This window comes from Balaenoptera ricei, chromosome 21 (assembly GCF_028023285.1).
Source record: "Balaenoptera ricei isolate mBalRic1 chromosome 21, mBalRic1.hap2, whole genome shotgun sequence".
Classification (NCBI taxonomy): Eukaryota; Metazoa; Chordata; class Mammalia; order Artiodactyla; family Balaenopteridae; genus Balaenoptera; species Balaenoptera ricei.
The window spans coordinates 37122488-37194369 of NC_082659.1; positions in this window are offsets into that span (position 1 = coordinate 37122488).

Genomic DNA, 71882 nt, shown 5'->3' on the forward strand with positions numbered 1-71882 from the left:
ACCTAAATAACACTGTTTTTGACTGGCCTCTAGTCACTGTGGGCAGCCCTCTGGAGAGAAATGGAGTTTTCTCTAAGGAAACACGGTGCTTCCATAGCATGTGTGGGAGCTCCTCCATTCATGCTCTAGAGCTACAGGGAAATTTGACCAGAGTCCTTGCCTCAAGCTAAAGCCTGAAAAGCCCTGCTGAAGCGAAAGCATGTAGCAGTTTCCATTAGGTCGTATTCGCAGTTCTGCTTTACTTTAAGGTTTTTCACTTTTCCAGACACTAGGCAGCCTCGTGTAGGCACTCTTTTTCCTACAAATACAGTGAGTACCAGCAGTCTCCTTTGCCCTTCTAAGAAACATCCAGACCTAGAAGCCTTTCCCAGTCACTCTATGTGTTCAGAGTGTAGGGCAACTCGCTGTCCCCTTCCTTAGGAAGTTAGATGGACTCAGCTCTTCAACAGTTCCAGGGATTCTGTTCTCTCACGTCCTACAACCCATGGAAGTCTGCCTCATTGCCCTCATTGGAGCTACACTAAGAAACACAATCTGCTTCGCCTTCCTTCTAGGAACTCTTACCCAAGGATCCCATACCTACAGGAGAAAGGAGGCTTGCATTCCTACAGGAACCAATGCAAAGTTTTTCCTGTTACCCTGCAGGACTTTAGAATAGGCTTAGGCCCGAAGGGTTACATAGAGCGTTCCAAGGATGAGAGAGTTCGCTACATGCAGAACACCCTGTGAAGAAAAGTTGATTCCGCAAGGGACCATGGTGTAGCGAGAGTCTCTTTTGACTTGTTAGAAATCAGAAGGGTTTCGATAGCATGGTCACCGGAAAGGAAGACCTGATTGCACAAACCTTACTTTCCCATTTTAAAAGCTTTATCCATGCTGCACTGAAGATACCTAAATAACACTGATTTTGACTGGCCTCTAGTTACTGTAGGCAGCCCTCTGGAAAGAAAAGCAGTTTTCTCTAAGGAAACACGGTGCTTCGATAGCCTGGGTGGGAGCTCCTCCTGTCTCGCTCTAGAGCTACAGGGAAACTTGACGTGAGTCCTTGCCTCAAGCTAAGGCCTGACAAGCCCTGGTGAAGGGAAAGCGCTTAGCAGTTTCCATTAGGTCGTACTCGCAGTTCTGCTTTTCTTTAACGTTTCTTCACTTTTCTAGACACGTATCAGCCTCCTGTAGGCACACTTTTGCCTACAGATACAGTGAGTACCAGCAGGCTCCTCTGCCTTTCTAAGAAACATCCAGGCTCAGTAGTCTTTCCCAATCAGTCTATGTATTCAGAGGGTAGGGCAACACACTGCACCCTTCCTTGGGAAAGCTAGATGTCCTCAGCGCTCCAACAGCTCCACGGATTCTGTTCTCTCACGTCCTACATGCCATGGACGTCTGCCTCATTGCCCTCATTGGAGCTACACTAAGAAACACAATCTGCTTCGCCTTCCTCTAGGAACTCTTACCCTAGGACCCCATACCTACCGGAGAAAGGAGACTTGCATTCCTAGTGGAACCAAAGCACAGTTTTTCCTGTTACACTGCAGGACTTTAGAATAGGCATAGGGTCGATAGCATACATAGAACGTTCCAAGGACGAGGGAGTTCGATACATGCAGAACACCCTGTGAAGAAAACTTGTTTCAGACGGGACCAGGGTGTAGCTAGAGTCCTTTTGACTTGTGAGAAATCAGAACGTGTTCGGCTGCATGTTCACCATAAAAGAACACCTGATGGCACAAACCTTGCTTTCCCATTTTAAAAGCTCTATCCATGCTGCACTGAAGATACCTACATAACACTGTTTTTGACTGGCCTCTAGTCACTGTGGGCAGCCCTCTGGAAAGAAAAGGAGTTTTCTCTAAGGAAACACGGTGCTTCCATAGCATGGGTGGGAGCTCCTCCTGTCATGCTCTAGAGCTACAGGGAAACTTGACGTGAGTCCTTGCCTCAAGCTAAAGCCTGAAAAGCCCTGCTGAAGCGAAAGCGCTTATCAGTTTCCATTATGTCGTATTCGCCGTTCTGCTTTACTTTAACGATTCTTCACTTTTCCAGACACTAGGCACCCTCGTGTAGGCATCCTTTTTCCTACAAATACAGTGAGTACCAGCAGTCTCCTTTTCCCTTCCAAGAAACATCCAGGCCTAGAAGTCTTTATCAGTCACTCTATGTATTCAGAGGGTAGGGCAACTCGCTGCACCCTTCCTTAGGAAGCTAGACGGACTCAGCTCTTCCACAGCTCCAGGGATTCTGTTCTCTCACATTCTACATGCCATGGAAGTCTGCCTCATTGCCCTCTTTGGAGCTACACTAAGAAACACAATCTGCTTCGCCTTCCTTCTAGGGACTCTTACCCAAGGACCCCATACCTACAGGAGAAAGGAGGCTTGCATTCCTACTGGAACAAAATCACAGATTTTCCTGTTACACTGCAGGACTTTAGAATAGGCTTAGGCCTGATGGCAAACATAGAACGTTCCCAGGATGAGGGAGTTCGATACATGCAGAACACCCCGCGAAGAAAAGTTGATTCAGCAAGGGGCCAGGGTGTAGCTAAAGTCCCTTTTGACTTGTTAGAAATCAGAAGGTGTTCGGCTGCATGTTCACCGGAAAAGAACACCTGATGCCACAAACCTTGCTCTCCCATTTTAAAAGCTGTATGCGTGCTGCACTGAAGATACCTAAATAACACTGTTTTTGACTGGCCTCTAGTCACTGTGGGCAGCCCTCTGGAGAGAAATGGAGTTTTCTCTAAGGAAACACGGTGCTTCCATAGCATGTGTGGGAGCTCCTCCATTCATGCTCTAGAGCTACAGGGAAATTTGACCAGAGTCCTTGCCTCAAGCTAAAGCCTGAAAAGCCCTGCTGAAGCGAAAGCATGTAGCAGTTTCCATTAGGTCGTATTCGCAGTTCTGCTTTACTTTAAGGTTTTTCACTTTTCCAGACACTAGGCAGCCTCGTGTAGGCACTCTTTTTCCTACAAATACAGTGAGTACCAGCAGTCTCCTTTGCCCTTCTAAGAAACATCCAGACCTAGAAGCCTTTCCCAGTCACTCTATGTGTTCAGAGTGTAGGGCAACTCGCTGTCCCCTTCCTTAGGAAGTTAGATGGACTCAGCTCTTCAACAGTTCCAGGGATTCTGTTCTCTCACGTCCTACAACCCATGGAAGTCTGCCTCATTGCCCTCATTGGAGCTACACTAAGAAACACAATCTGCTTCGCCTTCCTTCTAGGAACTCTTACCCAAGGATCCCATACCTACAGGAGAAAGGAGGCTTGCATTCCTACAGGAACCAATGCAAAGTTTTTCCTGTTACCCTGCAGGACTTTAGAATAGGCTTAGGCCCGAAGGGTTACATAGAGCGTTCCAAGGATGAGAGAGTTCGCTACATGCAGAACACCCTGTGAAGAAAAGTTGATTCCGCAAGGGACCATGGTGTAGCGAGAGTCTCTTTTGACTTGTTAGAAATCAGAAGGGTTTCGATAGCATGGTCACCGGAAAGGAAGACCTGATTGCACAAACCTTACTTTCCCATTTTAAAAGCTTTATCCATGCTGCACTGAAGATACCTAAATAACACTGATTTTGACTGGCCTCTAGTTACTGTAGGCAGCCCTCTGGAAAGAAAAGCAGTTTTCTCTAAGGAAACACGGTGCTTCGATAGCCTGGGTGGGAGCTCCTCCTGTCTCGCTCTAGAGCTACAGGGAAACTTGACGTGAGTCCTTGCCTCAAGCTAAGGCCTGACAAGCCCTGGTGAAGCGAAAGCGTGTAGCAGTTTCCATTAGGTCGTATTCGCAGTTCTGCTTTTCTTTAACGTTTCTTCACTTTTCCAGACACTAGGCACCCTCGTGTAGGCACTCTTTTCCCTACAAATACAGTGAGTACCAGCAGGCTCCTCTGCCTTTCTAAGAAACATCCAGGCTCAGTAGTCTTTCCCAGTCAGTCTATGTATTCAGAGGGTAGGGCAACACACTGCACCCTTCCTTTGAAAAGCTAGATGTCCTCAGTGCTCCAACAGCTCCACGAATTCTGTTCTCTCACGTCCTACATGCCATGGAAGTCTGCCTCATTGCCCTCATTGGAGCTACACTAAGAAACACAATCTGCTTCGCCTTCCTCTAGGAACTCTTACCCTAGGACCCCATACCTACCGGAGAAAGGAGACTTGCATTCCTAGTGGAACCAAAGCACAGTTTTTCCTGTTACACTGCAGGACTTTAGAATAGGCATAGGCTCGATAGCATACATAGAACGTTCCAAGGACGAGGGAGTTCGATACATGCAGAACACCCTGTGAAGAAAACTTGTTTCAGACGGGACCAGGGTGTAGCTAGAGTCCTTTTGACTTGTGAGAAATCAGAACGTGTTCGGCTGCATGTTCACCATAAAAGAACACCTGATGGCACAAACCTTGCTTTCCCATTTTAAAAGCTCTATCCATGCTGCACTGAAGATACCTACATAACACTGTTTTTGACTGGCCTCTAGTCACTGTGGGCAGCCCTCTGGAAAGAAAAGGAGTTTTCTCTAAGGAAACACGGTGCTTCCATAGCATGGGTGGGAGCTCCTCCTGTCATGCTCTAGAGCTACAGGGAAACTTGACGTGAGTCCTTGCCTCAAGCTAAAGCCTGAAAAGCCCTGCTGAAGCGAAAGCGCTTATCAGTTTCCATTATGTCGTATTCGCCGTTCTGCTTTACTTTAACGATTCTTCACTTTTCCAGACACTAGGCACCCTCGTGTAGGCATCCTTTTTCCTACAAATACAGTGAGTACCAGCAGTCTCCTTTTCCCTTCCAAGAAACATCCAGGCCTAGAAGTCTTTATCAGTCACTCTATGTATTCAGAGGGTAGGGCAACTCGCTGCACCCTTCCTTAGGAAGCTAGACGGACTCAGCTCTTCCACAGCTCCAGGGATTCTGTTCTCTCACATTCTACATGCCATGGAAGTCTGCCTCATTGCCCTCTTTGGAGCTACACTAAGAAACACAATCTGCTTCGCCTTCCTTCTAGGGACTCTTACCCAAGGACCCCATACCTACAGGAGAAAGGAGGCTTGCATTCCTACTGGAACAAAATCACAGATTTTCCTGTTACACTGCAGGACTTTAGAATAGGCTTAGGCCTGATGGCAAACATAGAACGTTCCCAGGATGAGGGAGTTCGATACATGCAGAACACCCCGCGAAGAAAAGTTGATTCAGCAAGGGGCCAGGGTGTAGCTAAAGTCCCTTTTGACTTGTTAGAAATCAGAAGGTGTTCGGCTGCATGTTCACCGGAAAAGAACACCTGATGCCACAAACCTTGCTCTCCCATTTTAAAAGCTGTATGCGTGCTGCACTGAAGATACCTAAATAACACTGTTTTTGACTGGCCTCTAGTCACTGTGGGCAGCCCTCTGGAGAGAAATAGAGTTTTCTCTAAGGAAACACGGTGCTTCCATAGCATGTGTGGGAGCTCCTCCATTCATGCTCTAGAGCTACAGGGAAATTTGACCAGAGTCCTTGCCTCAAGCTAAAGCCTGAAAAGCCCTGCTGAAGCGAAAGCATGTAGCAGTTTCCATTAGGTCGTATTCGCAGTTCTGCTTTACTTTAAGGTTTTTCACTTTTCCAGACACTAGGCAGCCTCGTGTAGGCACTCTTTTTCCTACAAATACAGTGAGTACCAGCAGTCTCCTTTGCCCTTCTAAGAAACATCCAGACCTAGAAGCCTTTCCCAGTCACTCTATGTGTTCAGAGTGTAGGGCAACTCGCTGTCCCCTTCCTTAGGAAGTTAGATGGACTCAGCTCTTCAACAGTTCCAGGGATTCTGTTCTCTCACGTCCTACAACCCATGGAAGTCTGCCTCATTGCCCTCATTGGAGCTACACTAAGAAACACAATCTGCTTCGCCTTCCTTCTAGGAACTCTTACCCAAGGATCCCATACCTACAGGAGAAAGGAGGCTTGCATTCCTACAGGAACCAATGCAAAGTTTTTCCTGTTACCCTGCAGGACTTTAGAATAGGCTTAGGCCCGAAGGGTTACATAGAGCGTTCCAAGGATGAGAGAGTTCGCTACATGCAGAACACCCTGTGAAGAAAAGTTGATTCCGCAAGGGACCATGGTGTAGCGAGAGTCTCTTTTGACTTGTTAGAAATCAGAAGGGTTTCGATAGCATGGTCACCGGAAAGGAAGACCTGATTGCACAAACCTTACTTTCCCATTTTAAAAGCTTTATCCATGCTGCACTGAAGATACCTAAATAACACTGATTTTGACTGGCCTCTAGTTACTGTAGGCAGCCCTCTGGAAAGAAAAGCAGTTTTCTCTAAGGAAACACGGTGCTTCGATAGCCTGGGTGGGAGCTCCTCCTGTCTCGCTCTAGAGCTACAGGGAAACTTGACGTGAGTCCTTGCCTCAAGCTAAGGCCTGACAAGCCCTGGTGAAGCGAAAGCGTGTAGCAGTTTCCATTAGGTCGTATTCGCAGTTCTGCTTTTCTTTAACGTTTCTTCACTTTTCCAGACACTAGGCACCCTCGTGTAGGCACTCTTTTCCCTACAAATACAGTGAGTACCAGCAGGCTCCTCTGCCTTTCTAAGAAACATCCAGGCTCAGTAGTCTTTCCCAGTCAGTCTATGTATTCAGAGGGTAGGGCAACACACTGCACCCTTCCTTTGAAAAGCTAGATGTCCTCAGTGCTCCAACAGCTCCACGAATTCTGTTCTCTCACGTCCTACATGCCATGGAAGTCTGCCTCATTGCCCTCATTGGAGCTACACTAAGAAACACAATCTGCTTCGCCTTCCTCTAGGAACTCTTACCCTAGGACCCCATACCTACCGGAGAAAGGAGACTTGCATTCCTAGTGGAACCAAAGCACAGTTTTTCCTGTTACACTGCAGGACTTTAGAATAGGCATAGGCTCGATAGCATACATAGAACGTTCCAAGGACGAGGGAGTTCGATACATGCAGAACACCCTGTGAAGAAAACTTGTTTCAGACGGGACCAGGGTGTAGCTAGAGTCCTTTTGACTTGTGAGAAATCAGAACGTGTTCGGCTGCATGTTCACCATAAAAGAACACCTGATGGCACAAACCTTGCTTTCCCATTTTAAAAGCTCTATCCATGCTGCACTGAAGATACCTACATAACACTGTTTTTGACTGGCCTCTAGTCACTGTGGGCAGCCCTCTGGAAAGAAAAGGAGTTTTCTCTAAGGAAACACGGTGCTTCCATAGCATGGGTGGGAGCTCCTCCTGTCATGCTCTAGAGCTACAGGGAAACTTGACGTGAGTCCTTGCCTCAAGCTAAAGCCTGAAAAGCCCTGCTGAAGCGAAAGCGCTTATCAGTTTCCATTATGTCGTATTCGCCGTTCTGCTTTACTTTAACGATTCTTCACTTTTCCAGACACTAGGCACCCTCGTGTAGGCATCCTTTTTCCTACAAATACAGTGAGTACCAGCAGTCTCCTTTTCCCTTCCAAGAAACATCCAGGCCTAGAAGTCTTTATCAGTCACTCTATGTATTCAGAGGGTAGGGCAACTCGCTGCACCCTTCCTTAGGAAGCTAGACGGACTCAGCTCTTCCACAGCTCCAGGGATTCTGTTCTCTCACATTCTACATGCCATGGAAGTCTGCCTCATTGCCCTCTTTGGAGCTACACTAAGAAACACAATCTGCTTCGCCTTCCTTCTAGGGACTCTTACCCAAGGACCCCATACCTACAGGAGAAAGGAGGCTTGCATTCCTACTGGAACAAAATCACAGATTTTCCTGTTACACTGCAGGACTTTAGAATAGGCTTAGGCCTGATGGCAAACATAGAACGTTCCCAGGATGAGGGAGTTCGATACATGCAGAACACCCCGCGAAGAAAAGTTGATTCAGCAAGGGGCCAGGGTGTAGCTAAAGTCCCTTTTGACTTGTTAGAAATCAGAAGGTGTTCGGCTGCATGTTCACCGGAAAAGAACACCTGATGCCACAAACCTTGCTCTCCCATTTTAAAAGCTGTATGCGTGCTGCACTGAAGATACCTAAATAACACTGTTTTTGACTGGCCTCTAGTCACTGTGGGCAGCCCTCTGGAGAGAAATGGAGTTTTCTCTAAGGAAACACGGTGCTTCCATAGCATGTGTGGGAGCTCCTCCATTCATGCTCTAGAGCTACAGGGAAATTTGACCAGAGTCCTTGCCTCAAGCTAAAGCCTGAAAAGCCCTGCTGAAGCGAAAGCATGTAGCAGTTTCCATTAGGTCGTATTCGCAGTTCTGCTTTACTTTAAGGTTTTTCACTTTTCCAGACACTAGGCAGCCTCGTGTAGGCACTCTTTTTCCTACAAATACAGTGAGTACCAGCAGTCTCCTTTGCCCTTCTAAGAAACATCCAGACCTAGAAGCCTTTCCCAGTCACTCTATGTGTTCAGAGTGTAGGGCAACTCGCTGTCCCCTTCCTTAGGAAGTTAGATGGACTCAGCTCTTCAACAGTTCCAGGGATTCTGTTCTCTCACGTCCTACAACCCATGGAAGTCTGCCTCATTGCCCTCATTGGAGCTACACTAAGAAACACAATCTGCTTCGCCTTCCTTCTAGGAACTCTTACCCAAGGATCCCATACCTACAGGAGAAAGGAGGCTTGCATTCCTACAGGAACCAATGCAAAGTTTTTCCTGTTACCCTGCAGGACTTTAGAATAGGCTTAGGCCCGAAGGGTTACATAGAGCGTTCCAAGGATGAGAGAGTTCGCTACATGCAGAACACCCTGTGAAGAAAAGTTGATTCCGCAAGGGACCATGGTGTAGCGAGAGTCTCTTTTGACTTGTTAGAAATCAGAAGGGTTTCGATAGCATGGTCACCGGAAAGGAAGACCTGATTGCACAAACCTTACTTTCCCATTTTAAAAGCTTTATCCATGCTGCACTGAAGATACCTAAATAACACTGATTTTGACTGGCCTCTAGTTACTGTAGGCAGCCCTCTGGAAAGAAAAGCAGTTTTCTCTAAGGAAACACGGTGCTTCGATAGCCTGGGTGGGAGCTCCTCCTGTCTCGCTCTAGAGCTACAGGGAAACTTGACGTGAGTCCTTGCCTCAAGCTAAGGCCTGACAAGCCCTGGTGAAGGGAAAGCGCTTAGCAGTTTCCATTAGGTCGTACTCGCAGTTCTGCTTTTCTTTAACGTTTCTTCACTTTTCTAGACACGTATCAGCCTCCTGTAGGCACACTTTTGCCTACAGATACAGTGAGTACCAGCAGGCTCCTCTGCCTTTCTAAGAAACATCCAGGCTCAGTAGTCTTTCCCAGTCAGTCTATGTATTCAGAGGGTAGGGCAACACACTGCACCCTTCCTTTGAAAAGCTAGATGTCCTCAGTGCTCCAACAGCTCCACGAATTCTGTTCTCTCACGTCCTACATGCCATGGACGTCTGCCTCATTGCCCTCATTGGAGCTACACTAAGAAACACAATCTGCTTCGCCTTCCTCTAGGAACTCTTACCCTAGGACCCCATACCTACCGGAGAAAGGAGACTTGCATTCCTAGTGGAACCAAAGCACAGTTTTTCCTGTTACACTGCAGGACTTTAGAATAGGCATAGGCTCGATAGCATACATAGAACGTTCCAAGGACGAGGGAGTTCGATACATGCAGAACACCCTGTGAAGAAAACTTGTTTCAGACGGGACCAGGGTGTAGCTAGAGTCCTTTTGACTTGTGAGAAATCAGAACGTGTTCGGCTGCATGTTCACCATAAAAGAACACCTGATGGCACAAACCTTGCTTTCCCATTTTAAAAGCTCTATCCATGCTGCACTGAAGATACCTACATAACACTGTTTTTGACTGGCCTCTAGTCACTGTGGGCAGCCCTCTGGAAAGAAAAGGAGTTTTCTCTAAGGAAACACGGTGCTTCCATAGCATGGGTGGGAGCTCCTCCTGTCATGCTCTAGAGCTACAGGGAAACTTGACGTGAGTCCTTGCCTCAAGCTAAAGCCTGAAAAGCCCTGCTGAAGCGAAAGCGCTTATCAGTTTCCATTATGTCGTATTCGCCATTCTGCTTTACTTTAACGATTCTTCACTTTTCCAGACACTAGGCACCCTCGTGTAGGCATCCTTTTTCCTACAAATACAGTGAGTACCAGCAGTCTCCTTTTCCCTTCCAAGAAACATCCAGGCCTAGAAGTCTTTATCAGTCACTCTATGTATTCAGAGGGTAGGGCAACTCGCTGCACCCTTCCTTAGGAAGCTAGACGGACTCAGCTCTTCCACAGCTCCAGGGATTCTGTTCTCTCACATTCTACATGCCATGGAAGTCTGCCTCATTGCCCTCTTTGGAGCTACACTAAGAAACACAATCTGCTTCGCCTTCCTTCTAGGGACTCTTACCCAAGGACCCCATACCTACAGGAGAAAGGAGGCTTGCATTCCTACTGGAACAAAATCACAGATTTTCCTGTTACACTGCAGGACTTTAGAATAGGCTTAGGCCTGATGGCAAACATAGAACGTTCCCAGGATGAGGGAGTTCGATACATGCAGAACACCCCACGAAGAAAAGTTGATTCAGCAAGGGGCCAGGGTGTAGCTAAAGTCCCTTTTGACTTGTTAGAAATCAGAAGGTGTTCGGCTGCATGTTCACCGGAAAAGAACACCTGATGCCACAAACCTTGCTCTCCCATTTTAAAAGCTGTATGCGTGCTGCACTGAAGATACCTAAATAACACTGTTTTTGACTGGCCTCTAGTCACTGTGGGCAGCCCTCTGGAGAGAAATGGAGTTTTCTCTAAGGAAACACGGTGCTTCCATAGCATGTGTGGGAGCTCCTCCATTCATGCTCTAGAGCTACAGGGAAATTTGACCAGAGTCCTTGCCTCAAGCTAAAGCCTGAAAAGCCCTGCTGAAGCGAAAGCATGTAGCAGTTTCCATTAGGTCGTATTCGCAGTTCTGCTTTACTTTAAGGTTTTTCACTTTTCCAGACACTAGGCAGCCTCGTGTAGGCACTCTTTTTCCTACAAATACAGTGAGTACCAGCAGTCTCCTTTGCCCTTCTAAGAAACATCCAGACCTAGAAGCCTTTCCCAGTCACTCTATGTGTTCAGAGTGTAGGGCAACTCGCTGTCCCCTTCCTTAGGAAGTTAGATGGACTCAGCTCTTCAACAGTTCCAGGGATTCTGTTCTCTCACGTCCTACAACCCATGGAAGTCTGCCTCATTGCCCTCATTGGAGCTACACTAAGAAACACAATCTGCTTCGCCTTCCTTCTAGGAACTCTTACCCAAGGATCCCATACCTACAGGAGAAAGGAGGCTTGCATTCCTACAGGAACCAATGCAAAGTTTTTCCTGTTACCCTGCAGGACTTTAGAATAGGCTTAGGCCCGAAGGGTTACATAGAGCGTTCCAAGGATGAGAGAGTTCGCTACATGCAGAACACCCTGTGAAGAAAAGTTGATTCCGCAAGGGACCATGGTGTAGCGAGAGTCTCTTTTGACTTGTTAGAAATCAGAAGGGTTTCGATAGCATGGTCACCGGAAAGGAAGACCTGATTGCACAAACCTTACTTTCCCATTTTAAAAGCTTTATCCATGCTGCACTGAAGATACCTAAATAACACTGATTTTGACTGGCCTCTAGTTACTGTAGGCAGCCCTCTGGAAAGAAAAGCAGTTTTCTCTAAGGAAACACGGTGCTTCGATAGCCTGGGTGGGAGCTCCTCCTGTCTCGCTCTAGAGCTACAGGGAAACTTGACGTGAGTCCTTGCCTCAAGCTAAGGCCTGACAAGCCCTGGTGAAGGGAAAGCGCTTAGCAGTTTCCATTAGGTCGTACTCGCAGTTCTGCTTTTCTTTAACGTTTCTTCACTTTTCTAGACACGTATCAGCCTCCTGTAGGCACACTTTTGCCTACAGATACAGTGAGTACCAGCAGGCTCCTCTGCCTTTCTAAGAAACATCCAGGCTCAGTAGTCTTTCCCAATCAGTCTATGTATTCAGAGGGTAGGGCAACACACTGCACCCTTCCTTGGGAAAGCTAGATGTCCTCAGCGCTCCAACAGCTCCACGGATTCTGTTCTCTCACGTCCTACATGCCATGGACGTCTGCCTCATTGCCCTCATTGGAGCTACACTAAGAAACACAATCTGCTTCGCCTTCCTCTAGGAACTCTTACCCTAGGACCCCATACCTACCGGAGAAAGGAGACTTGCATTCCTAGTGGAACCAAAGCACAGTTTTTCCTGTTACACTGCAGGACTTTAGAATAGGCATAGGCTCGATAGCATACATAGAACGTTCCAAGGACGAGGGAGTTCGATACATGCAGAACACCCTGTGAAGAAAACTTGTTTCAGACGGGACCAGGGTGTAGCTAGAGTCCTTTTGACTTGTGAGAAATCAGAACGTGTTCGGCTGCATGTTCACCATAAAAGAACACCTGATGGCACAAACCTTGCTTTCCCATTTTAAAAGCTCTATCCATGCTGCACTGAAGATACCTACATAACACTGTTTTTGACTGGCCTCTAGTCACTGTGGGCAGCCCTCTGGAAAGAAAAGGAGTTTTCTCTAAGGAAACACGGTGCTTCCATAGCATGGGTGGGAGCTCCTCCTGTCATGCTCTAGAGCTACAGGGAAACTTGACGTGAGTCCTTGCCTCAAGCTAAAGCCTGAAAAGCCCTGCTGAAGCGAAAGCGCTTATCAGTTTCCATTATGTCGTATTCGCCGTTCTGCTTTACTTTAACGATTCTTCACTTTTCCAGACACTAGGCACCCTCGTGTAGGCATCCTTTTTCCTACAAATACAGTGAGTACCAGCAGTCTCCTTTTCCCTTCCAAGAAACATCCAGGCCTAGAAGTCTTTATCAGTCACTCTATGTATTCAGAGGGTAGGGCAACTCGCTGCACCCTTCCTTAGGAAGCTAGACGGACTCAGCTCTTCCACAGCTCCAGGGATTCTGTTCTCTCACATTCTACATGCCATGGAAGTCTGCCTCATTGCCCTCTTTGGAGCTACACTAAGAAACACAATCTGCTTCGCCTTCCTTCTAGGGACTCTTACCCAAGGACCCCATACCTACAGGAGAAAGGAGGCTTGCATTCCTACTGGAACAAAATCACAGATTTTCCTGTTACACTGCAGGACTTTAGAATAGGCTTAGGCCTGATGGCAAACATAGAACGTTCCCAGGATGAGGGAGTTCGATACATGCAGAACACCCCGCGAAGAAAAGTTGATTCAGCAAGGGGCCAGGGTGTAGCTAAAGTCCCTTTTGACTTGTTAGAAATCAGAAGGTGTTCGGCTGCATGTTCACCGGAAAAGAACACCTGATGCCACAAACCTTGCTCTCCCATTTTAAAAGCTGTATGCGTGCTGCACTGAAGATACCTAAATAACACTGTTTTTGACTGGCCTCTAGTCACTGTGGGCAGCCCTCTGGAGAGAAATGGAGTTTTCTCTAAGGAAACACGGTGCTTCCATAGCATGTGTGGGAGCTCCTCCATTCATGCTCTAGAGCTACAGGGAAATTTGACCAGAGTCCTTGCCTCAAGCTAAAGCCTGAAAAGCCCTGCTGAAGCGAAAGCATGTAGCAGTTTCCATTAGGTCGTATTCGCAGTTCTGCTTTACTTTAAGGTTTTTCACTTTTCCAGACACTAGGCAGCCTCGTGTAGGCACTCTTTTTCCTACAAATACAGTGAGTACCAGCAGTCTCCTTTGCCCTTCTAAGAAACATCCAGACCTAGAAGCCTTTCCCAGTCACTCTATGTGTTCAGAGTGTAGGGCAACTCGCTGTCCCCTTCCTTAGGAAGTTAGATGGACTCAGCTCTTCAACAGTTCCAGGGATTCTGTTCTCTCACGTCCTACAACCCATGGAAGTCTGCCTCATTGCCCTCATTGGAGCTACACTAAGAAACACAATCTGCTTCGCCTTCCTTCTAGGAACTCTTACCCAAGGATCCCATACCTACAGGAGAAAGGAGGCTTGCATTCCTACAGGAACCAATGCAAAGTTTTTCCTGTTACCCTGCAGGACTTTAGAATAGGCTTAGGCCCGAAGGGTTACATAGAGCGTTCCAAGGATGAGAGAGTTCGCTACATGCAGAACACCCTGTGAAGAAAAGTTGATTCCGCAAGGGACCATGGTGTAGCGAGAGTCTCTTTTGACTTGTTAGAAATCAGAAGGGTTTCGATAGCATGGTCACCGGAAAGGAAGACCTGATTGCACAAACCTTACTTTCCCATTTTAAAAGCTTTATCCATGCTGCACTGAAGATACCTAAATAACACTGATTTTGACTGGCCTCTAGTTACTGTAGGCAGCCCTCTGGAAAGAAAAGCAGTTTTCTCTAAGGAAACACGGTGCTTCGATAGCCTGGGTGGGAGCTCCTCCTGTCTCGCTCTAGAGCTACAGGGAAACTTGACGTGAGTCCTTGCCTCAAGCTAAGGCCTGACAAGCCCTGGTGAAGGGAAAGCGCTTAGCAGTTTCCATTAGGTCGTACTCGCAGTTCTGCTTTTCTTTAACGTTTCTTCACTTTTCTAGACACGTATCAGCCTCCTGTAGGCACACTTTTGCCTACAGATACAGTGAGTACCAGCAGGCTCCTCTGCCTTTCTAAGAAACATCCAGGCTCAGTAGTCTTTCCCAATCAGTCTATGTATTCAGAGGGTAGGGCAACACACTGCACCCTTCCTTGGGAAAGCTAGATGTCCTCAGCGCTCCAACAGCTCCACGGATTCTGTTCTCTCACGTCCTACATGCCATGGACGTCTGCCTCATTGCCCTCATTGGAGCTACACTAAGAAACACAATCTGCTTCGCCTTCCTCTAGGAACTCTTACCCTAGGACCCCATACCTACCGGAGAAAGGAGACTTGCATTCCTAGTGGAACCAAAGCACAGTTTTTCCTGTTACACTGCAGGACTTTAGAATAGGCATAGGCTCGATAGCATACATAGAACGTTCCAAGGACGAGGGAGTTCGATACATGCAGAACACCCTGTGAAGAAAACTTGTTTCAGACGGGACCAGGGTGTAGCTAGAGTCCTTTTGACTTGTGAGAAATCAGAACGTGTTCGGCTGCATGTTCACCATAAAAGAACACCTGATGGCACAAACCTTGCTTTCCCATTTTAAAAGCTCTATCCATGCTGCACTGAAGATACCTACATAACACTGTTTTTGACTGGCCTCTAGTCACTGTGGGCAGCCCTCTGGAAAGAAAAGGAGTTTTCTCTAAGGAAACACGGTGCTTCCATAGCATGGGTGGGAGCTCCTCCTGTCATGCTCTAGAGCTACAGGGAAACTTGACGTGAGTCCTTGCCTCAAGCTAAAGCCTGAAAAGCCCTGCTGAAGCGAAAGCGCTTATCAGTTTCCATTATGTCGTATTCGCCGTTCTGCTTTACTTTAACGATTCTTCACTTTTCCAGACACTAGGCACCCTCGTGTAGGCATCCTTTTTCCTACAAATACAGTGAGTACCAGCAGTCTCCTTTTCCCTTCCAAGAAACATCCAGGCCTAGAAGTCTTTATCAGTCACTCTATGTATTCAGAGGGTAGGGCAACTCGCTGCACCCTTCCTTAGGAAGCTAGACGGACTCAGCTCTTCCACAGCTCCAGGGATTCTGTTCTCTCACATTCTACATGCCATGGAAGTCTGCCTCATTGCCCTCTTTGGAGCTACACTAAGAAACACAATCTGCTTCGCCTTCCTTCTAGGGACTCTTACCCAAGGACCCCATACCTACAGGAGAAAGGAGGCTTGCATTCCTACTGGAACAAAATCACAGATTTTCCTGTTACACTGCAGGACTTTAGAATAGGCTTAGGCCTGATGGCAAACATAGAACGTTCCCAGGATGAGGGAGTTCGATACATGCAGAACACCCCGCGAAGAAAAGTTGATTCAGCAAGGGGCCAGGGTGTAGCTAAAGTCCCTTTTGACTTGTTAGAAATCAGAAGGTGTTCGGCTGCATGTTCACCGGAAAAGAACACCTGATGCCACAAACCTTGCTCTCCCATTTTAAAAGCTGTATGCGTGCTGCACTGAAGATACCTAAATAACACTGTTTTTGACTGGCCTCTAGTCACTGTGGGCAGCCCTCTGGAGAGAAATGGAGTTTTCTCTAAGGAAACACGGTGCTTCCATAGCATGTGTGGGAGCTCCTCCATTCATGCTCTAGAGCTACAGGGAAATTTGACCAGAGTCCTTGCCTCAAGCTAAAGCCTGAAAAGCCCTGCTGAAGCGAAAGCATGTAGCAGTTTCCATTAGGTCGTATTCGCAGTTCTGCTTTACTTTAAGGTTTTTCACTTTTCCAGACACTAGGCAGCCTCGTGTAGGCACTCTTTTTCCTACAAATACAGTGAGTACCAGCAGTCTCCTTTGCCCTTCTAAGAAACATCCAGACCTAGAAGCCTTTCCCAGTCACTCTATGTGTTCAGAGTGTAGGGCAACTCGCTGTCCCCTTCCTTAGGAAGTTAGATGGACTCAGCTCTTCAACAGTTCCAGGGATTCTGTTCTCTCACGTCCTACAACCCATGGAAGTCTGCCTCATTGCCCTCATTGGAGCTACACTAAGAAACACAATCTGCTTCGCCTTCCTTCTAGGAACTCTTACCCAAGGATCCCATACCTACAGGAGAAAGGAGGCTTGCATTCCTACAGGAACCAATGCAAAGTTTTTCCTGTTACCCTGCAGGACTTTAGAATAGGCTTAGGCCCGAAGGGTTACATAGAGCGTTCCAAGGATGAGAGAGTTCGCTACATGCAGAACACCCTGTGAAGAAAAGTTGATTCCGCAAGGGACCATGGTGTAGCGAGAGTCTCTTTTGACTTGTTAGAAATCAGAAGGGTTTCGATAGCATGGTCACCGGAAAGGAAGACCTGATTGCACAAACCTTACTTTCCCATTTTAAAAGCTTTATCCATGCTGCACTGAAGATACCTAAATAACACTGATTTTGACTGGCCTCTAGTTACTGTAGGCAGCCCTCTGGAAAGAAAAGCAGTTTTCTCTAAGGAAACACGGTGCTTCGATAGCCTGGGTGGGAGCTCCTCCTGTCTCGCTCTAGAGCTACAGGGAAACTTGACGTGAGTCCTTGCCTCAAGCTAAGGCCTGACAAGCCCTGGTGAAGCGAAAGCGTGTAGCAGTTTCCATTAGGTCGTATTCGCAGTTCTGCTTTTCTTTAACGTTTCTTCACTTTTCCAGACACTAGGCACCCTCGTGTAGGCACTCTTTTCCCTACAAATACAGTGAGTACCAGCAGGCTCCTCTGCCTTTCTAAGAAACATCCAGGCTCAGTAGTCTTTCCCAGTCAGTCTATGTATTCAGAGGGTAGGGCAACACACTGCACCCTTCCTTTGAAAAGCTAGATGTCCTCAGTGCTCCAACAGCTCCACGAATTCTGTTCTCTCACGTCCTACATGCCATGGAAGTCTGCCTCATTGCCCTCATTGGAGCTACACTAAGAAACACAATCTGCTTCGCCTTCCTCTAGGAACTCTTACCCTAGGACCCCATACCTACCGGAGAAAGGAGACTTGCATTCCTAGTGGAACCAAAGCACAGTTTTTCCTGTTACACTGCAGGACTTTAGAATAGGCATAGGCTCGATAGCATACATAGAACGTTCCAAGGACGAGGGAGTTCGATACATGCAGAACACCCTGTGAAGAAAACTTGTTTCAGACGGGACCAGGGTGTAGCTAGAGTCCTTTTGACTTGTGAGAAATCAGAACGTGTTCGGCTGCATGTTCACCATAAAAGAACACCTGATGGCACAAACCTTGCTTTCCCATTTTAAAAGCTCTATCCATGCTGCACTGAAGATACCTACATAACACTGTTTTTGACTGGCCTCTAGTCACTGTGGGCAGCCCTCTGGAAAGAAAAGGAGTTTTCTCTAAGGAAACACGGTGCTTCCATAGCATGGGTGGGAGCTCCTCCTGTCATGCTCTAGAGCTACAGGGAAACTTGACGTGAGTCCTTGCCTCAAGCTAAAGCCTGAAAAGCCCTGCTGAAGCGAAAGCGCTTATCAGTTTCCATTATGTCGTATTCGCCGTTCTGCTTTACTTTAACGATTCTTCACTTTTCCAGACACTAGGCACCCTCGTGTAGGCATCCTTTTTCCTACAAATACAGTGAGTACCAGCAGTCTCCTTTTCCCTTCCAAGAAACATCCAGGCCTAGAAGTCTTTATCAGTCACTCTATGTATTCAGAGGGTAGGGCAACTCGCTGCACCCTTCCTTAGGAAGCTAGACGGACTCAGCTCTTCCACAGCTCCAGGGATTCTGTTCTCTCACATTCTACATGCCATGGAAGTCTGCCTCATTGCCCTCTTTGGAGCTACACTAAGAAACACAATCTGCTTCGCCTTCCTTCTAGGGACTCTTACCCAAGGACCCCATACCTACAGGAGAAAGGAGGCTTGCATTCCTACTGGAACAAAATCACAGATTTTCCTGTTACACTGCAGGACTTTAGAATAGGCTTAGGCCTGATGGCAAACATAGAACGTTCCCAGGATGAGGGAGTTCGATACATGCAGAACACCCCGCGAAGAAAAGTTGATTCAGCAAGGGGCCAGGGTGTAGCTAAAGTCCCTTTTGACTTGTTAGAAATCAGAAGGTGTTCGGCTGCATGTTCACCGGAAAAGAACACCTGATGCCACAAACCTTGCTCTCCCATTTTAAAAGCTGTATGCGTGCTGCACTGAAGATACCTAAATAACACTGTTTTTGACTGGCCTCTAGTCACTGTGGGCAGCCCTCTGGAGAGAAATGGAGTTTTCTCTAAGGAAACACGGTGCTTCCATAGCATGTGTGGGAGCTCCTCCATTCATGCTCTAGAGCTACAGGGAAATTTGACCAGAGTCCTTGCCTCAAGCTAAAGCCTGAAAAGCCCTGCTGAAGCGAAAGCATGTAGCAGTTTCCATTAGGTCGTATTCGCAGTTCTGCTTTACTTTAAGGTTTTTCACTTTTCCAGACACTAGGCAGCCTCGTGTAGGCACTCTTTTTCCTACAAATACAGTGAGTACCAGCAGTCTCCTTTGCCCTTCTAAGAAACATCCAGACCTAGAAGCCTTTCCCAGTCACTCTATGTGTTCAGAGTGTAGGGCAACTCGCTGTCCCCTTCCTTAGGAAGTTAGATGGACTCAGCTCTTCAACAGTTCCAGGGATTCTGTTCTCTCACGTCCTACAACCCATGGAAGTCTGCCTCATTGCCCTCATTGGAGCTACACTAAGAAACACAATCTGCTTCGCCTTCCTTCTAGGAACTCTTACCCAAGGATCCCATACCTACAGGAGAAAGGAGCCTTGCATTCCTACAGGAACCAATGCAAAGTTTTTCCTGTTACCCTGCAGGACTTTAGAATAGGCTTAGGCCCGAAGGGTTACATAGAGCGTTCCAAGGATGAGAGAGTTCGCTACATGCAGAACACCCTGTGAAGAAAAGTTGATTCCGCAAGGGACCATGGTGTAGCGAGAGTCTCTTTTGACTTGTTAGAAATCAGAAGGGTTTCGATAGCATGGTCACCGGAAAGGAAGACCTGATTGCACAAACCTTACTTTCCCATTTTAAAAGCTTTATCCATGCTGCACTGAAGATACCTAAATAACACTGATTTTGACTGGCCTCTAGTTACTGTAGGCAGCCCTCTGGAAAGAAAAGCAGTTTTCTCTAAGGAAACACGGTGCTTCGATAGCCTGGGTGGGAGCTCCTCCTGTCTCGCTCTAGAGCTACAGGGAAACTTGACGTGAGTCCTTGCCTCAAGCTAAGGCCTGACAAGCCCTGGTGAAGCGAAAGCGTGTAGCAGTTTCCATTAGGTCGTATTCGCAGTTCTGCTTTTCTTTAACGTTTCTTCACTTTTCCAGACACTAGGCACCCTCGTGTAGGCACTCTTTTCCCTACAAATACAGTGAGTACCAGCAGGCTCCTCTGCCTTTCTAAGAAACATCCAGGCTCAGTAGTCTTTCCCAGTCAGTCTATGTATTCAGAGGGTAGGGCAACACACTGCACCCTTCCTTTGAAAAGCTAGATGTCCTCAGTGCTCCAACAGCTCCACGAATTCTGTTCTCTCACGTCCTACATGCCATGGAAGTCTGCCTCATTGCCCTCATTGGAGCTACACTAAGAAACACAATCTGCTTCGCCTTCCTCTAGGAACTCTTACCCTAGGACCCCATACCTACCGGAGAAAGGAGACTTGCATTCCTAGTGGAACCAAAGCACAGTTTTTCCTGTTACACTGCAGGACTTTAGAATAGGCATAGGCTCGATAGCATACATAGAACGTTCCAAGGACGAGGGAGTTCGATACATGCAGAACACCCTGTGAAGAAAACTTGTTTCAGACGGGACCAGGGTGTAGCTAGAGTCCTTTTGACTTGTGAGAAATCAGAACGTGTTCGGCTGCATGTTCACCATAAAAGAACACCTGATGGCACAAACCTTGCTTTCCCATTTTAAAAGCTCTATCCATGCTGCACTGAAGATACCTACATAACACTGTTTTTGACTGGCCTCTAGTCACTGTGGGCAGCCCTCTGGAAAGAAAAGGAGTTTTCTCTAAGGAAACACGGTGCTTCCATAGCATGGGTGGGAGCTCCTCCTGTCATGCTCTAGAGCTACAGGGAAACTTGACGTGAGTCCTTGCCTCAAGCTAAAGCCTGAAAAGCCCTGCTGAAGCGAAAGCGCTTATCAGTTTCCATTATGTCGTATTCGCCGTTCTGCTTTACTTTAACGATTCTTCACTTTTCCAGACACTAGGCACCCTCGTGTAGGCATCCTTTTTCCTACAAATACAGTGAGTACCAGCAGTCTCCTTTTCCCTTCCAAGAAACATCCAGGCCTAGAAGTCTTTATCAGTCACTCTATGTATTCAGAGGGTAGGGCAACTCGCTGCACCCTTCCTTAGGAAGCTAGACGGACTCAGCTCTTCCACAGCTCCAGGGATTCTGTTCTCTCACATTCTACATGCCATGGAAGTCTGCCTCATTGCCCTCTTTGGAGCTACACTAAGAAACACAATCTGCTTCGCCTTCCTTCTAGGGACTCTTACCCAAGGACCCCATACCTACAGGAGAAAGGAGGCTTGCATTCCTACTGGAACAAAATCACAGATTTTCCTGTTACACTGCAGGACTTTAGAATAGGCTTAGGCCTGATGGCAAACATAGAACGTTCCCAGGATGAGGGAGTTCGATACATGCAGAACACCCCGCGAAGAAAAGTTGATTCAGCAAGGGGCCAGGGTGTAGCTAAAGTCCCTTTTGACTTGTTAGAAATCAGAAGGTGTTCGGCTGCATGTTGACCGGAAAAGAACACCTGATGCCACAAACCTTGCTCTCCCATTTTAAAAGCTGTATGCGTGCTGCACTGAAGATACCTAAATAACACTGTTTTTGACTGGCCTCTAGTCACTGTGGGCAGCCTTCTGGAGAGAAATGGAGTTTTCTCTAAGGAAACACGGTGCTTCCATAGCATGTGTGGGAGCTCCTCCATTCATGCTCTAGAGCTACAGGGAAATTTGACCAGAGTCCTTGCCTCAAGCTAAAGCCTGAAAAGCCCTGCTGAAGCGAAAGCATGTAGCAGTTTCCATTAGGTCGTATTCGCAGTTCTGCTTTACTTTAAGGTTTTTCACTTTTCCAGACACTAGGCAGCCTCGTGTAGGCACTCTTTTTCCTACAAATACAGTGAGTACCAGCAGTCTCCTTTGCCCTTCTAAGAAACATCCAGACCTAGAAGCCTTTCCCAGTCACTCTATGTGTTCAGAGTGTAGGGCAACTCGCTGTCCCCTTCCTTAGGAAGTTAGATGGACTCAGCTCTTCAACAGTTCCAGGGATTCTGTTCTCTCACGTCCTACAACCCATGGAAGTCTGCCTCATTGCCCTCATTGGAGCTACACTAAGAAACACAATCTGCTTCGCCTTCCTTCTAGGAACTCTTACCCAAGGATCCCATACCTACAGGAGAAAGGAGGCTTGCATTCCTACAGGAACCAATGCAAAGTTTTTCCTGTTACCCTGCAGGACTTTAGAATAGGCTTAGGCCCGAAGGGTTACATAGAGCGTTCCAAGGATGAGAGAGTTCGCTACATGCAGAACACCCTGTGAAGAAAAGTTGATTCCGCAAGGGACCATGGTGTAGCGAGAGTCTCTTTTGACTTGTTAGAAATCAGAAGGGTTTCGATAGCATGGTCACCGGAAAGGAAGACCTGATTGCACAAACCTTACTTTCCCATTTTAAAAGCTTTATCCATGCTGCACTGAAGATACCTAAATAACACTGATTTTGACTGGCCTCTAGTTACTGTAGGCAGCCCTCTGGAAAGAAAAGCAGTTTTCTCTAAGGAAACACGGTGCTTCGATAGCCTGGGTGGGAGCTCCTCCTGTCTCGCTCTAGAGCTACAGGGAAACTTGACGTGAGTCCTTGCCTCAAGCTAAGGCCTGACAAGCCCTGGTGAAGCGAAAGCGTGTAGCAGTTTCCATTAGGTCGTATTCGCAGTTCTGCTTTTCTTTAACGTTTCTTCACTTTTCCAGACACTAGGCACCCTCGTGTAGGCACTCTTTTCCCTACAAATACAGTGAGTACCAGCAGGCTCCTCTGCCTTTCTAAGAAACATCCAGGCTCAGTAGTCTTTCCCAGTCAGTCTATGTATTCAGAGGGTAGGGCAACACACTGCACCCTTCCTTTGAAAAGCTAGATGTCCTCAGTGCTCCAACAGCTCCACGAATTCTGTTCTCTCACGTCCTACATGCCATGGAAGTCTGCCTCATTGCCCTCATTGGAGCTACACTAAGGAACACAATCTGCTTCGCCTTCCTCTAGGAACTCTTACCCTAGGACCCCATACCTACCGGAGAAAGGAGACTTGCATTCCTAGTGGAACCAAAGCACAGTTTTTCCTGTTACACTGCAGGACTTTAGAATAGGCATAGGCTCGATAGCATACATAGAACGTTCCAAGGACGAGGGAGTTCGATACATGCAGAACACCCTGTGAAGAAAACTTGTTTCAGACGGGACCAGGGTGTAGCTAGAGTCCTTTTGACTTGTGAGAAATCAGAACGTGTTCGGCTGCATGTTCACCATAAAAGAACACCTGATGGCACAAACCTTGCTTTCCCATTTTAAAAGCTCTATCCATGCTGCACTGAAGATACCTACATAACACTGTTTTTGACTGGCCTCTAGTCACTGTGGGCAGCCCTCTGGAAAGAAAAGGAGTTTTCTCTAAGGAAACACGGTGCTTCCATAGCATGGGTGGGAGCTCCTCCTGTCATGCTCTAGAGCTACAGGGAAACTTGACGTGAGTCCTTGCCTCAAGCTAAAGCCTGAAAAGCCCTGCTGAAGCGAAAGCGCTTATCAGTTTCCATTATGTCGTATTCGCCGTTCTGCTTTACTTTAACGATTCTTCACTTTTCCAGACACTAGGCACCCTCGTGTAGGCATCCTTTTTCCTACAAATACAGTGAGTACCAGCAGTCTCCTTTTCCCTTCCAAGAAACATCCAGGCCTAGAAGTCTTTATCAGTCACTCTATGTATTCAGAGGGTAGGGCAACTCGCTGCACCCTTCCTTAGGAAGCTAGACGGACTCAGCTCTTCCACAGCTCCAGGGATTCTGTTCTCTCACATTCTACATGCCATGGAAGTCTGCCTCATTGCCCTCTTTGGAGCTACACTAAGAAACACAATCTGCTTCGCCTTCCTTCTAGGGACTCTTACCCAAGGACCCCATACCTACAGGAGAAAGGAGGCTTGCATTCCTACTGGAACAAAATCACAGATTTTCCTGTTACACTGCAGGACTTTAGAATAGGCTTAGGCCTGATGGCAAACATAGAACGTTCCCAGGATGAGGGAGTTCGATACATGCAGAACACCCCGCGAAGAAAAGTTGATTCAGCAAGGGGCCAGGGTGTAGCTAAAGTCCCTTTTGACTTGTTAGAAATCAGAAGGTGTTCGGCTGCATGTTGACCGGAAAAGAACACCTGATGCCACAAACCTTGCTCTCCCATTTTAAAAGCTGTATGCGTGCTGCACTGAAGATACCTAAATAACACTGTTTTTGACTGGCCTCTAGTCACTGTGGGCAGCCCTCTGGAGAGAAATGGAGTTTTCTCTAAGGAAACACGGTGCTTCCATAGCATGTGTGGGAGCTCCTCCATTCATGCTCTAGAGCTACAGGGAAATTTGACCAGAGTCCTTGCCTCAAGCTAAAGCCTGAAAAGCCCTGCTGAAGCGAAAGCATGTAGCAGTTTCCATTAGGTCGTATTCGCAGTTCTGCTTTACTTTAAGGTTTTTCACTTTTCCAGACACTAGGCAGCCTCGTGTAGGCACTCTTTTTCCTACAAATACAGTGAGTACCAGCAGTCTCCTTTGCCCTTCTAAGAAACATCCAGACCTAGAAGCCTTTCCCAGTCACTCTATGTGTTCAGAGTGTAGGGCAACTCGCTGTCCCCTTCCTTAGGAAGTTAGATGGACTCAGCTCTTCAACAGTTCCAGGGATTCTGTTCTCTCACGTCCTACAACCCATGGAAGTCTGCCTCATTGCCCTCATTGGAGCTACACTAAGAAACACAATCTGCTTCGCCTTCCTTCTAGGAACTCTTACCCAAGGATCCCATACCTACAGGAGAAAGGAGGCTTGCATTCCTACAGGAACCAATGCAAAGTTTTTCCTGTTACCCTGCAGGACTTTAGAATAGGCTTAGGCCCGAAGGGTTACATAGAGCGTTCCAAGGATGAGAGAGTTCGCTACATGCAGAACACCCTGTGAAGAAAAGTTGATTCCGCAAGGGACCATGGTGTAGCGAGAGTCTCTTTTGACTTGTTAGAAATCAGAAGGGTTTCGATAGCATGGTCACCGGAAAGGAAGACCTGATTGCACAAACCTTACTTTCCCATTTTAAAAGCTTTATCCATGCTGCACTGAAGATACCTAAATAACACTGATTTTGACTGGCCTCTAGTTACTGTAGGCAGCCCTCTGGAAAGAAAAGCAGTTTTCTCTAAGGAAACACGGTGCTTCGATAGCCTGGGTGGGAGCTCCTCCTGTCTCGCTCTAGAGCTACAGGGAAACTTGACGTGAGTCCTTGCCTCAAGCTAAGGCCTGACAAGCCCTGGTGAAGCGAAAGCGTGTAGCAGTTTCCATTAGGTCGTATTCGCAGTTCTGCTTTTCTTTAACGTTTCTTCACTTTTCCAGACACTAGGCACCCTCGTGTAGGCACTCTTTTCCCTACAAATACAGTGAGTACCAGCAGGCTCCTCTGCCTTTCTAAGAAACATCCAGGCTCAGTAGTCTTTCCCAGTCAGTCTATGTATTCAGAGGGTAGGGCAACACACTGCACCCTTCCTTTGAAAAGCTAGATGTCCTCAGTGCTCCAACAGCTCCACGAATTCTGTTCTCTCACGTCCTACATGCCATGGAAGTCTGCCTCATTGCCCTCATTGGAGCTACACTAAGAAACACAATCTGCTTCGCCTTCCTCTAGGAACTCTTACCCTAGGACCCCATACCTACCGGAGAAAGGAGACTTGCATTCCTAGTGGAACCAAAGCACAGTTTTTCCTGTTACACTGCAGGACTTTAGAATAGGCATAGGCTCGATAGCATACATAGAACGTTCCAAGGACGAGGGAGTTCGATACATGCAGAACACCCTGTGAAGAAAACTTGTTTCAGACGGGACTAGGGTTTAGCTAGAGTCCTTTTGACTTGTGAGAAATCAGAACGTGTTCGGCTGCATGTTCACCATAAAAGAACACCTGATGGCACAAACCTTGCTTTCCCATTTTAAAAGCTCTATCCATGCTGCACTGAAGATACCTACATAACACTGTTTTTGACTGGCCTCTAGTCACTGTGGGCAGCCCTCTGGAAAGAAAAGGAGTTTTCTCTAAGGAAACACGGTGCTTCCATAGCATGGGTGGGAGCTCCTCCTGTCATGCTCTAGAGCTACAGGGAAACTTGACGTGAGTCCTTGCCTCAAGCTAAAGCCTGAAAAGCCCTGCTGAAGCGAAAGCGCTTATCAGTTTCCATTATGTCGTATTCGCCGTTCTGCTTTACTTTAACGATTCTTCACTTTTCCAGACACTAGGCACCCTCGTGTAGGCATCCTTTTTCCTACAAATACAGTGAGTACCAGCAGTCTCCTTTTCCCTTCCAAGAAACATCCAGGCCTAGAAGTCTTTATCAGTCACTCTATGTATTCAGAGGGTAGGGCAACTCGCTGCACCCTTCCTTAGGAAGCTAGACGGACTCAGCTCTTCCACAGCTCCAGGGATTCTGCTCTCTCACATTCTACATGCCATGGAAGTCTGCCTCATTGCCCTCTTTGGAGCTACACTAAGAAACACAATCTGCTTCGCCTTCCTTCTAGGGACTCTTACCCAAGGACCCCATACCTACAGGAGAAAGGAGGCTTGCATTCCTACTGGAACAAAATCACAGATTTTCCTGTTACACTGCAGGACTTTAGAATAGGCTTAGGCCTGATGGCAAACATAGAACGTTCCCAGGATGAGGGAGTTCGATACATGCAGAACACCCCGCGAAGAAAAGTTGATTCAGCAAGGGGCCAGGGTGTAGCTAAAGTCCCTTTTGACTTGTTAGAAATCAGAAGGTGTTCGGCTGCATGTTGACCGGAAAAGAACACCTGATGCCACAAACCTTGCTCTCCCATTTTAAAAGCTGTATGCGTGCTGCACTGAAGATACCTAAATAACACTGTTTTTGACTGGCCTCTAGTCACTGTGGGCAGCCCTCTGGAGAGAAATGGAGTTTTCTCTAAGGAAACACGGTGCTTCCATAGCATGTGTGGGAGCTCCTCCATTCATGCTCTAGAGCTACAGGGAAATTTGACCAGAGTCCTTGCCTCAAGCTAAAGCCTGAAAAGCCCTGCTGAAGCGAAAGCATGTAGCAGTTTCCATTAGGTCGTATTCGCAGTTCTGCTTTACTTTAAGGTTTTTCACTTTTCCAGACACTAGGCAGCCTCGTGTAGGCACTCTTTTTCCTACAAATACAGTGAGTACCAGCAGTCTCCTTTGCCCTTCTAAGAAACATCCAGACCTAGAAGCCTTTCCCAGTCACTCTATGTGTTCAGAGTGTAGGGCAACTCGCTGTCCCCTTCCTTAGGAAGTTAGATGGACTCAGCTCTTCAACAGTTCCAGGGATTCTGTTCTCTCACGTCCTACAACCCATGGAAGTCTGCCTCATTGCCCTCATTGGAGCTACACTAAGAAACACAATCTGCTTCGCCTTCCTTCTAGGAACTCTTACCCAAGGATCCCATACCTACAGGAGAAAGGAGGCTTGCATTCCTACAGGAACCAATGCAAAGTTTTTCCTGTTACCCTGCAGGACTTTAGAATAGGCTTAGGCCCGAAGGGTTACATAGAGCGTTCCAAGGATGAGAGAGTTCGCTACATGCAGAACACCCTGTGAAGAAAAGTTGATTCCGCAAGGGACCATGGTGTAGCGAGAGTCTCTTTTGACTTGTTAGAAATCAGAAGGGTTTCGATAGCATGGTCACCGGAAAGGAAGACCTGATTGCACAAACCTTACTTTCCCATTTTAAAAGCTTTATCCATGCTGCACTGAAGATACCTAAATAACACTGATTTTGACTGGCCTCTAGTTACTGTAGGCAGCCCTCTGGAAAGAAAAGCAGTTTTCTCTAAGGAAACACGGTGCTTCGATAGCCTGGGTGGGAGCTCCTCCTGTCTCGCTCTAGAGCTACAGGGAAACTTGACGTGAGTCCTTGCCTCAAGCTAAGGCCTGACAAGCCCTGGTGAAGGGAAAGCGCTTAGCAGTTTCCATTAGGTCGTACTCGCAGTTCTGCTTTTCTTTAACGTTTCTTCACTTTTCTAGACACGTATCAGCCTCCTGTAGGCACACTTTTGCCTACAGATACAGTGAGTACCAGCAGGCTCCTCTGCCTTTCTAAGAAACATCCAGGCTCAGTAGTCTTTCCCAATCAGTCTATGTATTCAGAGGGTAGGGCAACACACTGCACCCTTCCTTGGGAAAGCTAGATGTCCTCAGCGCTCCAACAGCTCCACGGATTCTGTTCTCTCACGTCCTACATGCCATGGACGTCTGCCTCATTGCCCTCATTGGAGCTACACTAAGAAACACAATCTGCTTCGCCTTCCTCTAGGAACTCTTACCCTAGGACCCCATACCTACCGGAGAAAGGAGACTTGCATTCCTAGTGGAACCAAAGCACAGTTTTTCCTGTTACACTGCAGGACTTTAGAATAGGCATAGGCTCGATAGCATACATAGAACGTTCCAAGGACGAGGGAGTTCGATACATGCAGAACACCCTGTGAAGAAAACTTGTTTCAGACGGGACCAGGGTGTAGCTAGAGTCCTTTTGACTTGTGAGAAATCAGAACGTGTTCGGCTGCATGTTCACCATAAAAGAACACCTGATGGCACAAACCTTGCTTTCCCATTTTAAAAGCTCTATCCATGCTGCACTGAAGATACCTACATAACACTGTTTTTGACTGGCCTCTAGTCACTGTGGGCAGCCCTCTGGAAAGAAAAGGAGTTTTCTCTAAGGAAACACGGTGCTTCCATAGCATGGGTGGGAGCTCCTCCTGTCATGCTCTAGAGCTACAGGGAAACTTGACGTGAGTCCTTGCCTCAAGCTAAAGCCTGAAAAGCCCTGCTGAAGCGAAAGCGCTTATCAGTTTCCATTATGTCGTATTCGCCGTTCTGCTTTACTTTAACGATTCTTCACTTTTCCAGACACTAGGCACCCTCGTGTAGGCATCCTTTTTCCTACAAATACAGTGAGTACCAGCAGTCTCCTTTTCCCTTCCAAGAAACATCCAGGCCTAGAAGTCTTTATCAGTCACTCTATGTATTCAGAGGGTAGGGCAACTCGCTGCACCCTTCCTTAGGAAGCTAGACGGACTCAGCTCTTCCACAGCTCCAGGGATTCTGCTCTCTCACATTCTACATGCCATGGAAGTCTGCCTCATTGCCCTCTTTGGAGCTACACTAAGAAACACAATCTGCTTCGCCTTCCTTCTAGGGACTCTTACCCAAGGACCCCATACCTACAGGAGAAAGGAGGCTTGCATTCCTACTGGAACAAAATCACAGATTTTCCTGTTACACTGCAGGCCTTTAGAATAGGCTTAGGCCTGATGGCAAACATAGAACGTTCCCAGGATGAGGGAGTTCGATACATGCAGAACACCCCGCGAAGAAAAGTTGATTCAGCAAGGGGCCAGGGTGTAGCTAAAGTCCCTTTTGACTTGTTAGAAATCAGAAGGTGTTCGGCTGCATGTTGACCGGAAAAGAACACCTGATGCCACAAACCTTGCTCTCCCATTTTAAAAGCTGTATGCGTGCTGCACTGAAGATACCTAAATAACACTGTTTTTGACTGGCCTCTAGTCACTGTGGGCAGCCCTCTGGAGAGAAATGGAGTTTTCTCTAAGGAAACACGGTGCTTCCATAGCATGTGTGGGAGCTCCTCCATTCATGCTCTAGAGCTACAGGGAAATTTGACCAGAGTCCTTGCCTCAAGCTAAAGCCTGAAAAGCCCTGCTGAAGCGAAAGCATGTAGCAGTTTCCATTAGGTCGTATTCGCAGTTCTGCTTTACTTTAAGGTTTTTCACTTTTCCAGACACTAGGCAGCCTCGTGTAGGCACTCTTTTTCCTACAAATACAGTGAGTACCAGCAGTCTCCTTTGCCCTTCTAAGAAACATCCAGACCTAGAAGCCTTTCCCAGTCACTCTATGTGTTCAGAGTGTAGGGCAACTCGCTGTCCCCTTCCTTAGGAAGTTAGATGGACTCAGCTCTTCAACAGTTCCAGGGATTCTGTTCTCTCACGTCCTACAACCCATGGAAGTCTGCCTCATTGCCCTCATTGGAGCTACACTAAGAAACACAATCTGCTTCGCCTTCCTTCTAGGAACTCTTACCCAAGGATCCCATACCTACAGGAGAAAGGAGGCTTGCATTCCTACAGGAACCAATGCAAAGTTTTTCCTGTTACCCTGCAGGACTTTAGAATAGGCTTAGGCCCGAAGGGTTACATAGAGCGTTCCAAGGATGAGAGAGTTCGCTACATGCAGAACACCCTGTGAAGAAAAGTTGATTCCGCAAGGGACCATGGTGTAGCGAGAGTCTCTTTTGACTTGTTAGAAATCAGAAGGGTTTCGATAGCATGGTCACCGGAAAGGAAGACCTGATTGCACAAACCTTACTTTCCCATTTTAAAAGCTTTATCCATGCTGCACTGAAGATACCTAAATAACACTGATTTTGACTGGCCTCTAGTTACTGTAGGCAGCCCTCTGGAAAGAAAAGCAGTTTTCTCTAAGGAAACACGGTGCTTCGATAGCCTGGGTGGGAGCTCCTCCTGTCTCGCTCTAGAGCTACAGGGAAACTTGACGTGAGTCCTTGCCTCAAGCTAAGGCCTGACAAGCCCTGGTGAAGGGAAAGCGCTTAGCAGTTTCCATTAGGTCGTACTCGCAGTTCTGCTTTTCTTTAACGTTTCTTCACTTTTCTAGACACGTATCAGCCTCCTGTAGGCACACTTTTGCCTACAGATACAGTGAGTACCAGCAGGCTCCTCTGCCTTTCTAAGAAACATCCAGGCTCAGTAGTCTTTCCCAATCAGTCTATGTATTCAGAGGGTAGGGCAACACACTGCACCCTTCCTTGGGAAAGCTAGATGTCCTCAGCGCTCCAACAGCTCCACGGATTCTGTTCTCTCACGTCCTACATGCCATGGACGTCTGCCTCATTGCCCTCATTGGAGCTACACTAAGAAACACAATCTGCTTCGCCTTCCTCTAGGAACTCTTACCCTAGGACCCCATACCTACCGGAGAAAGGAGACTTGCATTCCTAGTGGAACCAAAGCACAGTTTTTCCTGTTACACTGCAGGACTTTAGAATAGGCATAGGCTCGATAGCATACATAGAACGTTCCAAGGACGAGGGAGTTCGATACATGCAGAACACCCTGTGAAGAAAACTTGTTTCAGACGGGACCAGGGTGTAGCTAGAGTCCTTTTGACTTGTGAGAAATCAGAACGTGTTCGGCTGCATGTTCACCATAAAAGAACACCTGATGGCACAAACCTTGCTTTCCCATTTTAAAAGCTCTATCCATGCTGCACTGAAGATACCTACATAACACTGTTTTTGACTGGCCTCTAGTCACTGTGGGCAGCCCTCTGGAAAGAAAAGGAGTTTTCTCTAAGGAAACACGGTGCTTCCATAGCATGGGTGGGAGCTCCTCCTGTCATGCTCTAGAGCTACAGGGAAACTTGACGTGAGTCCTTGCCTCAAGCTAAAGCCTGAAAAGCCCTGCTGAAGCGAAAGCGCTTATCAGTTTCCATTATGTCGTATTCGCCGTTCTGCTTTACTTTAACGATTCTTCACTTTTCCAGACACTAGGCACCCTCGTGTAGGCATCCTTTTTCCTACAAATACAGTGAGTACCAGCAGTCTCCTTTTCCCTTCCAAGAAACATCCAGGCCTAGAAGTCTTTATCAGTCACTCTATGTATTCAGAGGGTAGGGCAACTCGCTGCACCCTTCCTTAGGAAGCTAGACGGACTCAGCTCTTCCACAGCTCCAGGGATTCTGCTCTCTCACATTCTACATGCCATGGAAGTCTGCCTCATTGCCCTCTTTGGAGCTACACTAAGAAACACAATCTGCTTCGCCTTCCTTCTAGGGACTCTTACCCAAGGACCCCATACCTACAGGAGAAAGGAGGCTTGCATTCCTACTGGAACAAAATCACAGATTTTCCTGTTACACTGCAGGCCTTTAGAATAGGCTTAGGCCTGATGGCAAACATAGAACGTTCCCAGGATGAGGGAGTTCGATACATGCAGAACACCCCGCGAAGAAAAGTTGATTCAGCAAGGGGCCAGGGTGTAGCTAAAGTCCCTTTTGACTTGTTAGAAATCAGAAGGTGTTCGGCTGCATGTTGACCGGAAAAGAACACCTGATGCCACAAACCTTGCTCTCCCATTTTAAAAGCTGTATGCGTGCTGCACTGAAGATACCTAAATAACACTGTTTTTGACTGGCCTCTAGTCACTGTGGGCAGCCCTCTGGAGAGAAATGGAGTTTTCTCTAAGGAAACACGGTGCTTCCATAGCATGTGTGGGAGCTCCTCCATTCATGCTCTAGAGCTACAGGGAAATTTGACCAGAGTCCTTGCCTCAAGCTAAAGCCTGAAAAGCCCTGCTGAAGCGAAAGCATGTAGCAGTTTCCATTAGGTCGTATTCGCAGTTCTGCTTTACTTTAAGGTTTTTCACTTTTCCAGACACTAGGCAGCCTCGTGTAGGCACTCTTTTTCCTACAAATACAGTGAGTACCAGCAGTCTCCTTTGCCCTTCTAAGAAACATCCAGACCTAGAAGCCTTTCCCAGTCACTCTATGTGTTCAGAGTGTAGGGCAACTCGCTGTCCCCTTCCTTAGGAAGTTAGATGGACTCAGCTCTTCAACAGTTCCAGGGATTCTGTTCTCTCACGTCCTACAACCCATGGAAGTCTGCCTCATTGCCCTCATTGGAGCTACACTAAGAAACACAATCTGCTTCGCCTTCCTTCTAGGAACTCTTACCCAAGGATCCCATACCTACAGGAGAAAGGAGGCTTGCATTCCTACAGGAACCAATGCAAAGTTTTTCCTGTTACCCTGCAGGACTTTAGAATAGGCTTAGGCCCGAAGGGTTACATAGAGCGTTCCAAGGATGAGAGAGTTCGCTACATGCAGAACACCCTGTGAAGAAAAGTTGATTCCGCAAGGGACCATGGTGTAGCGAGAGTCTCTTTTGACTTGTTAGAAATCAGAAGGGTTTCGATAGCATGGTCACCGGAAAGGAAGACCTGATTGCACAAACCTTACTTTCCCATTTTAAAAGCTTTATCCATGCTGCACTGAAGATACCTAAATAACACTGATTTTGACTGGCCTCTAGTTACTGTAGGCAGCCCTCTGGAAAGAAAAGCAGTTTTCTCTAAGGAAACACGGTGCTTCGATAGCCTGGGTGGGAGCTCCTCCTGTCTCGCTCTAGAGCTACAGGGAAACTTGACGTGAGTCCTTGCCTCAAGCTAAGGCCTGACAAGCCCTGGTGAAGGGAAAGCGCTTAGCAGTTTCCATTAGGTCGTACTCGCAGTTCTGCTTTTCTTTAACGTTTCTTCACTTTTCTAGACACGTATCAGCCTCCTGTAGGCACACTTTTGCCTACAGATACAGTGAGTACCAGCAGGCTCCTCTGCCTTTCTAAGAAACATCCAGGCTCAGTAGTCTTTCCCAATCAGTCTATGTATTCAGAGGGTAGGGCAACACACTGCACCCTTCCTTGGGAAAGCTAGATGTCCTCAGCGCTCCAACAGCTCCACGGATTCTGTTCTCTCACGTCCTACATGCCATGGAAGTCTGCCTCATTGCCCTCATTGGAGCTACACTAAGAAACACAATCTGCTTCGCCTTCCTCTAGGAACTCTTACCCTAGGACCCCATACCTACCGGAGAAAGGAGACTTGCATTCCTAGTGGAACCAAAGCACAGTTTTTCCTGTTACACTGCAGGACTTTAGAATAGGCATAGGCTCGATAGCATACATAGAACGTTCCAAGGACGAGGGAGTTCGATACATGCAGAACACCCTGTGAAGAAAACTTGTTTCAGACGGGACCAGGGTGTAGCTAGAGTCCTTTTGACTTGTGAGAAATCAGAACGTGTTCGGCTGCATGTTCACCATAAAAGAACACCTGATGGCACAAACCTTGCTTTCCCATTTTAAAAGCTCTATCCATGCTGCACTGAAGATACCTACATAACACTGTTTTTGACTGGCCTCTAGTCACTGTGGGCAGCCCTCTGGAAAGAAAAGGAGTTTTCTCTAAGGAAACACGGTGCTTCCATAGCATGGGTGGGAGCTCCTCCTGTCATGCTCTAGAGCTACAGGGAAACTTGACGTGAGTCCTTGCCTCAAGCTAAAGCCTGAAAAGCCCTGCTGAAGCGAAAGCGCTTATCAGTTTCCATTATGTCGTATTCGCCGTTCTGCTTTACTTTAACGATTCTTCACTTTTCCAGACACTAGGCACCCTCGTGTAGGCATCCTTTTTCCTACAAATACAGTGAGTACCAGCAGTCTCCTTTTCCCTTCCAAGAAACATCCAGGCCTAGAAGTCTTTATCAGTCACTCTATGTATTCAGAGGGTAGGGCAACTCGCTGCACCCTTCCTTAGGAAGCTAGACGGACTCAGCTCTTCCACAGCTCCAGGGATTCTGTTCTCTCACATTCTACATGCCATGGAAGTCTGCCTCATTGCCCTCTTTGGAGCTACACTAAGAAACACAATCTGCTTCGCCTTCCTTCTAGGGACTCTTACCCAAGGACCCCATACCTACAGGAGAAAGGAGGCTTGCATTCCTACTGGAACAAAATCACAGATTTTCCTGTTACACTGCAGGCCTTTAGAATAGGCTTAGGCCTGATGGCAAACATAGAACGTTCCCAGGATGAGGGAGTTCGATACATGCAGAACACCCCGCGAAGAAAAGTTGATTCAGCAAGGGGCCAGGGTGTAGCTAAAGTCCCTTTTGACTTGTTAGAAATCAGAAGGTGTTCGGCTGCATGTTCACCGGAAAAGAACACCTGATGCCACAAACCTTGCTCTCCCATTTTAAAAGCTGTATGCGTGCTGCACTGAAGATACCTAAATAACACTGTTTTTGACTGGCCTCTAGTCACTGTGGGCAGCCCTCTGGAGAGAAATGGAGTTTTCTCTAAGGAAACACGGTGCTTCCATAGCATGTGTGGGAGCTCCTCCATTCATGCTCTAGAGCTACAGGGAAATTTGACCAGAGTCCTTGCCTCAAGCTAAAGCCTGAAAAGCCCTGCTGAAGCGAAAGCATGTAGCAGTTTCCATTAGGTCGTATTCGCAGTTCTGCTTTACTTTAAGGTTTTTCACTTTTCCAGACACTAGGCAGCCTCGTGTAGGCACTCTTTTTCCTACAAATACAGTGAGTACCAGCAGTCTCCTTTGCCCTTCTAAGAAACATCCAGACCTAGAAGCCTTTCCCAGTCACTCTATGTGTTCAGAGTGTAGGGCAACTCGCTGTCCCCTTCCTTAGGAAGTTAGATGGACTCAGCTCTTCAACAGTTCCAGGGATTCTGTTCTCTCACGTCCTACAACCCATGGAAGTCTGCCTCATTGCCCTCATTGGAGCTACACTAAGAAACACAATCTGCTTCGCCTTCCTTCTAGGAACTCTTACCCAAGGATCCCATACCTACAGGAGAAAGGAGGCTTGCATTCCTACAGGAACCAATGCAAAGTTTTTCCTGTTACCCTGCAGGACTTTAGAATAGGCTTAGGCCCGAAGGGTTACATAGAGCGTTCCAAGGATGAGAGAGTTCGCTACATGCAGAACACCCTGTGAAGAAAAGTTGATTCCGCAAGGGACCATGGTGTAGCGAGAGTCTCTTTTGACTTGTTAGAAATCAGAAGGGTTTCGATAGCATGGTCACTGGAAAGGAAGACCTGATTGCACAAACCTTACTTTCCCATTTTAAAAGCTTTATCCATGCTGCACTGAAGATACCTAAATAACACTGATTTTGACTGGCCTCTAGTTACTGTAGGCAGCCCTCTGGAAAGAAAAGCAGTTTTCTCTAAGGAAACACGGTGCTTCGATAGCCTGGGTGGGAGCTCCTCCTGTCTCGCTCTAGAGCTACAGGGAAACTTGACGTGAGTCCTTGCCTCAAGCTAAGGCCTGACAAGCCCTGGTGAAGCGAAAGCGTGTAGCAGTTTCCATTAGGTCGTATTCGCAGTTCTGCTTTTCTTTAACGTTTCTTCACTTTTCCAGACACTAGGCACCCTCGTGTAGGCACTCTTTTCCCTACAAATACAGTGAGTACCAGCAGGCTCCTCTGCCTTTCTAAGAAACATCCAGGCTCAGTAGTCTTTCCCAGTCAGTCTATGTATTCAGAGGGTAGGGCAACACACTGCACCCTTCCTTTGAAAAGCTAGATGTCCTCAGTGCTCCAACAGCTCCACGAATTCTGTTCTCTCACGTCCTACATGCCATGGAAGTCTGCCTCATTGCCCTCATTGGAGCTACACTAAGAAACACAATCTGCTTCGCCTTCCTCTAGGAACTCTTACCCTAGGACCCCATACCTACCGGAGAAAGGAGACTTGCATTCCTAGTGGAACCAAAGCACAGTTTTTCCTGTTACACTGCAGGACTTTAGAATAGGCATAGGCTCGATAGCATACATAGAACGTTCCAAGGACGAGGGAGTTCGATACATGCAGAACACCCTGTGAAGAAAACTTGTTTCAGACGGGACCAGGGTGTAGCTAGAGTCCTTTTGACTTGTGAGAAATCAGAACGTGTTCGGCTGCATGTTCACCATAAAAGAACACCTGATGGCACAAACCTTGCTTTCCCATTTTAAAAGCTCTATCCATGCTGCACTGAAGATACCTACATAACACTGTTTTTGACTGGCCTCTAGTCACTGTGGGCAGCCCTCTGGAAAGAAAAGGAGTTTTCTCTAAGGAAACACGGTGCTTCCATAGCATGGGTGGGAGCTCCTCCTGTCATGCTCTAGAGCTACAGGGAAACTTGACGTGAGTCCTTGCCTCAAGCTAAAGCCTGAAAAGCCCTGCTGAAGCGAAAGCGCTTATCAGTTTCCATTATGTCGTATTCGCCGTTCTGCTTTACTTTAACGATTCTTCACTTTTCCAGACACTAGGCACCCTCGTGTAGGCATCCTTTTTCCTACAAATACAGTGAGTACCAGCAGTCTCCTTTTCCCTTCCAAGAAACATCCAGGCCTAGAAGTCTTTATCAGTCACTCTATGTATTCAGAGGGTAGGGCAACTCGCTGCACCCTTCCTTAGGAAGCTAGACGGACTCAGCTCTTCCACAGCTCCAGGGATTCTGTTCTCTCACATTCTACATGCCATGGAAGTCTGCCTCATTGCCCTCTTTGGAGCTACACTAAGAAACACAATCTGCTTCGCCTTCCTTCTAGGGACTCTTACCCAAGGACCCCATACCTACAGGAGAAAGGAGGCTTGCATTCCTACTGGAACAAAATCACAGATTTTCCTGTTACACTGCAGGACTTTAGAATAGGCTTAGGCCTGATGGCAAACATAGAACGTTCCCAGGATGAGGGAGTTCGATACATGCAGAACACCCCGCGAAGAAAAGTTGATTCAGCAAGGGGCCAGGGTGTAGCTAAAGTCCCTTTTGACTTGTTAGAAATCAGAAGGTGTTCGGCTGCATGTTCACCGGAAAAGAACACCTGATGCCACAAACCTTGCTCTCCCATTTTAAAAGCTGTATGCGTGCTGCACTGAAGATACCTAAATAACACTGTTTTTGACTGGCCTCTAGTCACTGTGGGCAGCCCTCTGGAGAGAAATGGAGTTTTCTCTAAGGAAACACGGTGCTTCCATAGCATGTGTGGGAGCTCCTCCATTCATGCTCTAGAGCTACAGGGAAATTTGACCAGAGTCCTTGCCTCAAGCTAAAGCCTGAAAAGCCCTGCTGAAGCGAAAGCATGTAGCAGTTTCCATTAGGTCGTATTCGCAGTTCTGCTTTACTTTAAGGTTTTTCACTTTTCCAGACACTAGGCAGCCTCGTGTAGGCACTCTTTTTCCTACAAATACAGTGAGTACCAGCAGTCTCCTTTGCCCTTCTAAGAAACATCCAGACCTAGAAGCCTTTCCCAGTCACTCTATGTGTTCAGAGTGTAGGGCAACTCGCTGTCCCCTTCCTTAGGAAGTTAGATGGACTCAGCTCTTCAACAGTTCCAGGGATTCTGTTCTCTCACGTCCTACAACCCATGGAAGTCTGCCTCATTGCCCTCATTGGAGCTACACTAAGAAACACAATCTGCTTCGCCTTCCTTCTAGGAACTCTTACCCAAGGATCCCATACCTACAGGAGAAAGGAGGCTTGCATTCCTACAGGAACCAATGCAAAGTTTTTCCTGTTACCCTGCAGGACTTTAGAATAGGCTTAGGCCCGAAGGGTTACATAGAGCGTTCCAAGGATGAGAGAGTTCGCTACATGCAGAACACCCTGTGAAGAAAAGTTGATTCCGCAAGGGACCATGGTGTAGCGAGAGTCTCTTTTGACTTGTTAGAAATCAGAAGGGTTTCGATAGCATGGTCACCGGAAAGGAAGACCTGATTGCACAAACCTTACTTTCCCATTTTAAAAGCTTTATCCATGCTGCACTGAAGATACCTAAATAACACTGATTTTGACTGGCCTCTAGTTACTGTAGGCAGCCCTCTGGAAAGAAAAGCAGTTTTCTCTAAGGAAACACGGTGCTTCGATAGCCTGGGTGGGAGCTCCTCCTGTCTCGCTCTAGAGCTACAGGGAAACTTGACGTGAGTCCTTGCCTCAAGCTAAGGCCTGACAAGCCCTGGTGAAGCGAAAGCGTGTAGCAGTTTCCATTAGGTCGTATTCGCAGTTCTGCTTTTCTTTAACGTTTCTTCACTTTTCCAGACACTAGGCACCCTCGTGTAGGCACTCTTTTCCCTACAAATACAGTGAGTACCAGCAGGCTCCTCTGCCTTTCTAAGAAACATCCAGGCTCAGTAGTCTTTCCCAGTCAGTCTATGTATTCAGAGGGTAGGGCAACACACTGCACCCTTCCTTTGAAAAGCTAGATGTCCTCAGTGCTCCAACAGCTCCACGAATTCTGTTCTCTCACGTCCTACATGCCATGGAAGTCTGCCTCATTGCCCTCATTGGAGCTACACTAAGAAACACAATCTGCTTCGCCTTCCTCTAGGAACTCTTACCCTAGGACCCCATACCTACCGGAGAAAGGAGACTTGCATTCCTAGTGGAACCAAAGCACAGTTTTTCCTGTTACACTGCAGGACTTTAGAATAGGCATAGGCTCGATAGCATACATAGAACGTTCCAAGGACGAGGGAGTTCGATACATGCAGAACACCCTGTGAAGAAAACTTGTTTCAGACGGGACCAGGGTGTAGCTAGAGTCCTTTTGACTTGTGAGAAATCAGAACGTGTTCGGCTGCATGTTCACCATAAAAGAACACCTGATGGCACAAACCTTGCTTTCCCATTTTAAAAGCTCTATCCATGCTGCACTGAAGATACCTACATAACACTGTTTTTGACTGGCCTCTAGTCACTGTGGGCAGCCCTCTGGAAAGAAAAGGAGTTTTCTCTAAGGAAACACGGTGCTTCCATAGCATGGGTGGGAGCTCCTCCTGTCATGCTCTAGAGCTACAGGGAAACTTGACGTGAGTCCTTGCCTCAAGCTAAAGCCTGAAAAGCCCTGCTGAAGCGAAAGCGCTTATCAGTTTCCATTATGTCGTATTCGCCGTTCTGCTTTACTTTAACGATTCTTCACTTTTCCAGACACTAGGCACCCTCGTGTAGGCATCCTTTTTCCTACAAATACAGTGAGTACCAGCAGTCTCCTTTTCCCTTCCAAGAAACATCCAGGCCTAGAAGTCTTTATCAGTCACTCTATGTATTCAGAGGGTAGGGCAACTCGCTGCACCCTTCCTTAGGAAGCTAGACGGACTCAGCTCTTCCACAGCTCCAGGGATTCTGTTCTCTCACATTCTACATGCCATGGAAGTCTGCCTCATTGCCCTCTTTGGAGCTACACTAAGAAACACAATCTGCTTCGCCTTCCTTCTAGGGACTCTTACCCAAGGACCCCATACCTACAGGAGAAAGGAGGCTTGCATTCCTACTGGAACAAAATCACAGATTTTCCTGTTACACTGCAGGACTTTAGAATAGGCTTAGGCCTGATGGCAAACATAGAACGTTCCCAGGATGAGGGAGTTCGATACATGCAGAACACCCCGCGAAGAAAAGTTGATTCAGCAAGGGGCCAGGGTGTAGCTAAAGTCCCTTTTGACTTGTTAGAAATCAGAAGGTGTTCGGCTGCATGTTCACCGGAAAAGAACACCTGATGCCACAAACCTTGCTCTCCCATTTTAAAAGCTGTATGCGTGCTGCACTGAAGATACCTAAATAACACTGTTTTTGACTGGCCTCTAGTCACTGTGGGCAGCCCTCTGGAGAGAAATGGAGTTTTCTCTAAGGAAACACGGTGCTTCCATAGCATGTGTGGGAGCTCCTCCATTCATGCTCTAGAGCTACAGGGAAATTTGACCAGAGTCCTTGCCTCAAGCTAAAGCCTGAAAAGCCCTGCTGAAGCGAAAGCATGTAGCAGTTTCCATTAGGTCGTATTCGCAGTTCTGCTTTACTTTAAGGTTTTTCACTTTTCCAGACACTAGGCAGCCTCGTGTAGGCACTCTTTTTCCTACAAATACAGTGAGTACCAGCAGTCTCCTTTGCCCTTCTAAGAAACATCCAGACCTAGAAGCCTTTCCCAGTCACTCTATGTGTTCAGAGTGTAGGGCAACTCGCTGTCCCCTTCCTTAGGAAGTTAGATGGACTCAGCTCTTCAACAGTTCCAGGGATTCTGTTCTCTCACGTCCTACAACCCATGGAAGTCTGCCTCATTGCCCTCATTGGAGCTACACTAAGAAACACAATCTGCTTCGCCTTCCTTCTAGGAACTCTTACCCAAGGATCCCATACCTACAGGAGAAAGGAGGCTTGCATTCCTACAGGAACCAATGCAAAGTTTTTCCTGTTACCCTGCAGGACTTTAGAATAGGCTTAGGCCCGAAGGGTTACATAGAGCGTTCCAAGGATGAGAGAGTTCGCTACATGCAGAACACCCTGTGAAGAAAAGTTGATTCCGCAAGGGACCATGGTGTAGCGAGAGTCTCTTTTGACTTGTTAGAAATCAGAAGGGTTTCGATAGCATGGTCACCGGAAAGGAAGACCTGATTGCACAAACCTTACTTTCCCATTTTAAAAGCTTTATCCATGCTGCACTGAAGATACCTAAATAACACTGATTTTGACTGGCCTCTAGTTACTGTAGGCAGCCCTCTGGAAAGAAAAGCAGTTTTCTCTAAGGAAACACGGTGCTTCGATAGCCTGGGTGGGAGCTCCTCCTGTCTCGCTCTAGAGCTACAGGGAAACTTGACGTGAGTCCTTGCCTCAAGCTAAGGCCTGACAAGCCCTGGTGAAGCGAAAGCGTGTAGCAGTTTCCATTAGGTCGTATTCGCAGTTCTGCTTTTCTTTAACGTTTCTTCACTTTTCCAGACACTAGGCACCCTCGTGTAGGCACTCTTTTCCCTACAAATACAGTGAGTACCAGCAGGCTCCTCTGCCTTTCTAAGAAACATCCAGGCTCAGTAGTCTTTCCCAGTCAGTCTATGTATTCAGAGGGTAGGGCAACACACTGCACCCTTCCTTTGAAAAGCTAGATGTCCTCAGTGCTCCAACAGCTCCACGAATTCTGTTCTCTCACGTCCTACATGCCATGGAAGTCTGCCTCATTGCCCTCATTGGAGCTACACTAAGAAACACAATCTGCTTCGCCTTCCTCTAGGAACTCTTACCCTAGGACCCCATACCTACCGGAGAAAGGAGACTTGCATTCCTAGTGGAACCAAAGCACAGTTTTTCCTGTTACACTGCAGGACTTTAGAATAGGCATAGGCTCGATAGCATACATAGAACGTTCCAAGGACGAGGGAGTTCGATACATGCAGAACACCCTGTGAAGAAAACTTGTTTCAGACGGGACCAGGGTGTAGCTAGAGTCCTTTTGACTTGTGAGAAATCAGAACGTGTTCGGCTGCATGTTCACCATAAAAGAACACCTGATGGCACAAACCTTGCTTTCCCATTTTAAAAGCTCTATCCATGCTGCACTGAAGATACCTACATAACACTGTTTTTGACTGGCCTCTAGTCACTGTGGGCAGCCCTCTGGAAAGAAAAGGAGTTTTCTCTAAGGAAACACGGTGCTTCCATAGCATGGGTGGGAGCTCCTCCTGTCATGCTCTAGAGCTACAGGGAAACTTGACGTGAGTCCTTGCCTCAAGCTAAAGCCTGAAAAGCCCTGCTGAAGCGAAAGCGCTTATCAGTTTCCATTATGTCGTATTCGCCGTTCTGCTTTACTTTAACGATTCTTCACTTTTCCAGACACTAGGCACCCTCGTGTAGGCATCCTTTTTCCTACAAATACAGTGAGTACCAGCAGTCTCCTTTTCCCTTCCAAGAAACATCCAGGCCTAGAAGTCTTTATCAGTCACTCTATGTATTCAGAGGGTAGGGCAACTCGCTGCACCCTTCCTTAGGAAGCTAGACGGACTCAGCTCTTCCACAGCTCCAGGGATTCTGTTCTCTCACATTCTACATGCCATGGAAGTCTGCCTCATTGCCCTCTTTGGAGCTACACTAAGAAACACAATCTGCTTCGCCTTCCTTCTAGGGACTCTTACCCAAGGACCCCATACCTACAGGAGAAAGGAGGCTTGCATTCCTACTGGAACAAAATCACAGATTTTCCTGTTACACTGCAGGACTTTAGAATAGGCTTAGGCCTGATGGCAAACATAGAACGTTCCCAGGATGAGGGAGTTCGATACATGCAGAACACCCCGCGAAGAAAAGTTGATTCAGCAAGGGGCCAGGGTGTAGCTAAAGTCCCTTTTGACTTGTTAGAAATCAGAAGGTGTTCGGCTGCATGTTCACCGGAAAAGAACACCTGATGCCACAAACCTTGCTCTCCCATTTTAAAAGCTGTATGCGTGCTGCACTGAAGATACCTAAATAACACTGTTTTTGACTGGCCTCTAGTCACTGTGGGCAGCCCTCTGGAGAGAAATGGAGTTTTCTCTAAGGAAACACGGTGCTTCCATAGCATGTGTGGGAGCTCCTCCATTCATGCTCTAGAGCTACAGGGAAATTTGACCAGAGTCCTTGCCTCAAGCTAAAGCCTGAAAAGCCCTGCTGAAGCGAAAGCATGTAGCAGTTTCCATTAGGTCGTATTCGCAGTTCTGCTTTACTTTAAGGTTTTTCACTTTTCCAGACACTAGGCAGCCTCGTGTAGGCACTCTTTTTCCTACAAATACAGTGAGTACCAGCAGTCTCCTTTGCCCTTCTAAGAAACATCCAGACCTAGAAGCCTTTCCCAGTCACTCTATGTGTTCAGAGTGTAGGGCAACTCGCTGTCCCCTTCCTTAGGAAGTTAGATGGACTCAGCTCTTCAACAGTTCCAGGGATTCTGTTCTCTCACGTCCTACAACCCATGGAAGTCTGCCTCATTGCCCTCATTGGAGCTACACTAAGAAACACAATCTGCTTCGCCTTCCTTCTAGGAACTCTTACCCAAGGATCCCATACCTACAGGAGAAAGGAGGCTTGCATTCCTACAGGAACCAATGCAAAGTTTTTCCTGTTACCCTGCAGGACTTTAGAATAGGCTTAGGCCCGAAGGGTTACATAGAGCGTTCCAAGGATGAGAGAGTTCGCTACATGCAGAACACCCTGTGAAGAAAAGTTGATTCCGCAAGGGACCATGGTGTAGCGAGAGTCTCTTTTGACTTGTTAGAAATCAGAAGGGTTTCGATAGCATGGTCACCGGAAAGGAAGACCTGATTGCACAAACCTTACTTTCCCATTTTAAAAGCTTTATCCATGCTGCACTGAAGATACCTAAATAACACTGATTTTGACTGGCCTCTAGTTACTGTAGGCAGCCCTCTGGAAAGAAAAGCAGTTTTCTCTAAGGAAACACGGTGCTTCGATAGCCTGGGTGGGAGCTCCTCCTGTCTCGCTCTAGAGCTACAGGGAAACTTGACGTGAGTCCTTGCCTCAAGCTAAGGCCTGACAAGCCCTGGTGAAGCGAAAGCGTGTAGCAGTTTCCATTAGGTCGTATTCGCAGTTCTGCTTTTCTTTAACGTTTCTTCACTTTTCCAGACACTAGGCACCCTCGTGTAGGCACTCTTTTCCCTACAAATACAGTGAGTACCAGCAGGCTCCTCTGCCTTTCTAAGAAACATCCAGGCTCAGTAGTCTTTCCCAGTCAGTCTATGTATTCAGAGGGTAGGGCAACACACTGCACCCTTCCTTTGAAAAGCTAGATGTCCTCAGTGCTCCAACAGCTCCACGAATTCTGTTCTCTCACGTCCTACATGCCATGGAAGTCTGCCTCATTGCCCTCATTGGAGCTACACTAAGAAACACAATCTGCTTCGCCTTCCTCTAGGAACTCTTACCCTAGGACCCCATACCTACCGGAGAAAGGAGACTTGCATTCCTAGTGGAACCAAAGCACAGTTTTTCCTGTTACACTGCAGGACTTTAGAATAGGCATAGGCTCGATAGCATACATAGAACGTTCCAAGGACGAGGGAGTTCGATACATGCAGAACACCCTGTGAAGAAAACTTGTTTCAGACGGGACCAGGGTGTAGCTAGAGTCCTTTTGACTTGTGAGAAATCAGAACGTGTTCGGCTGCATGTTCACCATAAAAGAACACCTGATGGCACAAACCTTGCTTTCCCATTTTAAAAGCTCTATCCATGCTGCACTGAAGATACCTACATAACACTGTTTTTGACTGGCCTCTAGTCACTGTGGGCAGCCCTCTGGAAAGAAAAGGAGTTTTCTCTAAGGAAACACGGTGCTTCCATAGCATGGGTGGGAGCTCCTCCTGTCATGCTCTAGAGCTACAGGGAAACTTGACGTGAGTCCTTGCCTCAAGCTAAAGCCTGAAAAGCCCTGCTGAAGCGAAAGCGCTTATCAGTTTCCATTATGTCGTATTCGCCGTTCTGCTTTACTTTAACGATTCTTCACTTTTCCAGACACTAGGCACCCTCGTGTAGGCATCCTTTTTCCTACAAATACAGTGAGTACCAGCAGTCTCCTTTTCCCTTCCAAGAAACATCCAGGCCTAGAAGTCTTTATCAGTCACTCTATGTATTCAGAGGGTAGGGCAACTCGCTGCACCCTTCCTTAGGAAGCTAGACGGACTCAGCTCTTCCACAGCTCCAGGGATTCTGTTCTCTCACATTCTACATGCCATGGAAGTCTGCCTCATTGCCCTCTTTGGAGCTACACTAAGAAACACAATCTGCTTCGCCTTCCTTCTAGGGACTCTTACCCAAGGACCCCATACCTACAGGAGAAAGGAGGCTTGCATTCCTACTGGAACAAAATCACAGATTTTCCTGTTACACTGCAGGCCTTTAGAATAGGCTTAGGCCTGATGGCAAACATAGAACGTTCCCAGGATGAGGGAGTTCGATACATGCAGAACACCCCGCGAAGAAAAGTTGATTCAGCAAGGGGCCAGGGTGTAGCTAAAGTCCCTTTTGACTTGTTAGAAATCAGAAGGTGTTCGGCTGCATGTTCACCGGAAAAGAACACCTGATGCCACAAACCTTGCTCTCCCATTTTAAAAGCTGTATGCGTGCTGCACTGAAGATACCTAAATAACACTGTTTTTGACTGGCCTCTAGTCACTGTGGGCAGCCCTCTGGAGAGAAATGGAGTTTTCTCTAAGGAAACACGGTGCTTCCATAGCATGTGTGGGAGCTCCTCCATTCATGCTCTAGAGCTACAGGGAAATTTGACCAGAGTCCTTGCCTCAAGCTAAAGCCTGAAAAGCCCTGCTGAAGCGAAAGCATGTAGCAGTTTCCATTAGGTCGTATTCGCAGTTCTGCTTTACTTTAAGGTTTTTCACTTTTCCAGACACTAGGCAGCCTCGTGTAGGCACTCTTTTTCCTACAAATACAGTGAGTACCAGCAGTCTCCTTTGCCCTTCTAAGAAACATCCAGACCTAGAAGCCTTTCCCAGTCACTCTATGTGTTCAGAGTGTAGGGCAACTCGCTGTCCCCTTCCTTAGGAAGTTAGATGGACTCAGCTCTTCAACAGTTCCAGGGATTCTGTTCTCTCACGTCCTACAACCCATGGAAGTCTGCCTCATTGCCCTCATTGGAGCTACACTAAGAAACACAATCTGCTTCGCCTTCCTTCTAGGAACTCTTACCCAAGGATCCCATACCTACAGGAGAAAGGAGGCTTGCATTCCTACAGGAACCAATGCAAAGTTTTTCCTGTTACCCTGCAGGACTTTAGAATAGGCTTAGGCCCGAAGGGTTACATAGAGCGTTCCAAGGATGAGAGAGTTCGCTACATGCAGAACACCCTGTGAAGAAAAGTTGATTCCGCAAGGGACCATGGTGTAGCGAGAGTCTCTTTTGACTTGTTAGAAATCAGAAGGGTTTCGATAGCATGGTCACCGGAAAGGAAGACCTGATTGCACAAACCTTACTTTCCCATTTTAAAAGCTTTATCCATGCTGCACTGAAGATACCTAAATAACACGGTTTTTGACTGGCCTCTAGTTACTGTAGGCAGCCCTCTGGAAAGAAAAGCAGTTTTCTCTAAGGAAACACGGTGCTTCGATAGCCTGGGTGGGAGCTCCTCCTGTCTCGCTCTAGAGCTACAGGGAAACTTGACGTGAGTCCTTGCCTCAAGCTAAGGCCTGACAAGCCCTGGTGAAGCGAAAGCGTGTAGCAGTTTCCATTAGGTCGTATTCGCAGTTCTGCTTTTCTTTAACGTTTCTTCACTTTTCCAGACACTAGGCACCCTCGTGTAGGCACTCTTTTCCCTACAAATACAGTGAGTACCAGCAGGCTCCTCTGCCTTTCTAAGAAACATCCAGGCTCAGTAGTCTTTCCCAGTCAGTCTATGTATTCAGAGGGTAGGGCAACACACTGCACCCTTCCTTTGAAAAGCTAGATGTCCTCAGTGCTCCAACAGCTCCACGAATTCTGTTCTCTCACGTCCTACATGCCATGGAAGTCTGCCTCATTGCCCTCATTGGAGCTACACTAAGAAACACAATCTGCTTCGCCTTCCTCTAGGAACTCTTACCCTAGGACCCCATACCTACCGGAGAAAGGAGACTTGCATTCCTAGTGGAACCAAAGCACAGTTTTTCCTGTTACACTGCAGGACTTTAGAATAGGCATAGGCTCGATAGCATACATAGAACGTTCCAAGGACGAGGGAGTTCGATACATGCAGAACACCCTGTGAAGAAAACTTGTTTCAGACGGGACCAGGGTGTAGCTAGAGTCCTTTTGACTTGTGAGAAATCAGAACGTGTTCGGCTGCATGTTCACCATAAAAGAACACCTGATGGCACAAACCTTGCTTTCCCATTTTAAAAGCTCTATCCATGCTGCACTGAAGATACCTACATAACACTGTTTTTGACTGGCCTCTAGTCACTGTGGGCAGCCCTCTGGAAAGAAAAGGAGTTTTCTCTAAGGAAACACGGTGCTTCCATAGCATGGGTGGGAGCTCCTCCTGTCATGCTCTAGAGCTACAGGGAAACTTGACGTGAGTCCTTGCCTCAAGCTAAAGCCTGAAAAGCCCTGCTGAAGCGAAAGCGCTTATCAGTTTCCATTATGTCGTATTCGCCGTTCTGCTTTACTTTAACGATTCTTCACTTTTCCAGACACTAGGCACCCTCGTGTAGGCATCCTTTTTCCTACAAATACAGTGAGTACCAGCAGTCTCCTTTTCCCTTCCAAGAAACATCCAGGCCTAGAAGTCTTTATCAGTCACTCTATGTATTCAGAGGGTAGGGCAACTCGCTGCACCCTTCCTTAGGAAGCTAGACGGACTCAGCTCTTCCACAGCTCCAGGGATTCTGTTCTCTCACATTCTACATGCCATGGAAGTCTGCCTCATTGCCCTCTTTGGAGCTACACTAAGAAACACAATCTGCTTCGCCTTCCTTCTAGGGACTCTTACCCAAGGACCCCATACCTACAGGAGAAAGGAGGCTTGCATTCCTACTGGAACAAAATCACAGATTTTCCTGTTACACTGCAGGACTTTAGAATAGGCTTAGGCCTGATGGCAAACATAGAACGTTCCCAGGATGAGGGAGTTCGATACATGCAGAACACCCCGCGAAGAAAAGTTGATTCAGCAAGGGGCCAGGGTGTAGCTAAAGTCCCTTTTGACTTGTTAGAAATCAGAAGGTGTTCGGCTGCATGTTCACCGGAAAAGAACACCTGATGCCACAAACCTTGCTCTCCCATTTTAAAAGCTGTATGCGTGCTGCACTGAAGATACCTAAATAACACTGTTTTTGACTGGCCTCTAGTCACTGTGGGCAGCCCTCTGGAGAGAAATGGAGTTTTCTCTAAGGAAACACGGTGCTTCCATAGCATGTGTGGGAGCTCCTCCATTCATGCTCTAGAGCTACAGGGAAATTTGACCAGAGTCCTTGCCTCAAGCTAAAGCCTGAAAAGCCCTGCTGAAGCGAAAGCATGTAGCAGTTTCCATTAGGTCGTATTCGCAGTTCTGCTTTACTTTAAGGTTTTTCACTTTTCCAGACACTAGGCAGCCTCGTGTAGGCACTCTTTTTCCTACAAATACAGTGAGTACCAGCAGTCTCCTTTGCCCTTCTAAGAAACATCCAGACCTAGAAGCCTTTCCCAGTCACTCTATGTGTTCAGAGTGTAGGGCAACTCGCTGTCCCCTTCCTTAGGAAGTTAGATGGACTCAGCTCTTCAACAGTTCCAGGGATTCTGTTCTCTCACGTCCTACAACCCATGGAAGTCTGCCTCATTGCCCTCATTGGAGCTACACTAAGAAACACAATCTGCTTCGCCTTCCTTCTAGGAACTCTTACCCAAGGATCCCATACCTACAGGAGAAAGGAGGCTTGCATTCCTACAGGAACCAATGCAAAGTTTTTCCTGTTACCCTGCAGGACTTTAGAATAGGCTTAGGCCCGAAGGGTTACATAGAGCGTTCCAAGGATGAGAGAGTTCGCTACATGCAGAACACCCTGTGAAGAAAAGTTGATTCCGCAAGGGACCATGGTGTAGCGAGAGTCTCTTTTGACTTGTTAGAAATCAGAAGGGTTTCGATAGCATGGTCACCGGAAAGGAAGACCTGATTGCACAAACCTTACTTTCCCATTTTAAAAGCTTTATCCATGCTGCACTGAAGATACCTAAATAACACTGATTTTGACTGGCCTCTAGTTACTGTAGGCAGCCCTCTGGAAAGAAAAGCAGTTTTCTCTAAGGAAACACGGTGCTTCGATAGCCTGGGTGGGAGCTCCTCCTGTCTCGCTCTAGAGCTACAGGGAAACTTGACGTGAGTCCTTGCCTCAAGCTAAGGCCTGACAAGCCCTGGTGAAGCGAAAGCGTGTAGCAGTTTCCATTAGGTCGTATTCGCAGTTCTGCTTTTCTTTAACGTTTCTTCACTTTTCCAGACACTAGGCACCCTCGTGTAGGCACTCTTTTCCCTACAAATACAGTGAGTACCAGCAGGCTCCTCTGCCTTTCTAAGAAACATCCAGGCTCAGTAGTCTTTCCCAGTCAGTCTATGTATTCAGAGGGTAGGGCAACACACTGCACCCTTCCTTTGAAAAGCTAGATGTCCTCAGTGCTCCAACAGCTCCACGAATTCTGTTCTCTCACGTCCTACATGCCATGGAAGTCTGCCTCATTGCCCTCATTGGAGCTACACTAAGAAACACAATCTGCTTCGCCTTCCTCTAGGAACTCTTACCCTAGGACCCCATACCTACCGGAGAAAGGAGACTTGCATTCCTAGTGGAACCAAAGCACAGTTTTTCCTGTTACACTGCAGGACTTTAGAATAGGCATAGGCTCGATAGCATACATAGAACGTTCCAAGGACGAGGGAGTTCGATACATGCAGAACACCCTGTGAAGAAAACTTGTTTCAGACGGGACCAGGGTGTAGCTAGAGTCCTTTTGACTTGTGAGAAATCAGAACGTGTTCGGCTGCATGTTCACCATAAAAGAACACCTGATGGCACAAACCTTGCTTTCCCATTTTAAAAGCTCTATCCATGCTGCACTGAAGATACCTACATAACACTGTTTTTGACTGGCCTCTAGTCACTGTGGGCAGCCCTCTGGAAAGAAAAGGAGTTTTCTCTAAGGAAACACGGTGCTTCCATAGCATGGGTGGGAGCTCCTCCTGTCATGCTCTAGAGCTACAGGGAAACTTGACGTGAGTCCTTGCCTCAAGCTAAAGCCTGAAAAGCCCTGCTGAAGCGAAAGCGCTTATCAGTTTCCATTATGTCGTATTCGCCGTTCTGCTTTACTTTAACGATTCTTCACTTTTCCAGACACTAGGCACCCTCGTGTAGGCATCCTTTTTCCTACAAATACAGTGAGTACCAGCAGTCTCCTTTTCCCTTCCAAGAAACATCCAGGCCTAGAAGTCTTTATCAGTCACTCTATGTATTCAGAGGGTAGGGCAACTCGCTGCACCCTTCCTTAGGAAGCTAGACGGACTCAGCTCTTCCACAGCTCCAGGGATTCTGTTCTCTCACATTCTACATGCCATGGAAGTCTGCCTCATTGCCCTCTTTGGAGCTACACTAAGAAACACAATCTGCTTCGCCTTCCTTCTAGGGACTCTTACCCAAGGACCCCATACCTACAGGAGAAAGGAGGCTTGCATTCCTACTGGAACAAAATCACAGATTTTCCTGTTACACTGCAGGACTTTAGAATAGGCTTAGGCCTGATGGCAAACATAGAACGTTCCCAGGATGAGGGAGTTCGATACATGCAGAACACCCCGCGAAGAAAAGTTGATTCAGCAAGGGGCCAGGGTGTAGCTAAAGTCCCTTTTGACTTGTTAGAAATCAGAAGGTGTTCGGCTGCATGTTCACCGGAAAAGAACACCTGATGCCACAAACCTTGCTCTCCCATTTTAAAAGCTGTATGCGTGCTGCACTGAAGATACCTAAATAACACTGTTTTTGACTGGCCTCTAGTCACTGTGGGCAGCCCTCTGGAGAGAAATGGAGTTTTCTCTAAGGAAACACGGTGCTTCCATAGCATGTGTGGGAGCTCCTCCATTCATGCTCTAGAGCTACAGGGAAATTTGACCAGAGTCCTTGCCTCAAGCTAAAGCCTGAAAAGCCCTGCTGAAGCGAAAGCATGTAGCAGTTTCCATTAGGTCGTATTCGCAGTTCTGCTTTACTTTAAGGTTTTTCACTTTTCCAGACACTAGGCAGCCTCGTGTAGGCACTCTTTTTCCTACAAATACAGTGAGTACCAGCAGTCTCCTTTGCCCTTCTAAGAAACATCCAGACCTAGAAGCCTTTCCCAGTCACTCTATGTGTTCAGAGTGTAGGGCAACTCGCTGTCCCCTTCCTTAGGAAGTTAGATGGACTCAGCTCTTCAACAGTTCCAGGGATTCTGTTCTCTCACGTCCTACAACCCATGGAAGTCTGCCTCATTGCCCTCATTGGAGCTACACTAAGAAACACAATCTGCTTCGCCTTCCTTCTAGGAACTCTTACCCAAGGATCCCATACCTACAGGAGAAAGGAGGCTTGCATTCCTACAGGAACCAATGCAAAGTTTTTCCTGTTACCCTGCAGGACTTTAGAATAGGCTTAGGCCCGAAGGGTTACATAGAGCGTTCCAAGGATGAGAGAGTTCGCTACATGCAGAACACCCTGTGAAGAAAAGTTGATTCCGCAAGGGACCATGGTGTAGCGAGAGTCTCTTTTGACTTGTTAGAAATCAGAAGGGTTTCGATAGCATGGTCACCGGAAAGGAAGACCTGATTGCACAAACCTTACTTTCCCATTTTAAAAGCTTTATCCATGCTGCACTGAAGATACCTAAATAACACTGATTTTGACTGGCCTCTAGTTACTGTAGGCAGCCCTCTGGAAAGAAAAGCAGTTTTCTCTAAGGAAACACGGTGCTTCGATAGCCTGGGTGGGAGCTCCTCCTGTCTCGCTCTAGAGCTACAGGGAAACTTGACGTGAGTCCTTGCCTCAAGCTAAGGCCTGACAAGCCCTGGTGAAGCGAAAGCGTGTAGCAGTTTCCATTAGGTCGTATTCGCAGTTCTGCTTTTCTTTAACGTTTCTTCACTTTTCCAGACACTAGGCACCCTCGTGTAGGCACTCTTTTCCCTACAAATACAGTGAGTACCAGCAGGCTCCTCTGCCTTTCTAAGAAACATCCAGGCTCAGTAGTCTTTCCCAGTCAGTCTATGTATTCAGAGGGTAGGGCAACACACTGCACCCTTCCTTTGAAAAGCTAGATGTCCTCAGTGCTCCAACAGCTCCACGAATTCTGTTCTCTCACGTCCTACATGCCATGGAAGTCTGCCTCATTGCCCTCATTGGAGCTACACTAAGAAACACAATCTGCTTCGCCTTCCTCTAGGAACTCTTACCCTAGGACCCCATACCTACCGGAGAAAGGAGACTTGCATTCCTAGTGGAACCAAAGCACAGTTTTTCCTGTTACACTGCAGGACTTTAGAATAGGCATAGGCTCGATAGCATACATAGAACGTTCCAAGGACGAGGGAGTTCGATACATGCAGAACACCCTGTGAAGAAAACTTGTTTCAGACGGGACCAGGGTGTAGCTAGAGTCCTTTTGACTTGTGAGAAATCAGAACGTGTTCGGCTGCATGTTCACCATAAAAGAACACCTGATGGCACAAACCTTGCTTTCCCATTTTAAAAGCTCTATCCATGCTGCACTGAAGATACCTACATAACACTGTTTTTGACTGGCCTCTAGTCACTGTGGGCAGCCCTCTGGAAAGAAAAGGAGTTTTCTCTAAGGAAACACGGTGCTTCCATAGCATGGGTGGGAGCTCCTCCTGTCATGCTCTAGAGCTACAGGGAAACTTGACGTGAGTCCTTGCCTCAAGCTAAAGCCTGAAAAGCCCTGCTGAAGCGAAAGCGCTTATCAGTTTCCATTATGTCGTATTCGCCGTTCTGCTTTACTTTAACGATTCTTCACTTTTCCAGACACTAGGCACCCTCGTGTAGGCATCCTTTTTCCTACAAATACAGTGAGTACCAGCAGTCTCCTTTTCCCTTCCAAGAAACATCCAGGCCTAGAAGTCTTTATCAGTCACTCTATGTATTCAGAGGGTAGGGCAACTCGCTGCACCCTTCCTTAGGAAGCTAGACGGACTCAGCTCTTCCACAGCTCCAGGGATTCTGTTCTCTCACATTCTACATGCCATGGAAGTCTGCCTCATTGCCCTCTTTGGAGCTACACTAAGAAACACAATCTGCTTCGCCTTCCTTCTAGGGACTCTTACCCAAGGACCCCATACCTACAGGAGAAAGGAGGCTTGCATTCCTACTGGAACAAAATCACAGATTTTCCTGTTACACTGCAGGACTTTAGAATAGGCTTAGGCCTGATGGCAAACATAGAACGTTCCCAGGATGAGGGAGTTCGATACATGCAGAACACCCCGCGAAGAAAAGTTGATTCAGCAAGGGGCCAGGGTGTAGCTAAAGTCCCTTTTGACTTGTTAGAAATCAGAAGGTGTTCGGCTGCATGTTCACCGGAAAAGAACACCTGATGCCACAAACCTTGCTCTCCCATTTTAAAAGCTGTATGCGTGCTGCACTGAAGATACCTAAATAACACTGTTTTTGACTGGCCTCTAGTCACTGTGGGCAGCCCTCTGGAGAGAAATGGAGTTTTCTCTAAGGAAACACGGTGCTTCCATAGCATGTGTGGGAGCTCCTCCATTCATGCTCTAGAGCTACAGGGAAATTTGACCAGAGTCCTTGCCTCAAGCTAAAGCCTGAAAAGCCCTGCTGAAGCGAAAGCATGTAGCAGTTTCCATTAGGTCGTATTCGCAGTTCTGCTTTACTTTAAGGTTTTTCACTTTTCCAGACACTAGGCAGCCTCGTGTAGGCACTCTTTTTCCTACAAATACAGTGAGTACCAGCAGTCTCCTTTGCCCTTCTAAGAAACATCCAGACCTAGAAGCCTTTCCCAGTCACTCTATGTGTTCAGAGTGTAGGGCAACTCGCTGTCCCCTTCCTTAGGAAGTTAGATGGACTCAGCTCTTCAACAGTTCCAGGGATTCTGTTCTCTCACGTCCTACAACCCATGGAAGTCTGCCTCATTGCCCTCATTGGAGCTACACTAAGAAACACAATCTGCTTCGCCTTCCTTCTAGGAACTCTTACCCAAGGATCCCATACCTACAGGAGAAAGGAGGCTTGCATTCCTACAGGAACCAATGCAAAGTTTTTCCTGTTACCCTGCAGGACTTTAGAATAGGCTTAGGCCCGAAGGGTTACATAGAGCGTTCCAAGGATGAGAGAGTTCGCTACATGCAGAACACCCTGTGAAGAAAAGTTGATTCCGCAAGGGACCATGGTGTAGCGAGAGTCTCTTTTGACTTGTTAGAAATCAGAAGGGTTTCGATAGCATGGTCACCGGAAAGGAAGACCTGATTGCACAAACCTTACTTTCCCATTTTAAAAGCTTTATCCATGCTGCACTGAAGATACCTAAATAACACTGATTTTGACTGGCCTCTAGTTACTGTAGGCAGCCCTCTGGAAAGAAAAGCAGTTTTCTCTAAGGAAACACGGTGCTTCGATAGCCTGGGTGGGAGCTCCTCCTGTCTCGCTCTAGAGCTACAGGGAAACTTGACGTGAGTCCTTGCCTCAAGCTAAGGCCTGACAAGCCCTGGTGAAGCGAAAGCGTGTAGCAGTTTCCATTAGGTCGTATTCGCAGTTCTGCTTTTCTTTAACGTTTCTTCACTTTTCCAGACACTAGGCACCCTCGTGTAGGCACTCTTTTCCCTACAAATACAGTGAGTACCAGCAGGCTCCTCTGCCTTTCTAAGAAACATCCAGGCTCAGTAGTCTTTCCCAGTCAGTCTATGTATTCAGAGGGTAGGGCAACACACTGCACCCTTCCTTTGAAAAGCTAGATGTCCTCAGTGCTCCAACAGCTCCACGAATTCTGTTCTCTCACGTCCTACATGCCATGGAAGTCTGCCTCATTGCCCTCATTGGAGCTACACTAAGAAACACAATCTGCTTCGCCTTCCTCTAGGAACTCTTACCCTAGGACCCCATACCTACCGGAGAAAGGAGACTTGCATTCCTAGTGGAACCAAAGCACAGTTTTTCCTGTTACACTGCAGGACTTTAGAATAGGCATAGGCTCGATAGCATACATAGAACGTTCCAAGGACGAGGGAGTTCGATACATGCAGAACACCCTGTGAAGAAAACTTGTTTCAGACGGGACCAGGGTGTAGCTAGAGTCCTTTTGACTTGTGAGAAATCAGAACGTGTTCGGCTGCATGTTCACCATAAAAGAACACCTGATGGCACAAACCTTGCTTTCCCATTTTAAAAGCTCTATCCATGCTGCACTGAAGATACCTACATAACACTGTTTTTGACTGGCCTCTAGTCACTGTGGGCAGCCCTCTGGAAAGAAAAGGAGTTTTCTCTAAGGAAACACGGTGCTTCCATAGCATGGGTGGGAGCTCCTCCTGTCATGCTCTAGAGCTACAGGGAAACTTGACGTGAGTCCTTGCCTCAAGCTAAAGCCTGAAAAGCCCTGCTGAAGCGAAAGCGCTTATCAGTTTCCATTATGTCGTATTCGCCGTTCTGCTTTACTTTAACGATTCTTCACTTTTCCAGACACTAGGCACCCTCGTGTAGGCATCCTTTTTCCTACAAATACAGTGAGTACCAGCAGTCTCCTTTTCCCTTCCAAGAAACATCCAGGCCTAGAAGTCTTTATCAGTCACTCTATGTATTCAGAGGGTAGGGCAACTCGCTGCACCCTTCCTTAGGAAGCTAGACGGACTCAGCTCTTCCACAGCTCCAGGGATTCTGTTCTCTCACATTCTACATGCCATGGAAGTCTGCCTCATTGCCCTCTTTGGAGCTACACTAAGAAACACAATCTGCTTCGCCTTCCTTCTAGGGACTCTTACCCAAGGACCCCATACCTACAGGAGAAAGGAGGCTTGCATTCCTACTGGAACAAAATCACAGATTTTCCTGTTACACTGCAGGACTTTAGAATAGGCTTAGGCCTGATGGCAAACATAGAACGTTCCCAGGATGAGGGAGTTCGATACATGCAGAACACCCCGCGAAGAAAAGTTGATTCAGCAAGGGGCCAGGGTGTAGCTAAAGTCCCTTTTGACTTGTTAGAAATCAGAAGGTGTTCGGCTGCATGTTCACCGGAAAAGAACACCTGATGCCACAAACCTTGCTCTCCCATTTTAAAAGCTGTATGCGTGCTGCACTGAAGATACCTAAATAACACTGTTTTTGACTGGCCTCTAGTCACTGTGGGCAGCCCTCTGGAGAGAAATGGAGTTTTCTCTAAGGAAACACGGTGCTTCCATAGCATGTGTGGGAGCTCCTCCATTCATGCTCTAGAGCTACAGGGAAATTTGACCAGAGTCCTTGCCTCAAGCTAAAGCCTGAAAAGCCCTGCTGAAGCGAAAGCATGTAGCAGTTTCCATTAGGTCGTATTCGCAGTTCTGCTTTACTTTAAGGTTTTTCACTTTTCCAGACACTAGGCAGCCTCGTGTAGGCACTCTTTTTCCTACAAATACAGTGAGTACCAGCAGTCTCCTTTGCCCTTCTAAGAAACATCCAGACCTAGAAGCCTTTCCCAGTCACTCTATGTGTTCAGAGTGTAGGGCAACTCGCTGTCCCCTTCCTTAGGAAGTTAGATGGACTCAGCTCTTCAACAGTTCCAGGGATTCTGTTCTCTCACGTCCTACAACCCATGGAAGTCTGCCTCATTGCCCTCATTGGAGCTACACTAAGAAACACAATCTGCTTCGCCTTCCTTCTAGGAACTCTTACCCAAGGATCCCATACCTACAGGAGAAAGGAGGCTTGCATTCCTACAGGAACCAATGCAAAGTTTTTCCTGTTACCCTGCAGGACTTTAGAATAGGCTTAGGCCCGAAGGGTTACATAGAGCGTTCCAAGGATGAGAGAGTTCGCTACATGCAGAACACCCTGTGAAGAAAAGTTGATTCCGCAAGGGACCATGGTGTAGCGAGAGTCTCTTTTGACTTGTTAGAAATCAGAAGGGTTTCGATAGCATGGTCACCGGAAAGGAAGACCTGATTGCACAAACCTTACTTTCCCATTTTAAAAGCTTTATCCATGCTGCACTGAAGATACCTAAATAACACGGTTTTTGACTGGCCTCTAGTTACTGTAGGCAGCCCTCTGGAAAGAAAAGCAGTTTTCTCTAAGGAAACACGGTGCTTCGATAGCCTGGGTGGGAGCTCCTCCTGTCTCGCTCTAGAGCTACAGGGAAACTTGACGTGAGTCCTTGCCTCAAGCTAAGGCCTGACAAGCCCTGGTGAAGCGAAAGCGTGTAGCAGTTTCCATTAGGTCGTATTCGCAGTTCTGCTTTTCTTTAACGTTTCTTCACTTTTCCAGACACTAGGCACCCTCGTGTAGGCACTCTTTTCCCTACAAATACAGTGAGTACCAGCAGGCTCCTCTGCCTTTCTAAGAAACATCCAGGCTCAGTAGTCTTTCCCAGTCAGTCTATGTATTCAGAGGGTAGGGCAACACACTGCACCCTTCCTTTGAAAAGCTAGATGTCCTCAGTGCTCCAACAGCTCCACGAATTCTGTTCTCTCACGTCCTACATGCCATGGAAGTCTGCCTCATTGCCCTCATTGGAGCTACACTAAGAAACACAATCTGCTTCGCCTTCCTCTAGGAACTCTTACCCTAGGACCCCATACCTACCGGAGAAAGGAGACTTGCATTCCTAGTGGAACCAAAGCACAGTTTTTCCTGTTACACTGCAGGACTTTAGAATAGGCATAGGCTCGATAGCATACATAGAACGTTCCAAGGACGAGGGAGTTCGATACATGCAGAACACCCTGTGAAGAAAACTTGTTTCAGACGGGACCAGGGTGTAGCTAGAGTCCTTTTGACTTGTGAGAAATCAGAACGTGTTCGGCTGCATGTTCACCATAAAAGAACACCTGATGGCACAAACCTTGCTTTCCCATTTTAAAAGCTCTATCCATGCTGCACTGAAGATACCTACATAACACTGTTTTTGACTGGCCTCTAGTCACTGTGGGCAGCCCTCTGGAAAGAAAAGGAGTTTTCTCTAAGGAAACACGGTGCTTCCATAGCATGGGTGGGAGCTCCTCCTGTCATGCTCTAGAGCTACAGGGAAACTTGACGTGAGTCCTTGCCTCAAGCTAAAGCCTGAAAAGCCCTGCTGAAGCGAAAGCGCTTATCAGTTTCCACTATGTCGTATTCGCCGTTCTGCTTTACTTTAACGATTCTTCACTTTTCCAGACACTAGGCACCCTCGTGTAGGCATCCTTTTTCCTACAAATACAGTGAGTACCAGCAGTCTCCTTTTCCCTTCCAAGAAACATCCAGGCCTAGAAGTCTTTATCAGTCACTCTATGTATTCAGAGGGTAGGGCAACTCGCTGCACCCTTCCTTAGGAAGCTAGACGGACTCAGCTCTTCCACAGCTCCAGGGATTCTGTTCTCTCACATTCTACATGCCATGGAAGTCTGCCTCATTGCCCTCTTTGGAGCTACACTAAGAAACACAATCTGCTTCGCCTTCCTTCTAGGGACTCTTACCCAAGGACCCCATACCTACAGGAGAAAGGAGGCTTGCATTCCTACTGGAACAAAATCACAGATTTTCCTGTTACACTGCAGGACTTTAGAATAGGCTTAGGCCTGATGGCAAACATAGAACGTTCCCAGGATGAGGGAGTTCGATACATGCAGAACACCCCGCGAAGAAAAGTTGATTCAGCAAGGGGCCAGGGTGTAGCTAAAGTCCCTTTTGACTTGTTAGAAATCAGAAGGTGTTCGGCTGCATGTTCACCGGAAAAGAACACCTGATGCCACAAACCTTGCTCTCCCATTTTAAAAGCTGTATGCGTGCTGCACTGAAGATACCTAAATAACACTGTTTTTGACTGGCCTCTAGTCACTGTGGGCAGCCCTCTGGAGAGAAATGGAGTTTTCTCTAAGGAAACACGGTGCTTCCATAGCATGTGTGGGAGCTCCTCCATTCATGCTCTAGAGCTACAGGGAAATTTGACCAGAGTCCTTGCCTCAAGCTAAAGCCTGAAAAGCCCTGCTGAAGCGAAAGCATGTAGCAGTTTCCATTAGGTCGTATTCGCAGTTCTGCTTTACTTTAAGGTTTTTCACTTTTCCAGACACTAGGCAGCCTCGTGTAGGCACTCTTTTTCCTACAAATACAGTGAGTACCAGCAGTCTCCTTTGCCCTTCTAAGAAACATCCAGACCTAGAAGCCTTTCCCAGTCACTCTATGTGTTCAGAGTGTAGGGCAACTCGCTGTCCCCTTCCTTAGGAAGTTAGATGGACTCAGCTCTTCAACAGTTCCAGGGATTCTGTTCTCTCACGTCCTACAACCCATGGAAGTCTGCCTCATTGCCCTCATTGGAGCTACACTAAGAAACACAATCTGCTTCGCCTTCCTTCTAGGAACTCTTACCCAAGGATCCCATACCTACAGGAGAAAGGAGGCTTGCATTCCTACAGGAACCAATGCAAAGTTTTTCCTGTTACCCTGCAGGACTTTAGAATAGGCTTAGGCCCGAAGGGTTACATAGAGCGTTCCAAGGATGAGAGAGTTCGCTACATGCAGAACACCCTGTGAAGAAAAGTTGATTCCGCAAGGGACCATGGTGTAGCGAGAGTCTCTTTTGACTTGTTAGAAATCAGAAGGGTTTCAATAGCATGGTCACCGGAAAGGAAGACCTGATTGCACAAACCTTACTTTCCCATTTTAAAAGCTTTATCCATGCTGCACTGAAGATACCTAAATAACACGGTTTTTGACTGGCCTCTAGTTACTGTAGGCAGCCCTCTGGAAAGAAAAGCAGTTTTCTCTAAGGAAACACGGTGCTTCGATAGCCTGGGTGGGAGCTCCTCCTGTCTCGCTCTAGAGCTACAGGGAAACTTGACGTGAGTCCTTGCCTCAAGCTAAGGCCTGACAAGCCCTGGTGAAGCGAAAGCGTGTAGCAGTTTCCATTAGGTCGTATTCGCAGTTCTGCTTTTCTTTAACGTTTCTTCACTTTTCCAGACACTAGGCACCCTCGTGTAGGCACTCTTTTCCCTACAAATACAGTGAGTACCAGCAGGCTCCTCTGCCTTTCTAAGAAACATCCAGGCTCAGTAGTCTTTCCCAGTCAGTCTATGTATTCAGAGGGTAGGGCAACACACTGCACCCTTCCTTTGAAAAGCTAGATGTCCTCAGTGCTCCAACAGCTCCACGAATTCTGTTCTCTCACGTCCTACATGCCATGGAAGTCTGCCTCATTGCCCTCATTGGAGCTACACTAAGAAACACAATCTGCTTCGCCTTCCTCTAGGAACTCTTACCCTAGGACCCCATACCTACCGGAGAAAGGAGACTTGCATTCCTAGTGGAACCAAAGCACAGTTTTTCCTGTTACACTGCAGGACTTTAGAATAGGCATAGGCTCGATAGCATACATAGAACGTTCCAAGGACGAGGGAGTTCGATACATGCAGAACACCCTGTGAAGAAAACTTGTTTCAGACGGGACCAGGGTGTAGCTAGAGTCCTTTTGACTTGTGAGAAATCAGAACGTGTTCGGCTGCATGTTCACCATAAAAGAACACCTGATGGCACAAACCTTGCTTTCCCATTTTAAAAGCTCTATCCATGCTGCACTGAAGATACCTACATAACACTGTTTTTGACTGGCCTCTAGTCACTGTGGGCAGCCCTCTGGAAAGAAAAGGAGTTTTCTCTAAGGAAACACGGTGCTTCCATAGCATGGGTGGGAGCTCCTCCTGTCATGCTCTAGAGCTACAGGGAAACTTGACGTGAGTCCTTGCCTCAAGCTAAAGCCTGAAAAGCCCTGCTGAAGCGAAAGCGCTTATCAGTTTCCACTATGTCGTATTCGCCGTTCTGCTTTACTTTAACGATTCTTCACTTTTCCAGACACTAGGCACCCTCGTGTAGGCATCCTTTTTCCTACAAATACAGTGAGTACCAGCAGTCTCCTTTTCCCTTCCAAGAAACATCCAGGCCTAGAAGTCTTTATCAGTCACTCTATGTATTCAGAGGGTAGGGCAACTCGCTGCACCCTTCCTTAGGAAGCTAGACGGACTCAGCTCTTCCACAGCTCCAGGGATTCTGTTCTCTCACATTCTACATGCCATGGAAGTCTGCCTCATTGCCCTCTTTGGAGCTACACTAAGAAACACAATCTGCTTCGCCTTCCTTCTAGGGACTCTTACCCAAGGACCCCATACCTACAGGAGAAAGGAGGCTTGCATTCCTACTGGAACAAAATCACAGATTTTCCTGTTACACTGCAGGACTTTAGAATAGGCTTAGGCCTGATGGCAAACATAGAACGTTCCCAGGATGAGGGAGTTCGATACATGCAGAACACCCCGCGAAGAAAAGTTGATTCAGCAAGGGGCCAGGGTGTAGCTAAAGTCCCTTTTGACTTGTTAGAAATCAGAAGGTGTTCGGCTGCATGTTCACCGGAAAAGAACACCTGATGCCACAAACCTTGCTCTCCCATTTTAAAAGCTGTATGCGTGCTGCACTGAAGATACCTAAATAACACTGTTTTTGACTGGCCTCTAGTCACTGTGGGCAGCCCTCTGGAGAGAAATGGAGTTTTCTCTAAGGAAACACGGTGCTTCCATAGCATGTGTGGGAGCTCCTCCATTCATGCTCTAGAGCTACAGGGAAATTTGACCAGAGTCCTTGCCTCAAGCTAAAGCCTGAAAAGCCCTGCTGAAGCGAAAGCATGTAGCAGTTTCCATTAGGTCGTATTCGCAGTTCTGCTTTACTTTAAGGTTTTTCACTTTTCCAGACACTAGGCAGCCTCGTGTAGGCACTCTTTTTCCTACAAATACAGTGAGTACCAGCAGTCTCCTTTGCCCTTCTAAGAAACATCCAGACCTAGAAGCCTTTCCCAGTCACTCTATGTGTTCAGAGTGTAGGGCAACTCGCTGTCCCCTTCCTTAGGAAGTTAGATGGACTCAGCTCTTCAACAGTTCCAGGGATTCTGTTCTCTCACGTCCTACAACCCATGGAAGTCTGCCTCATTGCCCTCATTGGAGCTACACTAAGAAACACAATCTGCTTCGCCTTCCTTCTAGGAACTCTTACCCAAGGATCCCATACCTACAGGAGAAAGGAGGCTTGCATTCCTACAGGAACCAATGCAAAGTTTTTCCTGTTACCCTGCAGGACTTTAGAATAGGCTTAGGCCCGAAGGGTTACATAGAGCGTTCCAAGGATGAGAGAGTTCGCTACATGCAGAACACCCTGTGAAGAAAAGTTGATTCCGCAAGGGACCATGGTGTAGCGAGAGTCTCTTTTGACTTGTTAGAAATCAGAAGGGTTTCGATAGCATGGTCACCGGAAAGGAAGACCTGATTGCACAAACCTTACTTTCCCATTTTAAAAGCTTTATCCATGCTGCACTGAAGATACCTAAATAACACGGTTTTTGACTGGCCTCTAGTTACTGTAGGCAGCCCTCTGGAAAGAAAAGCAGTTTTCTCTAAGGAAACACGGTGCTTCGATAGCCTGGGTGGGAGCTCCTCCTGTCTCGCTCTAGAGCTACAGGGAAACTTGACGTGAGTCCTTGCCTCAAGCTAAGGCCTGACAAGCCCTGGTGAAGGGAAAGCGCTTAGCAGTTTCCATTAGGTCGTACTCGCAGTTCTGCTTTTCTTTAACGTTTCTTCACTTTTCCAGACACTAGGCACCCTCGTGTAGGCACACTTTTGCCTACAAATACAGTGAGTACCAGCAGGCTCCTCTGCCTTTCTAAGAAACATCCAGGCTCAGTAGTCTTTCCCAATCAGTCTATGTATTCAGAGGGTAGGGCAACACACTGCACCCTTCCTTGGGAAAGCTAGATGTCCTCAGCGCTCCAACAGCTCCACGGATTCTGTTCTCTCACGTCCTACATGCCATGGAAGTCTGCCTCATTGCCCTCATTGGAGCTACACTAAGAAACACAATCTGCTTCGCCTTCCTCTAGGAACTCTTACCCTAGGACCCCATACCTACCGGAGAAAGGAGACTTGCATTCCTAGTGGAACCAAAGCACAGTTTTTCCTGTTACACTGCAGGACTTTAGAATAGGCATAGGCTCGATAGCATACATAGAACGTTCCAAGGACGAGGGAGTTCGATACATGCAGAACACCCTGTGAAGAAAACTTGTTTCAGACGGGACCAGGGTGTAGCTAGAGTCCTTTTGACTTGTGAGAAATCAGAACGTGTTCGGCTGCATGTTCACCATAAAAGAACACCTGATGGCACAAACCTTGCTTTCCCATTTTAAAAGCTCTATCCATGCTGCACTGAAGATACCTACATAACACTGTTTTTGACTGGCCTCTAGTCACTGTGGGCAGCCCTCTGGAAAGAAAAGGAGTTTTCTCTAAGGAAACACGGTGCTTCCATAGCATGGGTGGGAGCTCCTCCTGTCATGCTCTAGAGCTACAGGGAAACTTGACGTGAGTCCTTGCCTCAAGCTAAAGCCTGAAAAGCCCTGCTGAAGCGAAAGCGCTTATCAGTTTCCACTATGTCGTATTCGCCGTTCTGCTTTACTTTAACGATTCTTCACTTTTCCAGACACTAGGCACCCTCGTGTAGGCATCCTTTTTCCTACAAATACAGTGAGTACCAGCAGTCTCCTTTTCCCTTCCAAGAAACATCCAGGCCTAGAAGTCTTTATCAGTCACTCTATGTATTCAGAGGGTAGGGCAACTCGCTGCACCCTTCCTTAGGAAGCTAGACGGACTCAGCTCTTCCACAGCTCCAGGGATTCTGTTCTCTCACATTCTACATGCCATGGAAGTCTGCCTCATTGCCCTCTTTGGAGCTACACTAAGAAACACAATCTGCTTCGCCTTCCTTCTAGGGACTCTTACCCAAGGACCCCATACCTACAGGAGAAAGGAGGCTTGCATTCCTACTGGAACAAAATCACAGATTTTCCTGTTACACTGCAGGACTTTAGAATAGGCTTAGGCCTGATGGCAAACATAGAACGTTCCCAGGATGAGGGAGTTCGATACATGCAGAACACCCCGCGAAGAAAAGTTGATTCAGCAAGGGGTCAGGGTGTAGCTAAAGTCCCTTTTGACTTGTTAGAAATCAGAAGGTGTTCGGCTGCATGTTCACCGGAAAAGAACACCTGATGCCACAAACCTTGCTCTCCCATTTTAAAAGCTGTATGCGTGCTGCACTGAAGATACCTAAATAACACTGTTTTTGACTGGCCTCTAGTCACTGTGGGCAGCCCTCTGGAGAGAAATGGAGTTTTCTCTAAGGAAACACGGTGCTTCCATAGCATGTGTGGGAGCTCCTCCATTCATGCTCTAGAGCTACAGGGAAATTTGACCAGAGTCCTTGCCTCAAGCTAAAGCCTGAAAAGCCCTGCTGAAGCGAAAGCATGTAGCAGTTTCCATTAGGTCGTATTCGCAGTTCTGCTTTACTTTAAGGTTTTTCACTTTTCCAGACACTAGGCAGCCTCGTGTAGGCACTCTTTTTCCTACAAATACAGTGAGTACCAGCAGTCTCCTTTGCCCTTCTAAGAAACATCCAGACCTAGAAGCCTTTCCCAGTCACTCTATGTGTTCAGAGTGTAGGGCAACTCGCTGTCCCCTTCCTTAGGAAGTTAGATGGACTCAGCTCTTCAACAGTTCCAGGGATTCTGTTCTCTCACGTCCTACAACCCATGGAAGTCTGCCTCATTGCCCTCATTGGAGCTACACTAAGAAACACAATCTGCTTCGCCTTCCTTCTAGGAACTCTTACCCAAGGATCCCATACCTACAGGAGAAAGGAGGCTTGCATTCCTACAGGAACCAATGCAAAGTTTTTCCTGTTACCCTGCAGGACTTTAGAATAGGCTTAGGCCCGAAGGGTTACATAGAGCGTTCCAAGGATGAGAGAGTTCGCTACATGCAGAACACCCTGTGAAGAAAAGTTGATTCCGCAAGGGACCATGGTGTAGCGAGAGTCTCTTTTGACTTGTTAGAAATCAGAAGGGTTTCGATAGCATGGTCACCGGAAAGGAAGACCTGATTGCACAAACCTTACTTTCCCATTTTAAAAGCTTTATCCATGCTGCACTGAAGATACCTAAATAACACTGATTTTGACTGGCCTCTAGTTACTGTAGGCAGCCCTCTGGAAAGAAAAGCAGTTTTCTCTAAGGAAACACGGTGCTTCGATAGCCTGGGTGGGAGCTCCTCCTGTCTCGCTCTAGAGCTACAGGGAAACTTGACGTGAGTCCTTGCCTCAAGCTAAGGCCTGACAAGCCCTGGTGAAGCGAAAGCGTGTAGCAGTTTCCATTAGGTCGTATTCGCAGTTCTGCTTTTCTTTAACGTTTCTTCACTTTTCCAGACACTAGGCACCCTCGTGTAGGCACTCTTTTCCCTACAAATACAGTGAGTACCAGCAGGCTCCTCTGCCTTTCTAAGAAACATCCAGGCTCAGTAGTCTTTCCCAGTCAGTCTATGTATTCAGAGGGTAGGGCAACACACTGCACCCTTCCTTTGAAAAGCTAGATGTCCTCAGTGCTCCAACAGCTCCACGAATTCTGTTCTCTCACGTCCTACATGCCATGGAAGTCTGCCTCATTGCCCTCATTGGAGCTACACTAAGAAACACAATCTGCTTCGCCTTCCTCTAGGAACTCTTACCCTAGGACCCCATACCTACCGGAGAAAGGAGACTTGCATTCCTAGTGGAACCAAAGCACAGTTTTTCCTGTTACACTGCAGGACTTTAGAATAGGCATAGGCTCGATAGCATACATAGAACGTTCCAAGGACGAGGGAGTTCGATACATGCAGAACACCCTGTGAAGAAAACTTGTTTCAGACGGGACCAGGGTGTAGCTAGAGTCCTTTTGACTTGTGAGAAATCAGAACGTGTTCGGCTGCATGTTCACCATAAAAGAACACCTGATGGCACAAACCTTGCTTTCCCATTTTAAAAGCTCTATCCATGCTGCACTGAAGATACCTACATAACACTGTTTTTGACTGGCCTCTAGTCACTGTGGGCAGCCCTCTGGAAAGAAAAGGAGTTTTCTCTAAGGAAACACGGTGCTTCCATAGCATGGGTGGGAGCTCCTCCTGTCATGCTCTAGAGCTACAGGGAAACTTGACGTGAGTCCTTGCCTCAAGCTAAAGCCTGAAAAGCCCTGCTGAAGCGAAAGCGCTTATCAGTTTCCATTATGTCGTATTCGCCGTTCTGCTTTACTTTAACGATTCTTCACTTTTCCAGACACTAGGCACCCTCGTGTAGGCATCCTTTTTCCTACAAATACAGTGAGTACCAGCAGTCTCCTTTTCCCTTCCAAGAAACATCCAGGCCTAGAAGTCTTTATCAGTCACTCTATGTATTCAGAGGGTAGGGCAACTCGCTGCACCCTTCCTTAGGAAGCTAGACGGACTCAGCTCTTCCACAGCTCCAGGGATTCTGTTCTCTCACATTCTACATGCCATGGAAGTCTGCCTCATTGCCCTCTTTGGAGCTACACTAAGAAACACAATCTGCTTCGCCTTCCTTCTAGGGACTCTTACCCAAGGACCCCATACCTACAGGAGAAAGGAGGCTTGCATTCCTACTGGAACAAAATCACAGATTTTCCTGTTACACTGCAGGACTTTAGAATAGGCTTAGGCCTGATGGCAAACATAGAACGTTCCCGGGATGAGGGAGTTCGATACATGCAGAACACCCCGCGAAGAAAAGTTGATTCAGCAAGGGGCCAGGGTGTAGCTAAAGTCCCTTTTGACTTGTTAGAAATCAGAAGGTGTTCGGCTGCATGTTCACCGGAAAAGAACACCTGATGCCACAAACCTTGCTCTCCCATTTTAAAAGCTGTATGCGTGCTGCACTGAAGATACCTAAATAACACTGTTTTTGACTGGCCTCTAGTCACTGTGGGCAGCCCTCTGGAGAGAAATGGAGTTTTCTCTAAGGAAACACGGTGCTTCCATAGCATGTGTGGGAGCTCCTCCATTCATGCTCTAGAGCTACAGGGAAATTTGACCAGAGTCCTTGCCTCAAGCTAAAGCCTGAAAAGCCCTGCTGAAGCGAAAGCATGTAGCAGTTTCCATTAGGTCGTATTCGCAGTTCTGCTTTACTTTAAGGTTTTTCACTTTTCCAGACACTAGGCAGCCTCGTGTAGGCACTCTTTTTCCTACAAATACAGTGAGTACCAGCAGTCTCCTTTGCCCTTCTAAGAAACATCCAGACCTAGAAGCCTTTCCCAGTCACTCTATGTGTTCAGAGTGTAGGGCAACTCGCTGTCCCCTTCCTTAGGAAGTTAGATGGACTCAGCTCTTCAACAGTTCCAGAGATTCTGTTCTCTCACGTCCTACAACCCATGGAAGTCTGCCTCATTGCCCTCATTGGAGCTACACTAAGAAACACAATCTGCTTCGCCTTCCTTCTAGGGACTCTTACCCAAGGATCCCATACCTACAGGAGAAAGGAGGCTTGCATTCCTACAGGAACCAATGCAAAGTTTTTCCTGTTACCCTGCAGGACTTTAGAATAGGCTTAGGCCCGAAGGGTTACATAGAGCGTTCCAAGGATGAGAGAGTTCGCTACATGCAGAACACCCTGTGAAGAAAAGTTGATTCCGCAAGGGACCATGGTGTAGCGAGAGTCTCTTTTGACTTGTTAGAAATCAGAAGGGTTTCGATAGCATGGTCACCGGAAAGGAAGACCTGATTGCACAAACCTTACTTTCCCATTTTAAAAGCTTTATCCATGCTGCACTGAAGATACCTAAATAACACTGATTTTGACTGGCCTCTAGTTACTGTAGGCAGCCCTCTGGAAAGAAAAGCAGTTTTCTCTAAGGAAACACGGTGCTTCGATAGCCTGGGTGGGAGCTCCTCCTGTCTCGCTCTAGAGCTACAGGGAAACTTGACGTGAGTCCTTGCCTCAAGCTAAGGCCTGACAAGCCCTGGTGAAGCGAAAGCGTGTAGCAGTTTCCATTAGGTCGTATTCGCAGTTCTGCTTTTCTTTAACGTTTCTTCACTTTTCCAGACACTAGGCACCCTCGTGTAGGCACTCTTTTCCCTACAAATACAGTGAGTACCAGCAGGCTCCTCTGCCTTTCTAAGAAACATCCAGGCTCAGTAGTCTTTCCCAGTCAGTCTATGTATTCAGAGGGTAGGGCAACACACTGCACCCTTCCTTTGAAAAGCTAGATGTCCTCAGTGCTCCAACAGCTCCACGAATTCTGTTCTCTCACGTCCTACATGCCATGGAAGTCTGCCTCATTGCCCTCATTGGAGCTACACTAAGAAACACAATCTGCTTCGCCTTCCTCTAGGAACTCTTACCCTAGGACCCCATACCTACCGGAGAAAGGAGACTTGCATTCCTAGTGGAACCAAAGCACAGTTTTTCCTGTTACACTGCAGGACTTTAGAATAGGCATAGGCTCGATAGCATACATAGAACGTTCCAAGGACGAGGGAGTTCGATACATGCAGAACACCCTGTGAAGAAAACTTGTTTCAGACGGGACCAGGGTGTAGCTAGAGTCCTTTTGACTTGTGAGAAATCAGAACGTGTTCGGCTGCATGTTCACCATAAAAGAACACCTGATGGCACAAACCTTGCTTTCCCATTTTAAAAGCTCTATCCATGCTGCACTGAAGATACCTACATAACACTGTTTTTGACTGGCCTCTAGTCACTGTGGGCAGCCCTCTGGAAAGAAAAGGAGTTTTCTCTAAGGAAACACGGTGCTTCCATAGCATGGGTGGGAGCTCCTCCTGTCATGCTCTAGAGCTACAGGGAAACTTGACGTGAGTCCTTGCCTCAAGCTAAAGCCTGAAAAGCCCTGCTGAAGCGAAAGCGCTTATCAGTTTCCATTATGTCGTATTCGCCGTTCTGCTTTACTTTAACGATTCTTCACTTTTCCAGACACTAGGCACCCTCGTGTAGGCATCCTTTTTCCTACAAATACAGTGAGTACCAGCAGTCTCCTTTTCCCTTCCAAGAAACATCCAGGCCTAGAAGTCTTTATCAGTCACTCTATGTATTCAGAGGGTAGGGCAACTCGCTGCACCCTTCCTTAGGAAGCTAGACGGACTCAGCTCTTCCACAGCTCCAGGGATTCTGCTCTCTCACATTCTACATGCCATGGAAGTCTGCCTCATTGCCCTCTTTGGAGCTACACTAAGAAACACAATCTGCTTCGCCTTCCTTCTAGGGACTCTTACCCAAGGACCCCATACCTACAGGAGAAAGGAGGCTTGCATTCCTACTGGAACAAAATCACAGATTTTCCTGTTACACTGCAGGCCTTTAGAATAGGCTTCGGCCTGATGGCAAACATAGAACGTTCCCAGGATGAGGGAGTTCGATACATGCAGAACACCCCGCGAAGAAAAGTTGACTCAGCAAGGGGCCAGGGTGTAGCTAAAGTCCCTTTTGACTTGTTAGAAATCAGAAGGTGTTCGGCTGCATGTTCACCGGAAAAGAACACCTGATGCCACAAACCTTGCTCTCCCATTTTAAAAGCTGTATGCGTGCTGCACTGAAGATACCTAAATAACACTGTTTTTGACTGGCCTCTAGTCACTGTGGGCAGCCCTCTGGAGAGAAATGGAGTTTTCTCTAAGGAAACACGGTGCTTCCATAGCATGTGTGGGAGCTCCTCCATTCATGCTCTAGAGCTACAGGGAAATTTGACCAGAGTCCTTGCCTCAAGCTAAAGCCTGAAAAGCCCTGCTGAAGCGAAAGCATGTAGCAGTTTCCATTAGGTCGTATTCGCAGTTCTGCTTTACTTTAAGGTTTTTCACTTTTCCAGACACTAGGCAGCCTCGTGTAGGCACTCTTTTTCCTACAAATACAGTGAGTACCAGCAGTCTCCTTTGCCCTTCTAAGAAACATCCAGACCTAGAAGCCTTTCCCAGTCACTCTATGTGTTCAGAGTGTAGGGCAACTCGCTGTCCCCTTCCTTAGGAAGTTAGATGGACTCAGCTCTTCAACAGTTCCAGGGATTCTGTTCTCTCACGTCCTACAACCCATGGAAGTCTGCCTCATTGCCCTCATTGGAGCTACACTAAGAAACACAATCTGCTTCGCCTTCCTTCTAGGAACTCTTACCCAAGGATCCCATACCTACAGGAGAAAGGAGGCTTGCATTCCTACAGGAACCAATGCAAAGTTTTTCCTGTTACCCTGCAGGACTTTAGAATAGGCTTAGGCCCGAAGGGTTACATAGAGCGTTCCAAGGATGAGAGAGTTCGCTACATGCAGAACACCCTGTGAAGAAAAGTTGATTCCGCAAGGGACCATGGTGTAGCGAGAGTCTCTTTTGACTTGTTAGAAATCAGAAGGGTTTCGATAGCATGGTCACCGGAAAGGAAGACCTGATTGCACAAACCTTACTTTCCCATTTTAAAAGCTTTATCCATGCTGCACTGAAGATACCTAAATAACACTGATTTTGACTGGCCTCTAGTTACTGTAGGCAGCCCTCTGGAAAGAAAAGCAGTTTTCTCTAAGGAAACACGGTGCTTCGATAGCCTGGGTGGGAGCTCCTCCTGTCTCGCTCTAGAGCTACAGGGAAACTTGACGTGAGTCCTTGCCTCAAGCTAAGGCCTGACAAGCCCTGGTGAAGCGAAAGCGTGTAGCAGTTTCCATTAGGTCGTATTCGCAGTTCTGCTTTTCTTTAACGTTTCTTCACTTTTCCAGACACTAGGCACCCTCGTGTAGGCACTCTTTTCCCTACAAATACAGTGAGTACCAGCAGGCTCCTCTGCCTTTCTAAGAAACATCCAGGCTCAGTAGTCTTTCCCAGTCAGTCTATGTATTCAGAGGGTAGGGCAACACACTGCACCCTTCCTTTGAAAAGCTAGATGTCCTCAGTGCTCCAACAGCTCCACGAATTCTGTTCTCTCACGTCCTACATGCCATGGAAGTCTGCCTCATTGCCCTCATTGGAGCTACACTAAGAAACACAATCTGCTTCGCCTTCCTCTAGGAACTCTTACCCTAGGACCCCATACCTACCGGAGAAAGGAGACTTGCATTCCTAGTGGAACCAAAGCACAGTTTTTCCTGTTACACTGCAGGACTTTAGAATAGGCATAGGCTCGATAGCATACATAGAACGTTCCAAGGACGAGGGAGTTCGATACATGCAGAACACCCTGTGAAGAAAACTTGTTTCAGACGGGACCAGGGTGTAGCTAGAGTCCTTTTGACTTGTGAGAAATCAGAACGTGTTCGGCTGCATGTTCACCATAAAAGAACACCTGATGGCACAAACCTTGCTTTCCCATTTTAAAAGCTCTATCCATGCTGCACTGAAGATACCTACATAACACTGTTTTTGACTGGCCTCTAGTCACTGTGGGCAGCCCTCTGGAAAGAAAAGGAGTTTTCTCTAAGGAAACACGGTGCTTCCATAGCATGGGTGGGAGCTCCTCCTGTCATGCTCTAGAGCTACAGGGAAACTTGACGTGAGTCCTTGCCTCAAGCTAAAGCCTGAAAAGCCCTGCTGAAGCGAAAGCGCTTATCAGTTTCCATTATGTCGTATTCGCCGTTCTGCTTTACTTTAACGATTCTTCACTTTTCCAGACACTAGGCACCCTCGTGTAGGCATCCTTTTTCCTACAAATACAGTGAGTACCAGCAGTCTCCTTTTCCCTTCCAAGAAACATCCAGGCCTAGAAGTCTTTATCAGTCACTCTATGTATTCAGAGGGTAGGGCAACTCGCTGCACCCTTCCTTAGGAAGCTAGACGGACTCAGCTCTTCCACAGCTCCAGGGATTCTGCTCTCTCACATTCTACATGCCATGGAAGTCTGCCTCATTGCCCTCTTTGGAGCTACACTAAGAAACACAATCTGCTTCGCCTTCCTTCTAGGGACTCTTACCCAAGGACCCCATACCTACAGGAGAAAGGAGGCTTGCATTCCTACTGGAACAAAATCACAGATTTTCCTGTTACACTGCAGGCCTTTAGAATAGGCTTAGGCCTGATGGCAAACATAGAACGTTCCCAGGATGAGGGAGTTCGATACATGCAGAACACCCCGCGAAGAAAAGTTGACTCAGCAAGGGGCCAGGGTGTA